We start from the raw sequence: 72,089 nt of genomic DNA, 5'->3' as shown, positions 1-72,089 counted from the left end.
ACTACTGGAAGAAAAGGTGTTTACCCGATGCAAATACACAGTGATTGAAAACAAAGAAATAATGATCTGTTATTACAGATCAAGTCCAACAAGAAGAAGATATCTAAAATGAATGCACCAGTTCTGCAAAGAACAACATCCAGAATCAGAAATAACAGAACAGAGACTAGCAGATCAACGCCGATTTATAATAAAAATAAAGTATTCACAGAAACAGAATTGGACGAACTGCAAAGGTTTAGCCAAGGCAAAGAAATTAAAGCCTTGCCAGAAGTAATTCAGAATGTAGAGGCAAGCCAGGGGGAGTTGGCAGTGAAGGAATCCAGCAGAGATATAGAACTGTTCTCATTTGGAAACCAGGCACCTCTTCCTCAGGAAGAACAAAGCCCTCCAACTGAAGATGCACTGAAATTAGTATATCAGGAAGGCTTACTGACTACTGGAGAGACCAAACTGACCTACAAGAAAGAACAAATGAAGAACAGAATAGAGGCATGGGAAGACAAAGCACTACATGCCCAGCACATTAAAAAAATAGCTGGGAAAGCAGATAATAACAAGACCTGGCAATGACTAAGAGCAGGAAAAATTGAAGAAAGAGACTGAGGGACTAATTCTGGCTGCACAAGACCAAGCCTTAAGGACAAATGCATACAAAGTCAAAATTGAGAAGACAGAAACAGACAGTAAGTGCCGCCTATGGAAAGAAGCTGAAGAAACAGTGGACCACCTGGTAAGGTGCTGCAAGAAGATCGCACAGACTGACTACAAGCAGCAGCATGACAAAGTAGCAACAATGGTGTATTGGAAGATCTGCAAGAAATATCATTTGCCTGTAAGCAAGAACTGGTGGGATCATAAAATAGAGAAAGTCATAGAAAATGATAAAGTTAAACTGCTCTGGGACTTCAGAATTCAAACAGACAAGCACCTGCAACATAACACCCTGGACTTAACAATTGTCGATAAGAAAGACAAAAAAGTCTGGATAGTTGATGTGGCAGTGCCTGGAGACAGCAGAATAGATGAGAAAGAACTGGAGAAGATAACAAAATACAAAGACCTACAAATAGAAATAGAAAGACTGTGGCAAAGGCAAGCAAGGGTAGTACCAATAGTAATAGGTGCCTTGGGTGCAATCCCAAAACAACTGGAGCACCAGTTGAACACCATTGGCATTGACAAATTCACCATTAGTCAATTGCAAAAGGCAGCCTTACTAGGAACTGCTTCCATCCTGTGACAATTTCTGTAATACCATCAAATATCCACATCTGCATATCTCAGGTCCTTGGTAAAGACTCAATAGGTAGACAAAAATGCCAAATCCAGTCTGGCTGATTGTGCGATTTATTTATTTATTTATTTATTTATTTATTTATTTATTTATTTATTTATTTATTTATTTATTTATGGGACTTATATACCGCCCTATCTCCCGAAGGACTCAGGGCGGCTCACAACAATAAAACAGCTATAAAAAACAGTAATACAAATATTAAAAAAGAATTAAATTACAAAGCCCCATAATTAATTACTAAAACCAATAAAATTAAAACAATATTAAAAAACCCCATCCTCAGTCCAGGTCAGCCAGTTGGAAAAGATACATCTTTAGGTCGCGACGAACGGACCGGAGATCTGGGGCCATCCAAAGTTCTCGGGGGAGCTGATTCCAAAGGGCAGGCACCCCAACAGAGAAGGCCCTCCCCCTGGGGGTCACCAGCCGACACTGTCTAGCCAACGGCACCCTGAGGAGACCCTCTCTGTGTGAACGCACAGGGCGGAGGGAAGTCATTCCTGGCAGCAGACGGTCCTGTAAGTATCCCGGACCTAAGCCATGTAGGGCTTTATAGGTAAGAACCAGCACCTTGAACCTCACCCGGAGGACAACTGGCAACCAATGCAGCTCACACAGGAGGGGTGTAATATGGGAGTATCGGGATGCTCCCATCACAACCTGCGCGGCCGCATTCTGCACCAGCTGAAGCCTCCTGGTGGTCTTCAAGGGCAGCCCCATGTAGAGAGCGTTACAGTAATCTATACGGGAGGTAATGAGTGCATGAGTGACTGGACGTAAGGCATCTCAGTCCAGATAGGGGCGCAACTGGCACACCAGGTGAACCTAGGCAAATGCCCCCCTGGCCACAGCTCCTATATGATGATCTAAGTTGAGTCGTGCATCCAGGAGGATGCCTAAGTTGCGCGCCCTATCAACGGGAGGTAACACCTCTCCTCCCATAACCAAAGATGGTAAATCTTGGACAACACGAGATGCCGACACGTAGAGCCACTCGGTGTTGGCCGGGTTGAGCTGAAGCCTGTTCTTCCCCATCCAGATTCGTACTGCTTCCAGGCAACAGGACATCACGTCGAGGGCATCACTGGGTTGGTTCGGAGTGGAGATGAAAATCTGGGTATCATCAGCATATTGATGATACCTCACTCCGAAACCATGTATGATCTCACCCAGTGGCTTCATATAGATGTTGAACAGGAGGGGAGAGAGGACCGACCCCTGAGGCACCCCACAATCAAGGGGCTTTGGGGTTGACCTCTGTCCTTCTGCCAACACCGTCTGCGAATGGCCCGAGAGGTAGGAGGAGAACCACCGTAAAACAGTGCCTCCCACTCCCAACCCACGAAGATGTCGCAGCAAGATACCATGGTCGATGGTATCAAAAGCCGCTGAGAGGTCCAATAGGACCAGGACAGAGGAATAACCTCTATCCCGAGCCCGCCAGAGATCATCCACCAGTGCGACCAATGCTGTCTCCGTGCTGTACCCGGGCCTGAAACCCGATTGGTACGGATCCAGATACTCAGTTTCCTCCAGGACCAATGGGAGCTGCCGTGCCACCACGCTCTCAACAACCTTCGCAAGAAAGCGAAGGTTGGAGACATGACGAAAATTATTCAAAATAGCTGGGTCCAAAGCAGGTTTATTGAGGAGGGTCCTCACCACCGCCTCTTTCAAGGTGGCAGGGAAACACCCCTCACTCAAAGAGGAGTTGATCACTGCCTGGAGCCAGCCTCGTGTAACCTCCCGAGCCGCATAAACCAGCCAGGAGGGACACGGGTCCAATAAACATTATTATTATTATTATTATTATTATTATTATTATTATTATTATTATTATTATTATTATTATTATTAATAATAATAATAATAATAATAATAATAATAATAATAATAATAATAATAATAATAATAATAATAATAATAATAATAATAATAATAATGGGTTAGGACGCTGAGCTTGTCGATCAGAAGGTCGGCAGTTTGGCGGGTCGAATCCCGAGTGCCGCGTAACAGAGTGAGCGCCTGTTACTCGTCCCAGCTTCTGCCCACCTAGCAGTTCGAAAGCACATAAAAATGCAAGTAGAAAAATGGGGACCACTACGGTGGGAAGGTAACAGCGTTCCGTGCGCCTTTGGCTTGTCCTCGGACAAGCGTTGGCTCTTCGGCTTTGAAACGGAGATGAGCACCGGCCCCTAGAGTTGGAAACGACTAGCACGCATGTGCGGGGGAACCTTTACCTTTACCTTTATAGTTCAGTTATTCCAAGGATGTGAAACACAGCAAAATGCCATTGCAGTTTGCTCCCCACTAAGAGCATTATTATTATTATTATTATTATTATTATTATTATTATTATTATTATTATTATTATTATTATTATTATTATATTAAATAATAATAATAATAATAATAATAATAATAATAATAATAATAATAATAATAATAATAATAATAATAATAATAATAATAATAATAATAATAAAGTTGGAAGTGACCTTGGAGGTCATCTAGTCCAACCCCCTGCTCAGGCAGGAAACCCTATACCATTTCAGACAAATGGCTGTCCAGTCTCTTCTTAAAGACTTCCAGTGTTGGAGCATTCACAGCTTTTGGAGGCAGGTTGTTCCACTGATTAATTGTTCTAACTGTCAGGAAATTTCTCCTTAGTTCTAGGTTGCTTCTCTCCTTGATTAGTTTCCATCCATTGCTTCTTGTCCTGCCTTCGGGTGCTTTGGAGAATAGCTTGACTTCCTCTTCTTTGTGGCAACCCCTGAGATATTGGAACACTACTATGGTGTCACCCCTCGTCCTTCTCTTCATTAAACTAGACATACCATATTCCAGCAACAGTTCCTTATATGTTTTAGCCTCCAGTCCCCTAATCATCTTTGTTGCTCTTCTCTGCACTCTTTCGAGTCTCAACAACTTTTTTACATTGTGGTGACCAAAGTTGGATGCAGTATTCCAAGCATGGCCTTACCAAGGCATTGTAAAGTGGTATTAATACTTTACATGATCTTGATTCTATCCCTCTGTTAATGCTGCCTAGCACTGTGTTGGCTTTTTTGGCAGCTGTAGGACACTGCTGGCTCATATTAAGTGATTGTCCACTAGGACTCCGAGATCCCTCTCACAGTTACTACTATTGAGCAAGGTACCACCTATACTATACCTGTGCATTTGTTGTTGTTTTTTTGCCTAAATATAGAACCTTACTTTTCTCATCATTAAATTTCGTTTTGTTAGATAGTGCCCAATGTTCAAGTCTGTCCAGATCCTCCTGTATCTTAAGCCTATCTTCTGGGGTGTTGGCTATTCTTGCCAGGTTGGTGTCGTTTGCAAATTTGATGAGTTCCCCATCTATCCCCTCATCCAAATCATTGATGAAGATGTTGAAGAGCACTGGGCCCAGAACAGAGTCCTGGGGCACCCCACTATACACTTCTCTCCATGTAGATGCAGTTCCATTGAGGACCGTCATAGTAAATAAAGTCCAACAAATTTAACAGGGCACCAGGGTAGGAAGACTAATTCTGACTTTCATAGTGGGCTCAGTATCATCTAGCTGACACAGAAATGAGAATGCTAGTGGTGATAATCTTTTTACATCATTGTTCTTTGCACGGAAGTTATTTCTGTTCCAGTGACTTATAGCATCTTCATAGCATCACCCAGCCATGATTGAAGGGTTATAAAACTTGTCTGCATTATTTACACACAATACTAGCTGGATGAATGTAGAAGATTTTACAAATCACAAATCACCAGTGCATAAATGATTTTTCCATTCTGCTATCAGATGCTTAGAACTCAGTTACTAATCTTGATTTATGTCAGCTGATGCATCCTTTTAAAATACTAGAATCATTTTATAGGCACTGAAGCTACTAACAACAATTCAAAATATTAAGAGTCTGAATCCAAAGAAATGGTTTTTGTTTTCTCTGTATCTACTGCCAATCATATTCACTGGGTTATCCTAAGTTATTAATTATTGCTTCACTGTGTTGAATCAGGCTTTAAAATGCCAATAGAAGGATATACATGTAACTTAGGGCTGAACTGTGGAGGCCTTGATGTTCTCTGAACATGGTTGTTTGCTTGCAGATATTTCATTATCCAATTAGATAACACTATCAGCCCTCAAAACCATGATTTTAAAACACATTTTTTAAAAGCCCATTATTTTAAATACGATTTAAAAACACGTATTTTACACTGCAGTGTATGTAAGTCCAAGATCTGATTTCATGAAAGATAATAATATTTTAAATAATTAGCACCATGTTGCTTCCACAGCCTAGTGAAAACTATATATTTTCACTAAATAATAGAGTAAACAAATGCCAGTTTTCATAGAAGAATTTAGGTGGAAAAAAGCGATGATATTGCAATATGATTGGGATGCCTTATATGTGCTATTAATTTTTGTTTTTTGTAAAGATGAAATGTGATCCCTGGTGTAGGATGCAAAGATATGCTTAATGTCACAACTATTTTGACCCCAAATTCAGAGCAGGTAGAAATGGACAAGTGGGTTGCAAAAATAGAACACAAACTTGCTTTGTGAGTCTACCCTTTAATAAACTGCTTTGGAGGCTGGTGTGATAAAGACTGCCTATTTCCCCTTCTTGAAGTTCACCTGCTGAACTCCCCACACAGCAGAACGATGTCTTAAAATTAGAAATAAATAGATCATTGCCAACCCTGCCATGTTTCTTTCTGGCAGTTGAATTACATAGATGAATGACAGGGATTGCTAAACAGTGTCCAGATTTTATTTCATTCACTTTGATATGCATATTATCATAGTGACATTTCTTGCCTTATATCTCCTGTTCTGTAATTGGTCTATCAGAGCAGAACTGAACTACCTGTTCAAATTATTAACGTGTGTCAATCGGACTGGCATATGAAGACGAATCACCAGTTTTGTCTCTTCCATTGATATAAATCCCACACAGAAAAATACATGTAAACACTTATAATTAGCTTCTGTCTCTTTGCAAAAATAATGCACATGTGCGCAGTGAAATCTAACAAATCACTACAAGTCAACCTTTAAAAGTCTTTTTCATAAGGCAAGGCTGACCCCTGGTGCTTGAGACAAGGAACTTCATCCTGGAATGAAAATGCCTTTGCTGTTTGATCTCTACAATCTTTATTTCTTTTTTAACCTAGATTAGCATTCAAATTTCAACATACATTACAGAGCCAAAGGGAAAAAAAAATAATGAAAGCAGACCCACACTCCAAGCAATTTTTTTACATCAATAACATTTTCCTTTTTGCTATTTTCAAAGCTGTTTACTTTTTTGTTTTGTTTTCAAAGACGATTTGCTCTTAATTTACTTAAAAATGACTTTTTTTAAAAAAGAAAACAAACAAAACTTCAATGCAGGGAGGATACACACATATTAGAACTGTAATTTTAATGATCTTGTAAAGTATTGCTGAAGAAACTAATAAAACCAAAAATGCTCAATCAATACAAACATTATAGTTTGTTTTAAAAACAATTTTACATTTAAAGAACAAATGTGGCTTTCTTAATGACCTGTTTCTAATTGGTTGGCCTCTTTAATTTGAGGATAGTTGTTCATACATAGTTCCACTTCAAAAGATGAACAAATCTGAATTATTTCCTCCATTTTGGTGTCCTTTGTATCCTAATAAAGAACCCAGCTCACAGGACTTCCGGGTGGCGCTTCAGCAGTGAGTACGGTCGGATTCGACCGCCGGCCCTTCGATCCCATTGAAGCGGCGGAATAGCCGAGGATCAGCTGTTCCGCCGCTCGAAAACCCTTCTCCTCAGGCAAAGAGGGGAGGGGGAGCTTCCAGGTAGGGGTAGAGCTCCCCTAGAGCCCCAGAACATTTGTTCTGGGGCATGAAGGGTGACAGCCCCCCCGAAGCTTGGAAATGCTCCGAACGAAGGACTCTTCTGCTTTAGCAGAACAAGATGCTGAATCCACTCCTGCTGGATCTGATTGACATCTTGAGTGATGGTAGCAGCAGAGCTGATGCAGGAGCAACATAAATATCAAGTACAAAGCTTTAACTCTGAAACTCAAATTCTCTTCCTGCTCCAACGATCGTTTTGAAAGAAGGGGAAGATGGCGCCTGACTGATTTTTTTTTCTTTTTAACAAAAAGCGAAAGTGTTTTTCTTCAAAGTAAAGTGACTGTTTGAACTGAGTTGGAATATGTAAAATGGACTTTTAAACCTTAAAAGAGCTACTTATAATTTGGAGGTGCTAAAAAGTTATTCTTAAAATTTGGTTATTTCACAGTTTAACTACAAAGTAATAAATGGACAAGAAAGTGAAAGTGTGTATTGAAAGTCATTAGTTGCAAAAATGGCTCCCAAACCACATAGACCCATTTTTAAAAGTGCAGAGGCATTGTTTGTTCAGCAATCTGGAACACAGTCTTTGAAGTTACCTCCCGAAGCTGCTGCATCTGTATTGACTTTAAAAGATTTACAATATGCTCTAAACGATACCTTAAAAATTCAGTCTGAAAAAATATTTGAGAAGGTGGCAGAATTTATTGGAAAGGACAGCAAGAAAATAAGGGAGGATACTTTGATGGCACTTCAAGTGTTTTCAGGCTGTATTGAGAATCTGGATGAATGTGTGGAAGAAATGAAACAAAATAATCTGATGCTGGAGGCTAAAATGGGTGAAGTGGAGAATAAAATGGAAAAACGTGAAGATGAAATGATGATGATGCAATATAGAGATATGGAATTCGCCCTGAAGATCAGAGGTTTGAAAGAAAATCCGCAGGAGAGTCTGGAAGAGATGTTGGTGGATGCCCTGGCACCTATTTTTGGGTTTCAACTTGAGGATTTTTTTGGGAAGATAGATAAAGTATTTTGTGTTAATTCTTGGATTGCTAAACAAAGGAAACTGCCAAGGGATGTGGTTGTGTATTTTACAAAGAGAAAGATTAGAAATGAGATCATTCAAATCTCTTATAATAAAAGACTTAAAGTGGCTAATCAGGAGGTTTTGATTCTGAAAGAGATTCCTCCAAGAATTTTGAGAAAAAGGAAAGATTTTTTTCTTTTTGACAGATGAATTAAAGAAACAACAGCTTCGGTTTAGGTGGGAGATACCAGTGGGGATTGTAGTGAATTACTCTGGAGAAAGATATTGTCTTAATACAGTAGGGAAGGCACACGATTTTTATTCTAATGTATTGAAAGCAGGCTTACCATCATCCTCAGAAGAAAAAAAAAGGAAAGGAAGGAGAGCGACAATTACAAGAAATAGCTTCGGAAGCTGTGCAATCCTCGGCTTTATTTAAAGATCTTAAGATTCAAAGAACGACACGGGCTGTATTAGGATTTAAGGAATAATAATAATAATAACAGTAGAGATTAATGGAGGACTTTGATAGAAATAAGATTTAGAAATGGAACTTGTTAAAGATTGTAGGATATTCAAGATCTAATAATGGTGGATATTTGGGGATGGTATTTACAGTAGATCTTAAAAATTAGTATGTATGTATTTAAATTGTTAGTAAATGTTGAAGATGTGGTTGTGATGATGCAATGTATTATTATGTGTGGTTGAATTGTAAAAGATTACAATTTTAAAAGTTAAAGTAATTTAGTGGAATATGTAAGATCTTTAAGAAAAAGATATTTATAACTAATAACTATAGTAGAATTTTTGGTACTGTTATATTGGAAGAAGGCTGATTTGTTTATTATAGAAGAATGGATTTTGAAAGTTTTGAATTAGATAGAAATGGTAGAATTTGGAATATGTGAAGAATATTTGTAATGGAGATATATTATGATGTTTAAGGAGAGTTAAAGCGCGACTGGATTTAAAGTGTAATTATAGTTAGTTAGTATATTTTAGATTAAGATTGTGAAAATAATACCCTGTATTTTGGGAAGTCGGGGGGGGGGCTGGGGGAGATAGGGGTATTGGGTGGGTTAGAGTATGGGTTAGGGGTAGGGGGGATGGGGTTTATGTTCAAAAATGTACTTTAAAACTTTTTAATTAAAAAAAAGAACCCAGCTCACAGCTCATATTACTATTTAATTCTTTAGTTACTATAACAAAGGAAACAGTAAACAAAACTTCAGTTAGGTTATTATACTATTAGAAACAATATGTTAGTATTACTATTAGAATAGTAATAATACAGGTAGTCTTGACTTACAAACATTTGTTTACTGACTGTTCAAAGTTACAACGGTACTGAAAAAAAGACTTATGACAGTTTTCACATTTATGGCTGTTGTAGCATCCCCATGGTCATGTGATCAAAATTTGGATGCTTGGCAACTGGCATGTATTTATGACAGTTGCAGTGTCCCAGGGTCGTGTGATCACAGTTTGTGCTCTTCTGACAAGCAAAGTCAATGGGGAAGCCAAATTCACTTAACAATTATCACTGACAACTGCAGTGATTCACTTAACTGTGGCAAGAAAGGTTGCAAAAGGGGGAAAAAGGCACTTAACAGCTGTCTTGCTAAGCAACAGAAATTTTTAGGCTCAATTGTGGTTGTAAGTCGAGGACTACCTGTAATATTATTAAAAATATATTATTAGAAATACGGTAGTTTAATACTATGATACTTTGGGACAAGAAAGAAATTGCTAAAGCTTGATATGCCCAGCACATTAAACTAGTACAATACACTTAGAGCAATCATATCATTTGAAACTGAACCTTGGATTCAATTCTGATTAAAGTCAATGTTTTAGAAAGTGTATATACCTGAGTTTTAACTCCTGTCATACTCAGGTTAGAGAACTTATCTGAAGGTAGTCATTCTTTCCACCTTTAAATCAAAATCAAGAAAACCTTTAAATTTAAGAGGGATTATTTAGGTCACCAAGTCCAATTTGATTTATTTGTATCCCACCTTTATTATTTTTACAAATGACTCAAGGTGGCGAACATATCCAAATACCATGTTTCCCCGAAAAATAAGACCCACCTGGAAAATAAGCCCTAGCCTGATTTTTTGGGGGTGGGCCTAATATAAGCCCTATCCCAAAAATAAGCCTGTGCAGGATGGGTGTGACCAGCACAAGAGGCAGCAAGCGTGTGGGTGCTGTGGGTGTCTGGCAGCAGCCTGCCGGCCCTTTAGTGCAGCACAGGTAGGTCCAAGTGCAGAGGCAGAGGCGGGTGGGAGGCAGGTGATCTGGATGTGCTGCATAGCTGTTTGGCTCATGGGAGGCTCGCGGGAGGCTTGCATGGTGGCACCGGCAGAGACAGAGGGGGGGAGGCAGGTGATCCCGACATGCTGTGTGGCAGCCTGCCCTGGTGCAGCCACAGGCAAGCCAAGAGATGGTAGGATGGAGTGGGTGGCACATCAGGATTGCCTGCCTCCCCCCTGTGCCTCTCCCTTCACTGCTGCTGGTTCTGTCATGTGATCCTCCTGCGAGCCAGGTGGCTGTGCAACACATCCGGATCACCTGCCTCTCCCCTCCGTGCCTCCGCCTCTGCCTGGCTCAGCCACGCACTTTTCGCTCAGAGGGAGGACTGGAAGATTCATCTGCTTGCAAATGGGGCACTTTGAAATAGAGCGATTCACTTCATTTCAAAGCACCCCATTTGCAAGCAGACAAACTGTCATGCCTCCATCAGAGCCTGAATCTGCGGAGGAGAATGAGGTGGAATGGGACCCTATGGAGGTCGAGGGAGGGGTGTCTGTAGATTCAAAGGAATGTGGGGAAGAGCAGGCTGAGGCAGTCCAGGGCCCTTCAGGATTGGGACAGGATGAACAGGAGAGACAGAGTTTAGGCGATGAGCAAGGGCCACCCCCACATGATCCTAGAGCATGGAGAGTGGAGAGGAGGGAACAACGCAGGCAGGCTCAACTACTCGGGAGGAGAGCTTCCCACCCCTCTCCAGAAGGCACATCTGGAGACTGAGATTTAAGGAGATGCTATGGGGAGAGGTATTTGTCGGGAACAAATGCTGATTCCTTGCAGTTTTGTGTGTTATTGCTGATCTCTTGTTCTGTGATTCTGCTTTGAAACCTTGAAACTTTGACCATTGGACTGACTGACAACGTTGCTTGGATGTTCAAAGACCTCGGACTGTATTTTGGCTTCTCTTCTGAAACTGCTCAGGCAAGCTTGTATTCACACAGACTAGTTAGGTTTATGATGTATGTGTCATTCCTTGTTATCTCTGTGGGCCTTGAGTAAATTCCTCTCCTAATCAGACTGTATGTGAAATTACTTGCAGCCAGAGGTGGCTGAAGGTGTGTGTGTTGTTTGGAGGCTTGCCAGAAATGTGGGAGCATTTGGGGAAAATTTGGAGCAATTAAAGGGTGGTTTGAATTCCCAGCTGACTGCATTGCCTCTGAGCTGTGCCCTGGGACATGACACAAACCTTCCAGTCTCCGTCATTTCTCCATCTGGGCAAAAAGTGTTTGGACACCTATGGGGCTCTTGGCAATGGAGCAATTTTCTCTGTTCCCAAGTGCTCCTTAGGTGCCCAATTACTTTTAGCCCAGAGGAAGTCTGGAAGCTTTGTCTGCTTGCAAATGGGGTGCTTTGAGCGATTCGCTCCGTTTCAAAGCACCCCATTTGCAAGCAGAGAAAGCTTTCAGTCTCCATCATTTCTCTGTCTGGGTGAAAAATGCATCTGGACTGGGAAGCCCTGTAAGCTGTTGCAGGTGCGGGCAAGCAGATGGTGGGAGGGAGCAGGCGGGCAGCCACAAAATAAGACATTCCCCTAAAATAAAACCTAGTGGGTCTTTTGGTCAAAAAAATATAGGACCAGGTCTTATTATTGGGGAAACACGGTACACCTTCTTCCTATTTTCCCCACAACCCTGTGAAATGGTTCGAGTTGAGAGAGAACAATTGGCTTTGGCTGACTGAAATGAAAGTCACCCAGCTGGCTTTCTTGGGTAAAGTGAGACTTGAACTCAGAGTCTTATTAAGAAAAGCACCACCAGTCACAACTATATAGCTTTTTACTCAGAAAAGGTGGCACATTATTAGTAAAAGAAACTAATAACTGTCTTTGTGATCTGACTCATAACCAGAAGAGTGGAGTCATAATAAACCTTCCAGTGTTCTGAATAACTGGTTCCCATATTGAACAGCTATTGTTCTTAGGACTTTTCCCTTAAAATTCAGCTAGAATTTGCATTCCTGTTACCTAAATCAACTATACTCATCTAACTGATTAATCAAGAAAAATAACAGAAGTTGACTTTCTTCCTACGAAATACTCTTTTAGGATCTTCACACTTTTCCAGGATAAATGTCTCCCATCACTTCAATCTCTTTGTTGGACGTATTTCCTAGTCCTCTGGTTATCTTTACTGATCCTTCTCTTAACCTCAGCCTCTTGTCTCAATCTTCCTTAAAGTGCACTGCCCAGAATGGCAAACAATTCCCAAGGTAGCCTGATCAGTGCAAGAAAAAAACACGGAAGTATTAATTCTTGTTTAGAAAATCTAATTCTATTTAGGCAACCTAAAATTTTTGTGCATGTGTGTGTATGTATACTTGGAAGCTACTTCATACTGTCAAGTAATGTTTAATTTGTACTGTTACTCTTTTTCATAAATACTATTACCATATATCTCTACATCCCTCATGTGCATTTGTTTCCCAAATAAATCACTCTGCATGATCTTTGCATTGTTAATTTCATTCTGTTCATTTTCAGAACATTTCCCTAACATATCAACATTGTTTTTTCTTTAAATTATTTCTGTCTTTGATGTATTAGTTATGCCTCTTCAGATTTTATGTCATCTCCATCTCCGCTTTTCATCCAAATTGCTAATAAAATCCATGTTTCTTGAAAGACATGCAATTTACTTTTGAAAAATAACTTTTTTTTTGCATCTTGTTTCCAGCCTTACAAAAGGACAGATTCCTATTGAATGTTTATTTTATTTGTATATCATATTTATAAGCCCACTCACAAAATATGACTCTGGACAGAGTATATTCAAAATATAAAAAGGCTTTTTTAAAAGAAAAAACGATACCAAAATTAAAATTACTATTAAAAGGCTAGGAGAGTGTGTCAGATAACACGAACAATGGAATCACCTCATCTTACTTAATCTTGCTTGCAAAATGTCAACTCCTTCAGTCAAATGAATAAACCCAGCCAAACTGTGTGAAACTTTAATAATCTGCTTGATGTAGTAAAGCTGCTGGTCCAAAAACAGGGAGGCTATGAGTTCTAGTCCCTGCCTTAAGCATGAAAACCTCACTGGATGATATTGGAGTAGCCACTCTCTCTCAGCCTAACTCCCCTCAAAATAGGAGGAAGTATTAGGAATGTTTACCATCTTGAGTTATTTAGAAAAGCATAACAATAAAGGAGGAATTAAAAGAATTGTTGTTGCCTAGATATCCACAAAGATATACATGTAAACAGTCTCTTTCATACTGCAATAAATGATGAGGACTGTTCCTGACTCATCTTTACAAGATAACGACATTCATTCAGTTCAAGTATTTTAAAGGAGCTAGTTTGATCAGTTAGCATTGGATGAACATGGCATTTCACATCAGCCTATAATAGTTGTAATTGCCTGTTGACTCCACCATAATGATCAAGTCTTTTGACATCTCACTTATTCTTGCTTGCAGCATGTGACCTCCTTCAGTCAGTCTAATGAATAATAGGCTACCATTTGGGGTTTTAGCAAGTTCAGCACCATCCATCTTCATTTTTCTTCATTGACTTCCCACTGTCTTTTTGCAGCTTTGGATATTTATAAGAATTACTGCATTTATCACTTAGGCATCATTATTTTTCTTTGTTCACACATCTTCTCAAATTATTAATAGAGATGCTTTGACATCATTTATTTTACTCTTATAAATGTTTCCCAACTGCTGTTAAATAGGGATGCATCAGAGAATGGGGAAAAAACCCTTCATGTGAGAGTGGAGGAAGACAAAAAACAAAATAGGATCAGAACTTTAAAATTCAGCTTCCTAAGACACCATTTTTGCTACTTAAAGAGAAACTTTTAACAGATCATAGTTTAAAAGATATCAGTGAAACATATATAAAAAGCAGCATGGAAGAAAGAAAGGTAGTTATGATAATTGGACAAAGCTTTGCCACTTCTTTCATGATTATGTCAGAAAATTATAAGGCTTAATTTTCAATAATGTGTTTAAATTGCATAAAAAATAACCTTATGCAATCTAGAGATGTTTTGTTAGGTGTATATTTATACACATAGGTTTACTGTATGTACATTTTGGTATCTGTCTTTGTAAAACAAACACTGACACATCAAAATAGGGCAGTTAGCCTTCTATGCCCACTAACTATATTTCTGGGTTATGAAAATAGGGGATTTTTCCAGACTTTGCTCCCTCCCTCCCCACTTCCTACTCACATATAGATGGGCTATGCAAGGATTGTCACTCAGATTACTGAGATCATGCTATAATTGGAACAAAGAACAATTCCATTTTGTCTACTTATAGGACAACTGAGATATTCAGCAGTTCAACTGTCAAGGATCAGTTTATTCCAAAGAAAAAGCAGGTTCACCAGATTTTTCTACACACACTTGAGTAACTGTTTCCAGGTTCATTTTCACAGAATATTTTTGACAGCTTCTTCAATTAAGGACTCTTTTGTCCTTTAAACAAATAACTTTAGGATTTTAGTCAACAACCAAAAAGCATTCAGCTACTTTCACTTCAGTAATTTAGGCCAGAGGTCCCCAATATTTTGGGCACCAGGGACCAGTTCCATGGAGAGATGTTTTTTCCGCAGACCAGAGGGGGCGTGGTTTTGTGTGTTGCCTGCCTTTCATGGATGGGGCTTTGCTTGTTTGTGCGGACCAGTTGCTGGCATGCTGTGGACCAGTACCAGTCCACAGACTGGGGGTTGGGGACCCCTGATTTAGGCCACTCTTAGGGAAATTCTTCCCTAGAAAACCAGTCACATTCTTAGCATCCTAAATTCCAGTTTCTAAACATATATACATATACACATAAACATACACATACATACATACATATATCCCTAATAACTATGAAAATATGAATCCCAGGCATATCTGTACAGTAGTATAAAATCCTCAAACTCCGGGATGAATACAAAACAGCTGTTTATTGTTAAAAAAAATAAAAACAATATAAAAACAACTATTTACAACCTAAAATAACCTTAGCTTTCACTGGTCCACTGCCAGCATCATCAGAGTGAGTGTTTGGGATGGGGAGTTCGTTTATAAACACTGTTGACTCAGTGCTCTATCCACTGATCGTGTAACGGGGCTGCCCGTCCTAACCGTAATTGCTTTAGTTGTCCCGCATCTCCTTGTGCGTATTCCAGTCTTGCTACTTTCTTTCCTCCTATTGCTCCTTCCTTTGCCCTTCCTATTCCTGTCAATTCTGCCTTTCCTTGCTGTACCCCCTCTCCTGGCATATCTATCTTCTCCACCTGTCTTTCTTGCGTCCGGCCATATGATGTTATTTGCTGATCCATCTTCCAAACGTCCCCCTCCCGCAGTCACTATGGGCTGTGTATCTTGATCTGACATTGTGTGTGCCCTTCCATTGCCACCCCCCCTTCCCCCCTGGTGTATCCACTTGTTGTTTCTGCCTTCTGCTGTTCATTCCCGTCAATCCCATCTTCTCTGGTCATTCCTTGCGCATAAGTGTGCGCACACATTGCGGTGCTCTTCCCCCCTGCCTTGTCTGTGCCCGGTCGATCAGAGTGGCTACTGGATCATTCCCAGTCCTGCTCTGCCGTCCGTTGTTCTCTGCGCGCAGGCATGTGCATGCGTTATGGCATTTTTCCCCCGTCTTGTCCGTGCCAGATCGGCTGGAGTGTTTGCAGGATCATTCTTAGCCTTGCCTCGTCCGCACTCAGCAAGCTGTTCATCCTGCTTCTTCTCCCTGCGAATCGCGCCATCCTCCTCCGCTTGTCGTTCTTCCCCCAAGGATACCTGCATTGCTCTGCCCCTACCAATCCATCAGATCCCCTCCGGCCATCGGGTTGGGCATACCCGTGTGTCTGTTTAGCCTCCCTTTTGTTCCTCCCTTTCCTCTCCCCTTCTGATCGACTCCGCTCCCTCTAATTGATCTCCATCCATATGTGCACCCATTGGATGTGGTCCGCTCTCTCCTCGACCCCTCCACATCCAGCTGTTGGGAGTTGTCAGACTCACTTCTTACCTGTTCCCACCAGTCTCCTTTACCCACATGGGTCATGTAGTTGTTATCTTCCTTGGCTCCTCTCCTTCTGAACATGATCAGCGTTTTGGATTGCTCTTCATGCGCTTTCTATGCTTAATATGCTGGTGGTAGCTCCATATGCCGGTTGATCAAGTATGTGTCTGACAGCCAGGCTTCCCTAAGCAGCCGGCCTCCTTTGGAGGCATCCTGAGCAATAGCTTCTGCCCCCATGAAGTCAAACGAGTGGCCATTGCTGGCCATGTGTGTCCATATTTGTGAGTACTGTTCCTGCCTTTTGACGGCCAACTTATGCTCATGGATTCTGGTTTTAATCCGTTTGGCCGTGTCCCCCGTACAATTGCACCAGCAGTCCTTACATTGTACTGTATAGACCACCAATGATTTCTCTTCCTCTGGTAATGGCTCCCTGGGGCGCATCATCCTGGTCCAGTGTTAGGTTAGATCGATGGGCCACACTGACACTATATGGTGCCAGTATGTGTGCCGTTGCTTCCGATACCCCATTGATATAGCGTATCATTTTCCAGGTTGTTGCCTCCAAATTGTTCTGCACTCTGCGGGGCCCTTGGTGTCTGCTGAATCGCCAGATGAAGTTGGTTGGGTAGCCATTCTGCCTGCATATGCAGTGCAGGTGGGCGCGTTCTGTTTGCTTGGCTTTCCTTGTATTGCAGCATGCATGAGAACAACTTGCCGAACGCAGATGGCGAAGCAGGACTGGGAATGATCCAGCAGCCACTCTGATTGACCGGGCATGGACAAGGCAGGGGGGAAGGGCACCGCAAGAAGATATGCCAGGAGAGGGGGCACAGCAAGGAAAGGCAGGATTGACAGGAGTAGGAAGGGCAAAGAAAGGAGCAATAGGAGGAAAGAAAGTAGCAATACTGGAATACACTGTCTGTATGTGTGTATATATGTATATGTATGTGTATGTGTGTGTGTGTGTATTCTTTAAAAGGAAACTTATTGCTGTTTAATGAAAATTTAAACAATTTTTTATACAGCAGGATTGCTCATAAGAGTTTTGATATACTGTATGTAGTGAATTGAAACCAAAACTACAACTGGACAATCATAAAAGTTAATGAACCTTCATATTTCTTACACTGCTAATATCAATGTCCTTCCCTATCTAATATAAACAGGGATTTAAATAGGTGCCTCGGAGGCTGCTAGCACATCTGAGGCTTACTGTTTGATGATGTTTCTATAAATATATTTCCAGGGAGTATTAAAGATAATTCATATTCAATACTCAATCTCTCTACACTTTCAAAGCATCCATTATGAATTGATTGATCTGAAGTGTTGACCACTTGTTTAATTCAAGTAATCTGCTGAAACAATTTTCCCACTACATTCAAATGTGGCTTATTCAACAGCATCACTTTTTTCATTTTATTCTGTAGGAAAACTATATTTACTAACCTATGAACAACCAAATGTCCATAGCAGCTTCCAACCTGGAAATGAACATCTCTGTGTAATATACCTAGAACCTACATCGTGCTAAGGCTTCAGGACTATTACATACACTACATGCTCTCCAAGTGGTCTAAAGAAGGGGATACAAATCTCATTCTCCCCTCCAAAAATGTTAAAACAAAAGTCATCATATAGTTGAAAAACTGGTAGGTTGAAGCATCATTATCATAAGTAACTTCAGTTTCACCAAGGATATTTGAGGGGCTTTGGCCACCATAATTTTTTTCCTCATTATCAGTTTAAAGTAGGAATTAACATTTAAATATCTTAAAATATATATTAATCTCAATGTAGTCTTCATTTTGACATTAACTTTGCCCCAAGACTTAATGGGACTTTTAACTATCAAATTATATTTACTGAAATTACATTCATACATATATTGAATTTAGCACATTGTGATATAATTAAAAATGATATAAACCCAAATATTTCATGCAGCCTATACAAATGGTAAATCCTAATCTCTTACAGTAATTCATAGAGAAGCTGCCAAAGGCAGCAAATTAGCCTTGTTCCAGTTAACAGTATAACCAGAGTATTAACCATATTGCTATAGGACTTCAATAAGGTTTTGGTAATGACACTGCATAATTACCAAGGATATCATCAGCATGTAAGAACAATTTATATTCATTGTCAAATACCCTCCGTTTCTTGAAAATAGCTATCCAGAGAAGCCAATAGTTCAGGAAACAAATTGAAAATTCATAAACAAAGAGCACCCTTACAGATGCTACAAGGTAATTTAGTCTGAAACAATTCCATTCTTAATAATCCTTAGCCTTTGGGTAGATACCCAACTGTAATCCAATGAATAAATGATGAAAAACTTTAGCCTTTAATTTGATTTGTACCATATCAAAGGCCTTCCTTTGATAGGAAAGGAAGAAAAATAGAACAGTTAATTCTATCAGCTACAGTATGTATAATATTAATCACCATTGCACGTTGTCAGTTGCCTATTTTTTTTTATAAATCCAGATTGATGTGGCCGAATTATACATATTACTTTATGTAGTCTCCTGGATAGGGAGACTATTTTAGCATTCACATCAAGCAAAGGTATTAAACTAGTTTGTATATCTTGTGAGACTGTAAAATGATAAACAGAAAATAAAATGATTAAATGATTACAGATCTCTAACTATGTACATGCCAGTAAGTCTGTATTTATTTGGAAGTCCATCTGATTCAAGGACTTTCCCTAGCTTCACAGATTGCTGAAATTCTGTGATTTCTTGTAATGTCAACAGCTGTATTTATTTTATCATCCCAAGAAATCTCTTCAGTACTTCACAGGAAATTGATAACTTCTTGTGCAGTTACCAGAATCCTAGTAGATATAAATATTATTATAACTATCATAACATAGATTGTTTTGGTAAATAACTGTCCATCATCAATCAGCCTGAACTGCAGGGATAAAACTTTCTCAGTTCTGTTGTTTCAAGTGAAAAGCCAGTAACTTTCTAGCTTTCTCTTATGATTTTGTCAATGAATTTCAAAGAATATTCAAATTGTTCTGAGTGCATTAGCTACAGCATCTGCTTTGTTACACTATGTGCCTATTGAGTTCTTGTAAATGAATGAAACTTTTATTTTTTTAAAAAAGTCCTTCTTAATATATTCTATAAAAAGAGAACTCTTAGAAGAACAAGTTCAAATATCATGTAGAATTGGTTGAGTTATAATAGTTAAATTTCATACTTAAAAAGTCCCTGGAGCTTGGTTTGAGATTGCAATGGACTCACTGAAGAGTCTATAACTAGATAAAGTAGAAGAATATTGTTTTTTTTTTAAAAAAAAAATCTAATTTGAAACAATTTTGAAATACATGTAAAAAAGTTTATTCTCTACATTCTGCATTTTAAAACACCCCCAAATATCTTAGATTAAATTCTAATATATATGCTTGTAATTCCTTCCAAGTTTAAGAAAGTTAAGGTGTTTTTTTTTAAAAAGTTCTAATTTCCATAAGAGATTTTTCAATAAATATAACATTTTTATGTTAGTGATGGAGGCCCTATGACTCAAGAGTTTAAGCCTAGCTTGTCAGCTGGAAAGCTGACAGCCTAGGTTTGAGATCCAAGTGCCATGCAAGGAGCGAGCTCCTGTTCTTGCCCCAGCTCCTACCCAACTAGCAGTTTGAAAGCATGAAAATGTGAAGAGATAAATACTGTAGGTACCACTTTGGTGGAAAGTTAAGTGTTCCATGTTTTATTCTGCACTGTGATGTCTGTTTTATTCTGCACTGATCACATGACTGTGGAAGCATCTTCGGAAAAACATTGGCTCCCTTGGCTAAGTAATGGATATGAGCACTGTCCCCCAGAGTCAGACACGACTAGGTAGGGGAAACCTTTACCATTTACCTATTATGTTACTCTATCAGCATATTTTGAAGGAAAAGTCATCGGAATAAGCACAGATTTTTTTTTCTTGGATGCATTACCTTGGGAGATCAGGGAGTAGCAGGAAAAAGGTGCTGTTTCAATGTATGTTATTTTCTGTTTTAGCAGAAACCTTGTAAATAATACTCCCATTAGTAAGGTAAAAATACTACATTTGCACTTTAAAAAATAAACTTAAAGTGGACATTGATTCCAAATTCTATTAATAAAGTGCTTGCATTCTTGTACTTCAGGTTTTGCCTTTTATTTTATAATGTAGTACCTAATGATGTCACACTGTCTGAAAATAGCTATTCTACAACAGCTCTCTCTACCCAAACAAGTAAAATTCTGTAATTATTTGGAATGTAATAAATCAATATTTCTTTGAATGGTTTTCAGGATTTTACCACCTCCAAATATTATTAAGTAAAGTGCAGGAAAATGTATTTTTATGACATATAACATCTGTTAATATACCTCAGTGTGCATTTACAACTGCATTTTTGAGAAAGAGTTGTCAACTGTTTAATACAATGCTGGAGTTTCAAGATGCAGTACAATGTAGAAACATGTAAAGTATAAGTACACATTCATTCCAAACAAAAATATATTTTATTAGAATTTTTTTAATCAGATCTAAAGCAGTTTTTTTTTAAATTTGAAATTGCATTGGAAACATTAAACTCCTGCATTACAATGTTTATTTATAGTAATCAAGAAAATAAATGCCAAGAGAGATCCTATCCAACAATTTTAAACACAAAAATTGCATGTGAGGAAACATTCTCATTCCATATTACTGAGGACTGCAATAATTGTAGATCACTAGATCTTTATGATAAGCCAGTGACAAACATAAAACATATATTAACAGCTTCAAACAGGTTTATTTTTTTATCAATACTTCTTACAATTTCACTAGTGCAAGACAATATTTTTACCTGATTGAACTTGAAACACAGAATGCTGAATACAAAACTATTCTTTCTCCCCTTTTTAAAAAAGTGCGTCATATACCATACTTACACTAAAATATCTACAAGCTAGTGGAACACTGTCTGTCTCCATCTCTTGTCAGTGAGGAAAGGCCAAAGTGATTCCTTGATCCCAGTTTGAAACGGAGTATGGTGACCAATGCCCAACATCAGAAGGCGGGAACAGTCAAGCTGAGCATTCTTAGGACGAGGAGCACCCAGCACTGGGCTATCTATAATCTTTAATTTAAAAGATCAATGTACTTATTGTTCAGCATAAAAAATATATATCAAAATGCAGTTGTTTCTAAGGTTCCTCTCTCTCCCATCCCCAAACCACTTTCTTCTCTCATATTGCAATATTGTAATAATCATCAGCTAGGAATCCTGAAATCTGCAAAAAGTGCAAAACACAATCACCAATTATCTGACAAAGCACTTCTATCCAAGTCTTAGTCAAAGACTAAGTCAAAGATGCATGTGACATTAAAGTCATTTGTGTCTCCTGAGACGAACCTTCTAAAGGTAACCTTTGACTGTAAATTGAGCAAGAGTTACAGCTTGTCCTTGACTTACAACCATTCATTTAGGGACCATTCAAAGTTATAACAGCACTGCAAAAAGTGACTTATGACTGTTTTTCACATTTAGGACACTTGCAGCATCCTCGTGGTTACGTGATCAAAATTTGGACACATTGCAACTGGTATATATTTATGACAATTGCAGTGTCCCAGTGATCCCCTTTTGCAACCTTCCAACAAGCAAAGTCAGTGGGGAAGCCAGATTCACATAACAAAAGTGTTTCTAACTTAACAACTGCAGTGATTCACTTAAAAACTGTGACAAGGTCATAAAATGGGGCAAAACTCACGTAACAACTGTCTTGTTAGGCACAGAAATTTTGGGCTCAATTGTGGTTGTAAGTTGAGTTCTACCTCTACCTTACATTTCCCCTTTACTAAGAAACTAGAGGCATACAGAAAAGAAACAGAGGAATTCATTTCTAGATTTGATAAATTTGATATACTTTAAAATATTTCTTTTCTAATTTTCCAGGCTCTCGGGTGCCTAGAATTCCTTGCACTTGCCTTCATATAAACATTTATTAGATGAGTATTTACATAAAAGGCAACATAAAAGGACAATTCAGATAGTCACTGGGCTATGAGAAACTATAATCAGAAAGCAATTTTTCGTCCCTTCCACATGGCGTCTTAATTGCAGCTGAAATTTCTTAGCTACATTGTTATATGGTTATCATTTACAATTGCAGAGACAAAAATAAGCATTGCTTCCCAAAGAGCCAAAGGAAGATCAAATAATTGGATTATCAATTTCAAAATTTTATTAGATAAAGATCAATTGTTCCTCAAGGATAACATTTCATAGAACTATATAAAACAAATGTCAAATATTGACCAACTACAAGCTAGCTCATTCCAATTAATTACTTACTGGTCTTAAGTGGCTACTAGGAAGACTGAAAGCATCAGCCATAGCACGTGCCATTTCATACTTCGTCATCTGCTCATTACCAGACCAGTGGAATATTCCCTTAATGGATGGATCCTTGGAAAATGAACAAACATACAATTTGAATTCATTTTGATTTTTCTAATATCAGAAGCAATATTTAATTCAACGCACTTTTTTTTTTGCATTATTAGAACACTTTTTCTGCTACATAATGTAAAACTTACTATACATGTATTCAACAGCTACATGTTACTTTGTACATAATAGTGTTACTAGGGAAAAACCCTCAATGTATTGGTCTTCTCTAAAAGAATAGTTGTGGCTGTTTTACAACAGTTTTTGTTGTTATTGTGGCAAATAAACTCTAGCAATCCAAGATGCATTAATATGTTGCAATTTAAAAAAAAATCTCAGTGAGCTCTCTGAATATTAAAAGCATTAGATAATTCTAACTAAGTCTAAACTTTTAAGTGTTAAATGAATACAGCTCTTGAATACCCTGCATTTAGACTGGCAGCAGGAAGCTTCATAAATATAATGAACATCAGAAAGATAAGTGTACCGTTAATCACAGCTATTTCTTTTTAAAAATGTTTCAAAACTGGTAAATAAATACCGAATGTATAGACATACAGTACATGGGAAGGAGGAGTTGACAAATGCAACTTTTTGATGGAGATCCCTTTTGTTTAAAATTTTGAATCATGTGGCTGTTTTTTTCAGGTAAGTATAAAAAATCTCTATAGTTATTTCATATCTTCCAACACCACTATTCTTCCACCATAGAATTCCTATTTAACTATTATCTCAATCTTAAGACTACCGTATCATATTGTATTGAACATTTTAATCACGTTCTTGTAAGTATCCTACATGTTTTAATCAGAACCTAATTACATCGTTCATATTGCACTGTAATCAGATACATATTATTGGTTTTAGGAAGTCTGCATGTATTTTTGAAACCTCAAATACATAAAAAAATTATTTGTAGACATTGAACATGTGAAGCAGTGCTTCAAACCTTGATATAATACATAAAAGAAAGTTCTTACCAACATTCGCCTCTCAGCTAGCTGTTGGCAAACAATGGCTACATCCTTGGCGTATGTTGGAAACCTTTGCTGCCAGTGGTCCATATTGGCTGATTTGTTATTGAATTGCACCTTATCAAACATAATAGTCACAGCACTCTCCTCCAGCTTTTCAACTTCTCCATATAAAATAGGAATTCTAAGGATAGCAGCACCTAAGACAAAAGAAAGAAAAGCCATCAATGTTGCACAAATCAAAATATATAACCATGCAATTGCCCAAAATGCTGTAAACTACACATCAACAGAAAAAATATGGAAAAGGGACAGATTTAACTGGGACAAGCCAAATTATTTTACATATGGTATGTGAAAACTGCTTTAAAACTGTCAAAATTAACTCCGGATAGCTTTGTTTCCCATGATAACTTTGACAATAAAGTTATAAACCGTAGTGCAATATTCTTAAGGTAATAATACCTGGGAAACTACCAACATGAGTCTGCAAATTGAACAGGCTCTGCCTGCCACTCATGAAAATGGAGCACGTGCGCATGCACTCACCCGCTGCTCGAACAAGTGACATTTCTAAATTCTGTTTTCACTTGTCATTATGGAGTGCTGAGTGTAGACTAATGAAAAAATCATGAATGTCAAAAACTGTAGAATCAGGCTGCAGCATAACAAAATTGACAAAAGTGAAGGGGGTCTGAATACTTTCCGAATGTACTGTAAGTAAGACCATTCAACTCAGCATTATTTACCATGAAAGTCAATCACTGAAAAGGAAGCAAAACGGTATTTTAAAAGGAAGCAAACCGGTATTTTAAAATTGTGTGAGATCTTTTTATGGCCAATGGTTTAACTATTTACTGCAGCTTGATTTACAAAATAGCTCGAATTTATATTCTGAAGGGGTGAAATATTTTCATAAAGCCTTGAGGAATATGGGTGCTTTCTAAATTTGATAAATAAAATGATAGATAATTCATAACCCATCATTCTGTTATAACCCATAACCCTGTTATGTAATCATCCTTCCATTCAAACAATGAAAAAAAGAGGTTAGCTATTGCTTACAGATAGATTAAAAACTAAACCATTTTAATTTTTCTTATCTATGACAGATCAACAATCTAACGTTACTTACATTATGCTACCAAAAGTACCAATACAGAGACAGAAATAAATATGATTCTGTGTCCCTGTTGTACTGTTTATTAAAGAAGAAAACTGAGAAATGTTAAGACTTGCAAGTGCTTGATAGAAACAGTAGACTGCAGTCTTTGGAGAGGAAATGTTTGTCAAAAAAAAGTGGAAATGATTCTAATTGTGTTATTCTGCTCATGTTGCTATGTAGAATTCAATGCTGGATAAGTCAAGAGAAACATAAGTTTGTTTCTGTTGATAGTGAAACTGAAATACTTAAATATGCGTAATCAAACAGGAGGAGAAATAACTGCTGAACAGCAACATATACAATTAAAATATGTCAACAAAATAAGGCCTGGATATTTTAGCAGCTTGAGTTCTTCTGCAGTTGCTTGCAGGCGCATGCCTTGTGGTGCATCGTGTCACTGTTGCCAATCGTGGCAGGAAGCCGCATGGTTCATCATGCCGCTCGTACCGGTGCCGCCGCTCGGGCAGGACACGGTGTGCTTGTTGTGCTGCTTGCATCGGTACCGCTGCTCACTGCAGGACACCACACATCTTGTTGTGTTGGTGCTGCCGCTTGCGGCACGCCGCATGGAGCAGCAGCAAAAGCATGATGCACCCTGCAGCCTCCTGCTGCGCACCGACGCAAGTGGTGTGAAGATATGAAATAAATATAGAGATATGAGATTCTTTCTATATGTGTGCTAGCACTTAAACTAATCAACTCATATTGATTTGGTCCTGTTCTGTTCTGACTCCATCAAATATGTGAACACAAACTTGGGGGGAAAACGTAGTAGTTAAAGATATAAAAGTGATGCTGAATATTCCAAAAATATGGAATTTCACACTTTATGCAGAATTAATCTTGTTAAAGACAACATTCTTTCTATGTGTCAACTAGTTCGATTGGCTCTTGAATCATTTTTCAAATAAATAAAATAAATAAAATAAATATGGTCTAAGCAGGGCTTTTCAACCAGTGGTACAGGTACCACCTGTGGTACACTGGCACCTGGCAGGTGAAACGCGACCATCCTAGAAAAGTGTTGCGGGGGAGGGGAATGAGCTGAACTGGTGGCAGCACCGCACAAGCCTGAGCGAGAGATGGGTGGAACTGCAGAGCTGCCAGGGCTCAGCAGAAGCACTAGAATCAGTGCCGCTGATCGACACTTCTTCGGGGCTGTCAGGGCTCAGCGGAAGCGCCAGGATCAGCGCCATGCTCCAGCTGGAGCTCGGCGCTGATCCTGGCAAGTCTCCTGAGCCCAGAAGAAGCACCGTTCAGCTGGAATGTTGCAGCATCTCCAGGGTCTTGTGATTCATATTTATGACTGTCACAATGTCCCAGGGTCATGTGAAGTGACCAAAACCTGCTGCAACCACCCAGCAGATAGGGGGAATAAAAACCAAATACCCCCCCACCCCCTCAACAGAAATGCTCACAACAATGAAAACCTCGGACAGGAGGAAGAGCGCCACCGGGCAGGCAGGCAGGTTTTTTGCTCGGCTGTGGCTTGGGGCGCACTTTTTTCATTTCACTGTAACTTCGAACAGTCACTAAGTGAACTGTTGTAAGTCTAGGACTACCTGTACTTCATCACTTTTTTCTTTTTTGGGGGGAGGTGTCATCCAAGTTTTTGACACCTTGCTAGGCGACTGGTGGTACTCGGATGTTGCCATATCCTAAAAGTGGTACAATGGGTGAAAAGGTTGAAAAGCCCTAGTCTAAGGCCTGTATTAATATTATTTGGATTTTCCCTTCCTTTCCTCTTAGCTTATTTTAACCACAATAATACATATCTTTTTATTGTAATGTTGCCATTTATTGTTGTTTTTATTGTATCTCGTTACTATAAAACAATAAAAGGGAGAAGGGGAAATATGTGCCCAAATATAAACTTACCTTCATTGTTTTTTAAAACTGCTCTTTCACCTTCTAGTTTGGTTCTGCCATAGAGATTTAGAGGATTTGGTACATCGTTCTCCTTGTAGGGAGGGTTTGTGCCATCAAATACATAGTCTGTACTAATGTAGATCAGAAATGCTTCCACTTGAGCTAAATTTGAAGGATAATTTATCATAGTTAAATGTGTAACAAAGGGACTATTCTATCTGGCCTTCAGTTCTTCAGTAAATTATACTACTAAGAAACTTGCTGAATCATACCAAAGACCTTCTATTTAAAATAGCAATCAGTAGATCCCACATTCCTCTTTTACCAAACCATGTTAATGAAACATTAACTGACAGAAATTCTTCAACACTGGTCAAACTACCTACACTTAGAATATAGAAGATAATAATTTCACCTTATTTTTTAAAAAATCAATAAGTTTTTACCTGCTTCTTTTGCTAGGATTCCTGAAGCAGTCACATTGAGCTGACTAGCAGCATCTGGTTGACTGTCTACAATATCTGGCCTTCTCTCAGCTGCACAATGTATTACCACATGAGGCTGGAAACAATACACACATATGAGTAAATTCATTCAAAAAGGACCACTGAAGTTTCATTTAAATACCCTTTATCTACCTAAAACTTCATGTTATATTGCTGAGATCCACCAGAATGTATACAAAATTTATCCATCCAAAATTCCTTTGCTGTTTAGCAGTTTCCTTATTTCTTTGTTCCAATCCAAGAATTTCAAAACATACATGAAGTAAAAAATTCTAGAAGTACGACCTTACTTTTAATAAATTCACTTCAATTCACTACTTTTGTTGATTTTTTTAAATGTATGATCATTTTACCAGTTTTCTTCTAGCATTTGTTTTAAAAAATAAAGTCCCAGTTGATTAAAAATAAAATATTCTTGCTACATAATGAATAGGATATGCTAGCATTTAGGAAAACCAGTTAAAATTGTTGAGCAGTTCTGAACAATATGGGAAACATTTCCTTTCCTTTAAAAATCCTCACCTGAAAATCTTGGATTACACTGTGAATAGCAGCAGAATCTAAAAGATTAACTTGTTCAAACAAAGGTCGAGCTCTACTGTAGCCACAGCCAAGAGTGTGCCAATGATTTGCTTTAAATTCTTTATAAACAGCTCTGCCAAGGAGTCCAGTGGCGCCAGTAATTAGGACACGTCTATTTGGGATATCAACATCTTCCTAAAAAAACAAAATACAACTATAGTCATATAAACTTATCAATGTTTTTTTCCAAAACTGTTGCATGCTCCTGCACATCTCTTTCCCTTATTTTTTACAAATTCAATTGAACTTAAGCCACAAAATAGCAGCTTCAATAATAACAGATTTGATGAGTCTTAACAGAACAGGATCAAATTAATGAGTCAGATTAGTTTAAGTGCTAACACACATATAGAAAGAAAACATACTATGTTGTAATCATCAAAAGATGACTGTAACTTAAAACTATTCACTGAATATCACTGAAATTGATATCTACAAAATGGTTTATTGAAAAAATGTATTTTTTTGTTTTTATTTTACTTTATAAACTGTCAAGACAAAATTTCTTAAAAAAACAAAAACAATACAAAATTGCTTTTCTTCACCTATCAACCAGTAGTTTTTCTATCAAGATTGTGTAATGACACAAAGGAGAAACACAGTGTTACCAAAAGTCCTGCTGAAGTTTTACCTTATAATTATTCCAGAGTTGTTTCCATTCCAGACGAATCAATGACTTTTAGTAGGATTCTGGAATTATAACTGACATAATATAATTCCAATTGCTTATAATGAATAGTTATTGGAATTACACAACATTGATACTTGAGAGGTTTTTCTCTACTCTTTTTTTCCCTTTTATGACTTGCCTTTTTTAGATTTCTAGGTCTGACAGCAAGTTCTGTCTTGCCTTTGTTTATCTGTACATTTGTCTGACATAACTTAGGAACAAGGCAATAAATGCTCTGAAAATGTAGCTGATCAACAAAAGATTATTGGAATTTCATATTCCTATCAAGCACTTAAACCAGTTTAAACAAAACATAAGGTCTGTCCTTGAAGTAGAAAAGGCCCAAATACTTGACAAATAATAAAATCAGCATTATTTTTTTTGGGGGGTGGTGGTGACCATAAGAACTAGGAATGATTACTTCAGGCTATGCAAACAGTATGGAATTCTTACTGAAACAGTTAGGAGGAGGAAGCGAGATGCAAATAAATTATCCCAACTTAGTCAACAGAAAGAGCCTCCAAGTCTGTGCAGAGTCCCATTATAGAAAAACCTTAGGAATCCCATTAGAAGCACATTAATGCTGAAAAGCTGTTTACTAGGCCCACGATAATGGCACTGTGAATATTTAAATTTTATGCAATATTAAGATCACAGTTTAACTGCTCGCCTCCGGACAGGCTCTTTTTCATTCAACAACAAGCAGCTTTAAACCCATCACGTGTATGGCTTATTTTAACAACTCTCCTCCCACACAGTACTCAGGGGAAAAAGGAAAGTCCCTCTATAGCTCACTCCCCACCCCCCACGAGTGTTGATCATTGTTCGCCCAACCTGGCACTCTGCAGCTGGGTTGAATCCCGAGCCCTAAACCCTCCACGGTTAACTAATGCTGGCTGGGGATTATGGGCGTTCTGGTCCAACACGTTCAGAGACCAAACAGTAAAGGGGATGGGGAGGAAACTGTCACATAAGCACAGGAGGAAACCCTCTTTGAGCGCAGAGATCGGCGAGCCAACTCATGATTTGCAGCCCGAGGACCCCTTTAAGGCGTCTTCCACCCCACAGGCAAGAAAGAGCAAGGATTGCCGTCGCCAAAGCTGAGCCGAGGAGCCGGAAGGGTGAGGCGGCGTAGAGGAGGCGCGGCCAGTTTGTTTACCACGGAAAAGCGGAGAGGACGGGGGGGGGGGGAAGGGGGTGGCTTGCGAATCCTTCCTCACCTCCTCGAGCCAACAGCTCCCCGGCTCAAAATGGATGCGGAGCCCTTTCTCCCACCCGACCATCCCTCCTGCCTTGGTCCGTAGGCGCCGCCGCCGCCTGCGTTCAGCTGGACTATGGAGGCGGCCGTCGCACCGAAAGTCCCACCCCTTTCCTCCAGCCGCACTGCTGATTGGTTCCTTTCCATCACGGGAGGCGGGGATCAGAGGGAGCGCCTCACTGCGGACGTGCGAGCGGCGTGCGCTATGGCGGGGAGGAGGAGCAAGGCAGCTCAGTCCAACTGTTCCAGCTTGCGAAAGGCTTTCCTGGCTTCTTTGGGAGCTGGTTAACTTTGTGAACTGGACTCCCCGCAGTATATATGCTTTAGAGCAGCGTTTCCCAACCTTAGGAACTTGAAGATGCGTGGACTTCAACTCCCAGAATTCCCCAGCCAGCATAGCTGGCTGGGGAATTCTGGGAGTTGAAGTCCACGCATCTTCAAGTTCCTAAGGTTGGGAAACGCTGCTTTAGAGACCCACCCTCGAGAAAGCAGCCGGGGACCGCCCTTTGTAGATTTTCCTATCGCGGAAATATTTAGTGCCGCAGGGCAAAAAAATACGTGAAAACACCCTGACTCCGCCTCCCCGTGAATTGGAATTTCTTCTTGTTCTTTGCCTCAAAACGCTTCTTAAGTCAGGCTAACACAACTCTACTGGTTTAGTAGGCAAGACAGAATTTAAGTTGCTTTATTCTTTCAAGCCAGAAATCTTGGCAAATAAGATAACGTGTGGTAGGCATGTAGTGAAAACCATGGAAAATAGGCGTAAAAATAACATGCACAAACTTGCCGCTCAGTTCAAAGTAGATTTGCTTTAGTACGCAGGTAAAAAGGAACCTGGTGAGCTCTTTTACATCCAGTTGAAAGTGAAACTGATAATTTCCTAAGGTGTTAAGTTTTACTTAATTGAAACTGTTAAAGTTAACAGAGAGAGAGGGGGGGAAGGGGAAAGAAATCCAAACAAATTCAAACTTCAACATGTAGAAAACATTTATCATCACATCCAGTCCTGGACAGATTCTTACCACAAAGGCTTACAGAGCTTCTTGTTGATCCTTATGGGGATAGAATGATAAGTTCCACCTTGAAGTTAGTAATAAATTTTATTTTTTAGCATCATCAGCATTGAAAGAATTTCCCCAGGATAGTCAGATTGAGGATGGGGAAAAATTGGCTTAGTTTTGCTGATGGAAGCTGTTTAATTAGCAGAAGTAACCAAAAAGCAAGGTCTCTTCTGCCATCAATTATTAGTAAGAATTTTGTGTTTGTTCTTTCCATAGAATTAGACATAGATAAGAAATAGGAAACTAAAGGACATAACAGTTACATATCCTAAGATTAAAATACAATTCAGGAAAGCAGCTAGTAATTGTGAGTCTTACAAATTCCTTTTAATAAAAAGATAAGCCAACAATAAAATCAATAAGTACAAGCTAATACAAATAATCTTTAAAGTCAGAATCATACATGATGTATTTCAATTCAGAAGCAAAAAAAAAACCCAATTAACATAGTAATTAAAAAAATGAGTTACATAGTGTTTGAAGACTAAGTACTTCCACAACTATGAGCTATTTATGATCATTGAAGCAACAGTTTCAATTTCTAAAAAATACAAAAGTCAGAGTTTAACTATGTAACATACTCTGTGTATGCATATAAAGAAGTTTCGCTTAGGTCTTGTGTACTGATTCTGCTATAAAAATTACTAGGCTTTAATTTAAATGTTTGATGATTATGCCCTATTGATATTTTTAGAATTGCTGTGGCCATTTGTATTTTAGAAAGTTTAAAAAGTACTAATTATTAAAATATATTTAAAGAACTTTTTATTATAGAAATATAGATTGGAGCACACAAGGCAGTAGACAATACTTTCTTGCAAAGATAAATCTCTCAAGTGTGAACTTGTTCTTCATCAGTGTAGAACAGTTTGATTTTTGTTCCTGTTGCCTGTTAAATAAATAACAGAAGAAGATGATTGAAATTATTTTTAAATTACAGAAGATTTAGTATTCATTGCCTTTCTGATCTGTCCAATAACTGGAATTTGCCACCAATTAGTTAATTAAGCATCAATAAAATAAATGCATTGGTAGTGCTGAAAAGAATACACATATTAAAGCTACTCTGCTGGTTGATGTATACATCGAACTAATTCCCCAGGCCCAAGTTGTTAATATTTATGGAAGATACTTGAAAGTACTCACTTTCTTTAAAAGGTGTTTTGGGAGCAACGTTTTCCTTGCTAGGATGCTGAAAAGCTTTAGAAGGATCAAACCGTTTAATACCCTGAATTTCATTAATTTGATCTTGGAGCTCTCCCCTTGCTTGTTTTTCCTTTGCTACTTGGGAACGTAACTTTAATAACTCCTAAAAGAAAAAAAAAATCCCAATGCAAGATGAATTCCAGATATTACAAACATGACAATTTATGTCCCCCAATCAATCCACCAAAAAGATGAGTGATATTGTTTATGACAGACAAGTCACACTCACAATGTTACGTGCGTCGCGCGATGTATTGGAATTTTTTCCCCATTGCCGGCAATTTTTTTAAAATCCCATTTATATCCCGCCCTTCTCCGAAGACTCAGGGCGGCTTACAATCTAAAGCACAAATCAATGTGCTTAGCAGTAGCCTTTATTCTATGTATATGCCTGCTTATTAGGCTTTTGCCTCCCCCCAAGCGGCATTATTACAAAGTCAGCTTATTGCCCCCAACAATCTGGGTCCTCATTTTACCTACCTTGGAAGGATGGAAGGCTGAGTCAACCTTGACCCTGGTGGGACTCAAACCTGCACTAATTGCAGGCAGCTGGTGTTACTTAAGGAGGCATTAGCCCACTGCTCCACCAAGGCTCTTGGTGTGGGCGCGGTTTTGTCATGATGCATCCAGCCCGTGGGATGGCAGTTTGACACCCCTGGTTTATGAGGTTCAAAACATGACATGTATATTTCATTTGTCCTCTCTCTTGTCACATGTCAAAACTGCCATGCTCTAATCCAGTGGTGGCGAACCTATGGGACACGTGCCAGAGGTGGCACTCAGAGCCCTCTCTGCTGGCATGCGTGCCACTGCTGGCAGTAGCAGGTCCATCAGGTTGCCACCACTGCCTGGACCAGGAGCCCTGCCCAGCACAAAGGAGACGAAGTGGCTGACTAGCAAGCTCAAGTAGAGGTGGTAGAGCAAAGATCACCAACCACTGTTGATTGGCAGTCTGGAAGAAAAGGGAGGGGGAAGCATTTTATGTGTGTGCACGCACAGGGCTGCGAGCATGCGTGTGCTGCAAATGGGGCGGGGCTAGTGCCTGCATTATACTCACTAGCCCTGCCTCATTCTTGCGTGGTGCAGCGCCTTGTAGCACGGTGGCCCATTTTTGCGCCCCTGGTTTTTGCGTGCCAGAGGCGGCACTCAGAAGCGCCTCCCTGCCCCCCCCATCCCCGAGGGCACCATAATACTGATGCGCCCCTGGCACTTTGCAATAAATAAGTGGGTTTGGGGTTGCAGTTTGGGCACTCGGTCCCTAAAAGGTTCCCCATCACTGCTCTAATCCAAACAAATGTTTTGGAGCCAGTTTGTGCAAACTTTGTGATTAGCAAGAAGCCAAGAGTAGGTATTAGTTTAGATTTATAAGAAAGGTTCATATAATAGGAGACAGGAGTGGCTACTGCACTGAGTTGACATCAAAGTGAGAAGCTTTTTTTTTTAAAAAAAGTAGAACTCAGTGGAAAGGACTGAAATGGAAATGTGGAAAAATTTCTAGCAAATAAAACGGAGAAAAAAACAAATGTCTGTTGAAAAGTTTCTTGGTTTTAAGACACAGAAAGTTTGATTAAGTCAAGGACTATCTATAATTCTAAATGGTTGCTTTCCCCAAGAGGACAAAGATATGATCTGGAAAAGCATGCTGAAGACAAGAAGAACACTGTATTTATACTATACTTCCATGTATACATAGGATTAGTATTATTTTATACTGAAATTTTTAGTTCAAAAAACAAAAGGTTTTTCTTTCTTAGCAACTAAATCTAGGGAAGAACAGGAAAAACATTCATAGTGGTATGCGTGCAATTAGCTATGTTTGAAGCTGAGAAAATACGACTGTTTTATTTTCTTGAGTTTGTTTTATCAGCCTAAATTTTGTCTAGTCCTATTATATTGTAGTCTATATAGTAAGAGACAGGGTTCTTAATTATCACTTCCACCCTTCCTAATTCTAATCCAGTTTCAGGAATATATTATGAAGTGGTCAAGTTCCTGATGGATGAATAGCCTATCCCTTGTTTTTTGCCTCTATTCTCCTTCAACTAGTATCACATGCCTAGTGTTCACTATTAATTTGAGGAATATGTGCTTTTTCCTTCCATAAATGTTGCTACTGCTGTTCTTGACCCTCATTTTTCTACTCACTTCTACCAACTGTGGGTCTTATCACCACTAAAGTTCCATGAATGTTGGCATTTACTCCCTGCTAATTGATGGGGATGAAAGAATTAACATATGTTTGATTGTTTCATAGCTGTTTAATATATAGTCATTAAATTACATATTAGCAACCCTGGTAACAGGTTAGAATGCAGTATTGCAGGCTAACTCTGCCCAATCTGGAGTTCAATCCTGATGGGGCTTAAAATTGACTCAGCCTTTCATTCTACTGAAGTCGGTAAAATGAGGACCCGGATTGTTGGGGGCAATGTGTTGACATTGTAAACTATGGAGCAGTATATTAGTCTAAATGCTGTTGTTAAGTGCTATTGCTAAATAAACATTCTTTACTCACAAAGATAGCAATTTAAAAGCATATTTTGAATTTTCCCCCACCCTTAACAGACACATGCAGAGGCACCTTGGTTATTTACATATCCTTTGATATTTCTGTCTCTCCCTATCACAAATAAACATAAATCTGTGTCCTTCATAGAGTAGCACAGACCTGTTTTAGTTGAGTGTTCTCTTCTTTCAGTTTCACTACATGTTTGATCTTCTGCTTCTGATTCTGATGGCCTAGCAACTTAGCATAAGCATCACTAATTTTGTTCAGTTCTTCTTGGGTTGTACCATGTTCATTTAGAAGGGCATTTCTCTCTGCCTCATATGCATCTAACTGTTGCTGAAATGCAAAGCAAGACATATGTTGAATCATAGATGACCAGCAAATCTCAAGGGATGTCCCTGTTTGACTTAACAGAATCCATAAGACTGGGAGGAGGTGATCCCTTTCTCAGTTATGCCACCTCCTTCACTGTTCAGAAGGGTCCCCCCCCATCCCCATATGGTACAATTACCAATGAAATAGGAAGGATTACTTTTCATGCTTGTGATGAAAAATTGTTCTCCCATCAGACTATACTTATGTTTAAATAATAATAATAACTGGAGAAGATACGAACACCTTCAAATAGAAATAGAATGACTGTGGCAAAGAAAGTAAAGGTAGTACCAAAAGTAAATAGGCTCCTTGAATACAATCCCAGAACAATTGGAGCACCACTTGATTATATTTGTTCAAGTAGTGTCATCACAAAATCACCATCAGTCAATTGCAAAAAGGCAGCTTTACATAGAACAGTTTACATCCTGTGATACCTTAACATTATCAACCATCAACATCTGCCTATTCCATGCCTTTGGGAATGATTTGATAGGTGGATAAAAATGCCAAATCCAGACTGAACATCTGATTGACTGTGCAACCATAATAACCAATTCATTGCAAGTGCCATCCATCAATACAGGGCATATGTTATATTAAAAACATGGCAGCATCTTAAGACATAGTTAAAATCCAGGTTGATTTTGGAGTTCCAAAATAGTAAGTTATCAAATACTGACCAAACCCATCAGTGCTTATTAAGGACTAACCTGAAAAGGTTTTACTTTATTATATAGGTCTTCATAGAGCACACGCCAAGTTTTTATATTCTTTTTGTAATCTGCTTCAATTTTTTCCTTAATGGTTTTCCTAGAAATAAAAAATATTGGATATGCAATTAAGTCTTCCAAATATCTCTATTTATCTAGGCAGCCGTTCTCTCTGTGACCATATTCTTTTACAGCACAGCATGCCAATGGATGGGATAAGACAATGTTTTCCCTTTTGGAGGGTTTCTCTCTCTCTCTCTCTCTCTCTCTCTCTCTTTTTGATATCCCCTTTTTTCTCCCCCTTCTCTACAGTAGGATGACAGCAAATGATACCTTTCATTTAATTAATATATTTATATTTCTCTTTATACTGTTTCCCCCAAAATAAGATTTGGTCTTATTTTTATTTCCCCCCCCCTCCAAGAGGCATTAGGTCTTATTTTTTTTGGGTGGTGGTGGTGGGGTTCCACTGTTTCATCTCACTGAGGCAGCACCAATAGCCCTATGCAAAAGGAGCCCGCGTGGCTTCCACTGGCCCACTTCTGTGGCTGCCTGCCACCGCTCAGGCGCATCACTCCCAGCCACCTTTTCGCCGGCAGAGGCCTTCAGAAAAAGACCTCTGCCAGGGAAACGGAGGCCAGGGTGTGAGGCGAGGGAGGTGTCAGGGCTTGGGAGGCCTGCCTGCAGCATTCCTGAGGTAAGCAGGTGTGGGACCTGTGGGGCAACTCCACCCCCCCCCACCCTAGCCTGATTTTTCTCATGCAACCAGACAGTGGGACTGAGTGGGTGGGGCCTTAACTAAGGCTTGTTTTGGGGATAGAACTTATATTAGGCCACACATAAAAATCAAGCTAGGGCTTATTTTCGGGATAGGTCTTATTTTTGGGGGGGAAACACAGTATGTCAGTTTCTCAAACCAGTTTACAATAAAATGTCTGAACAACAGGCTTTGGAAATTCTGCCAATTTCTGCTAAAGTACATAACTCCTTGACCTTGGAAGCATTTGAATGGCAGAACCTTTCCAAAAATGGGACAGTAAGGGATTGTTTTAATGCATGGACTGTGGTAATACTAACTATATTCTACTAAATGTAATTTATATGTAAATTAAATCAAAATTAGTTTTTATCTACTGTGCCATATTTTTGTCTGGGATTTGGGGGAAATAAAATCAATTAAAAGTCATCCAAAGGCTCACTTTACATTTTACTTGAGAAAAAAAATGAGGCATTGCTGTCAAAAAATCCCAGATTGTTCACCACTGCTCTAATGCCTAGTGTTCTGTACCAGCCTGCTACCGGCCCTGCAGAAAAGGCAGGGACAACCCCTTTTACAAGAAGGCAAGAGGCTGGAATTACGCCTGCCAAATTTATTGATACAAAAACAAATAGAACAAGACACGAACCAAGAAACAGGAGCTTTTCAAGCGGTTGCCTTCAGCAAACCAGCCCTCCCACGCATTCCCCTTTATACAGTTCAGGGCGTGGCTTCTCTCTGCCTCCTTCCGAGGAGCCCCATTGCCTTCCTCTGTTTACTCCTGATTGACTGCCTCCTGCATCGGGCGTCCTTGAACAGGGCCCGGTGTGGGTCATCTTCATCCACGCTGTCAGGCTCACACAGCTGGGTCTGCGTCGTGACCAGGTGAGAGGGGCCTGGCTGAGGGCTCTCATCAAGCTGTCCAACCCCCTCAGCAAGCTCTTCAACACCCCCCCTCCTCCTCTGAGTCGTCCGACCCAACTGCCGAACCCACAGGCTGACCCTGAATCACAACACTTAGAATGTGATTTCTTTTTTAATGTGAACATACTTACTTCTTTTTCTCTCAAACACTCAAAAGTATTTTCATCTGAAATTCCCATGCAAGACATCTGGAACTAACCTTTCTGTTTCAAGTTTTTTGTTCAGTTCTTCACTTTGCTGCTCCAGTTTGGCTTGTAGATTAGCAATTTGCATAGTGCTTGATTCCTTGATACTTTCTATTTCTGCATCTTTTTGTGCTATTTTTGTCTGACTGTCAAGAAGCATCCTTAAAATAAAGGGAGGAGAATTAAAATGAGAAATTCTCAGTAATTTTAAGAATGTTTGGAAATAGGCAAAGTTTTAGCCTAAAAGAAGAATGTGCTACATGTGCCATAAATGGGCAAAAGGTAGGTCACTACCTAAATCAGAAAACCATAAAAATAATCACACTGCAATAATAGACAAAATGAATTGTTTAATTCCAAATGTTGTTGTGTCTTTTGATAATGCACTCTGGATGTTGGGTGTAAATACAAGATTTTTTGTTTGTTTTTCTATTAAAGCAAATCCTACAGTCTAAAATCTGCTACTCTTACGCTGATCTAAATGTTTTTGCTATTGAAAGCTTTGTAGATATTAATTCAGCAATATACGATTTACAGATTTACTGCAGAACTAGAAGTGAAAGGAGAGACATACTTTTATAAAATTTCCACTCAACCTGCAAACTTTCTGGTTGAATCAAAAGACAGAAAATCTTCTCCAAGTAGTTTATTCTCTCTTAAACTAATCTAAAATAAACTAGATAGAAAGTGGAACTACTTCCTATAAACTAGCATTTTGATGGAAACTACACAATTCTAAGCAGTCAGAAACCAGAACACAACAGAAGAAAATATTGGGGAAAAAGTCCCAATCATAATCACAGCAGTTTGACAGTAGAATCAGTTAGGAAGAGAGGAATGTGAGCCTCTCTTCACTGAATATATAATGGGGACTGGGCATCCAATTGTCACTGATACTTTAATTTGAATTGCTATATAAAGATGTTGGACCTGATGAGCTAGAACTAGAATTGTCTCTTTCAATTATCTGATTCTATAAATGCCACAAAACACCAAGTACAGTCCTTGCAGTCAAGTCTTCTTGGAAGAATTTCCTAACTGTCCATACCTTGTATAATCTTCTTTTGCCTGGTTTTTAGCATGCTGTTCTTCTTGCATTGCATGAGTCACATTCTGGACTGTCCTATTCATTTCAGTTAATCTCTCCTCTAAAATAGCTTTGTCTTGTTTCAGGCATGTAATCTCTTCAGCCATGCAGACTTTGTAACTAAGAAAGATTTTAAAAGTTTACAATTTATTTTGAGTTGTGCATAGTACTCGTCATCTTTATGCTAAGCTTTTGCCCACCATCCAGATACAAAGCTAATGTATGACAGGTTGTACTAAGAGAAAGAAACAATAAGAGTTTGTTCATTTTTGTTCCTTTTTAAAGTAAAATTTGTTAACTTCAGTGAACCTTTGCTACCTAAAGCAAAGAAACACAGTGCAAGAAGTTGATCCCTGTTTCTATACAGTCACTCTGAAACAGATGACTACTTTCAGACTATGGAAAGACAAGAGTTCCCAATACTAAACAAGTAAGACCTTTCCAATCCTTCTCTATGCCATGGTATTGACATACTTTCCAAATTCAGTGGTGGTCTCTCCAAATTTAAACTGGAGCTGGTGATATTCCTCTTGCAGCTTTTCAATGGTACTCTTGTTTGATGCAGCCAATTCTTCCAACTCTGCACTTTTCCTGCACAAATAATATTCAAGTTAAAATTTTAGCACTCCAAAAGGTACTGAATGAACTGGAAGGTACAAACAGAGCATAGGGGAATCAGGAATTATTAAGTTTAATTTAATTAGCTCTACTTAAATAGATGGGAATGGGAGACCACTGGAAATATCTATTCTGAAAGTCCAAAAATAACTTGAAACATTTGGGCAATATAGGAGGATTAAGGGTAGAAAAGGTAATACAAAATCCTTTGACTCTCATCCTTAATTTTCAATAAAAATCTGTTTTATTTCTTATTCACATATTCATTTTCTTTTCATGTGATATAAAACTGTATACTTTGGTAACAACTTTGAAAATCTCTGGGGAGACATGAAGAATTTACAGAAGCCATGTACAAACCTGGGACCTCAAGCCATGTACTACTGGTCTACATTGCCTGCCATTTACGAGAAGGGCATTATCCATTAGTTCATGGCATACGTCTGCTTCTTCAATGGGAAATTATGTTCCTTCTTAGCACATATACCCCAATTCTCTCCAAAGGGAATTGGAACATTCAGAAGAGATCTGAGAATACACAGACTTCAAGAAAGAAATCCATTCTATAATCCTATTAGCTAATTGACACAGATAATTTCAATAGGAGGCTCTTTTCTACAAACCTTTGCAGTTTTGCTTCCAGCTGTGATAACTCCTCATTTTGGGATGCATTATCCTGTTCCAAACGCTTTAACAGCTTCTCAAGTTTAACTTCTTTAGTGTGTAGTTTATCCAGCTCATCCATGGCTTCTTTCAGTTCTATCTCTAGAATCTCTCTCTCTTTAGCTACCTCCTCTTGGAAATTAAGTAACTTCTGATGCATATCAGCAGAGGTTTCCTGAAGTACCAACAAAAATACAAATGAAGTGTGGCCATTAACAATAATAATGTTTTTTCCCCACCTGAAAATTATATTTAACAGAAAGAATGAAGCAAGAACCTGTAACCTTCACAGGTGACAATTTATTCAGGCTTCCCATTTATTTTTTTACGTTTATATCTATAAAAGCATTTCTCAGCTATCCTATTTCATTTTAATTTTATACAGAAGAAAATAATAAAACTGTACAACATCATGTGAAATGCAAGCAGATGGAGTTTTTCTTCCAAAGTCTCAAGGTCAAGGTATTACTGTGGGGTGCCATCAAAGATTTTCAGTTTTTCTTCTACACAAGATAGGAACCCAGACAGCTTTTTCAGGAATGAACACACTCTATGGATTAATCTGCTTAGGGGAGATGATCCAGCAAATACCTTTATGCCAAGTCATGAAAAGCTGAAAAAATTAAAATCACCACCTTAAATTGAGCTCAGAATCATACTGGTAACCTGTAGCAAAAATTTAACATAAAGGTAACACTGCTAAAGTATTTCCACCTGTTAGTAGTTGGGCTTCTACTTTTTAACCTATTACAACTTCAGAGTCATCTTCAGAAGCAAAGATTATGAATCACCGTTGCAAGGTTTATTACTCCAGAAATACCCACAACTGGTGTACCATCTGTTCAAACATAGTTATGAATTCAGGGAGGACCCCTCCTATTTCCTCCTTTCTCCTTCAAGGAGTAGATGACCTCATCCCATACCAATTTAGGAATTGGGATCAAATGTTAACCTATCACCCACAAGTAATAATTCCATCTTTTAGGAATTTGGGTTTGTTTTGACCTATTTGGCCCTTCATAGCTTCTATGCATTTGACCAGGATATCTATGCCATTCCCAAATGTATACTTGAGTGTCAACAGCATAGCGGTGAATCTACATCCCAAGCCGACTGATAATCTCTCAAAAATCTCATGCAGATATTAAACAGCAGGAATATACACCCAAGCTCCACGTGGTATAGGGGCATCATCCATTCAAGTAGGAGCAGAACCATTGTAAAACAATGCTTTCCACTTCCAAATCCTGCATGGACCAGAAGGATACCATATCTGAATGCCACTGAGAGGGCTAGAAGGACTGGGAAATGTGAACTCCTTCTTACAGATAGAAAACTATAGAGAATAACTGGACAACACAGAGAGGATGCTCAGTACATACTGAATTTCACGCATTTACAAATAAATATAACCTTTAGTTATCTTAATCTTTTTTTACCTTAAAAATCTTCTTTTGCTTTTGATGTTCCTGTTCTTCTATAGAAAGTTTTTCTTTTAAGCATTGTATCTCAGCATTCATAACTTGCTCCTTTTCTTCATATTCATGGAAGCATTTCTCTAAATGAGAACTTTGCTTTTTACATAAGAACTCATATACATATCTATAATTCTATTGCCATTTTCATATATTTTCTAGACTCCTTGATTATTTTTAACATCACAGGACAATATCATAGCTTAGGTTACTCCCTATGAACTGTTTCATATTAACCTATTATTAGAGCCCATTGAATACCATCTGAACTACTTAGAAGCTCTCAAATCTGAATTATTTCTTAGAAATGCAATTGACAAAGCAAAAGTGATTTTCAGAGTGTTTTTAAATATTTTTTCCTAAAACAAATATCCCAGTAAATGTTTGAACATTTTCTATGCAAGCGGCTGGGATCCATCAAAACAGCAACTATTTTTAGAGCACTCTCTCTTTATATTTTTATATCAGGCTATTAAAGGCAAAGACTTCATTTCTTGGAACAACTTCTCAACAGTTGAAGTTCACATATCTTAAAGCTGTCAAGGTTGAGAAACAGTGCCCTAATCTATTATAGAAGGATGCAGGTAGGAAGAAGAAAGTTGGTGTAATGTTAAATGGATACCATAGAAAGAATAAATGGAAAGGCTAATGGGTTACATCTTTAGACTTAGAAAACTGAATGCATAAACATGCATGCATGTGGCTGAACTGATTTCCTTGGGAAATCAATATAGAACCCATTTTGTTGACTACTGATGAGTTATCAACAGAACACGATAAAAGCTCATGTTTCAAATGTCAATATTGTTGAATGGTTAAGTGCCTAACTATGCTGCTTAATATATTCCAAAGCACATGTAGCCAATTTTTCCTTAAATCCCTTTCTAAGGTTCAGGCTAGCATAGAAACCAGTCTATCGCACATGCATTTCGAATGAAACAACACTGAAATCAGTATAACAAAATCTGACATATATTCCTGTTATAATTTATATTAAAGTGTATTAATACATATTATAGTTAAAAAGGGTTTTAAAATGTTATTGCTCTGTTGGGCTGGAGATTAGACATTTAAATCTAGTAAGTCTTTTATCTAATGATAGGAAGTTTTGATTTTCATTTGTCATGATGGGAAGAAAGTATTTCTCAGCCAAGCTTAGAAATAGTTTTCAAAAGTCTAACAAATGGTTTATTTTCTTGCAATAATATGCACACAAACCACATTTTTGGACTTACCTTTTTGCTCCTCAAGTATTTTGCACTTTCCATTCAGTTCTTCAGTTTGTGTGGACAAGATAGTTTCTTTCAGATGAAGAGTACTTTCCAATGTTTCGATGTCCTTGTTTTTGGATTCTATTATTTCCTGTAGTTTGACAATATTGAGCTTGTATTTATCATCAACTTGTTCTGCAACATTACTGTTGGAAAGCAGGAAAAATCACACTAGTTTTGCCATTATGTTTTTCTATAATTTGGTTGGCAAAAGTGTATTTCAGCTCATTTTCTTCTGTATGATATACAAATTAATTGGAGGGGACGGTCTTATATATTATGGTACATTTTCTTTTAAAATAATCTCTTCCAAAAAGTAGTCAAGCAATAGTAGCCATATATAATCACTGAAGAAAACCACAATATTGTACTTCTATATCACCCAGCCTTTTTGCTTCTAGTTGAAGTTTTAGATTATATCTGTTCCTAGCCATTACTTTCACTGACTCTTTAATTGCATTGTACACAGTAAGATGAGTGTTTCTACTCTTCTTTGGTATCAGGCATCACAGAACAATTAATTTCACAAGCACGGAAAATTGTTCAAAAATAAGTTAAAATAGTCAAAATCAGTGATGTCACATCCTATCTGATCTTCATGAGAATTTAGTGCTTTACAGGCTGAAATATTAAAAGACTTAATGTGAAAACTTTCACATATTTTTAATTCCCATAAAGTGATAATCAGTAAAAACATGGTTAAATGAATGGACAGGTTTTCTGTTCTAAATTTCTGCAGAAGTCATTTTGAGGAAAGAAGAATTAAAATAGTCACTTCAATCTGCTGTCCTTGAGGTGTTCAAGATACATGTAGCTTTTATACAAATTATTCCTCTGAAGGGGAAAATGTGAATGCATGCCTATTGTCTTACATGCATATCTAACAATATCGATTTAATCTCTTCCCACCATACAAGTTTAAAATTAAACACTTAAATAGCCAAGGATTTATTGCCAGTCGCCAATATTGATCATATTTGCTACATCTCCCATGGTCCCATATTAGTATGCTAGGATAGCCATTTTGGGAACTGGAGATTCATCCATCACATATAAAACTGTAACTTGAGAAAATCAGTGTTTGTGAGCAATGTGGCTTGGCCAAAATCAGGACTGCATATGCATACTTGACTTACCCAAGTTCTACAATACATTCCAGGAGTTTCTCCAAGTCATATTTCTCTTCTGTTGGACTCTCTGTTTCTGCCCTGAAATAAAGTTTGATCAGAGTATTAAATTTTAGAAAAAGGACCAAATATATCCCAAACCTCAAGCTGGCAAAAAGGACACTTATGTTTAATTAACACCTTGTCAAAACTGAGCCGGTCTCTTCCTTCCCGTTCAGACCCCAAAAGCCCCCAGGAACAGATTCAGTAGCTCAGCAGTTTCTCATGTCCAACTCAGATAAAGATGAAGCTGGGTACCAATAGCATACTGAAGATACCAAACCCAAAATATGTTCTTACCAAGCTATATTTCATTAGAGTTAATAAAAATAGCTGGTACCTGACAATTCATGAGATAACTTACAATTCTTCAGGCTGGGCTAGATTTTCTTCCACAGTTCCTTGGACTACATTTAGTTTACTTTCCATGTCTCCATTTTTAACAGGAACCATCTAAAATTGCATCAAGAAACATTACAGAGTGGCTTATTATGAGAGGGACTATGAAATGTATGAAAAATAAAATAACATTACTAGCAATAGTTCTTCTAACTCGTATTCTCTTGGGAAAAAATGTAGGCCTAACATACTATCTTGTGATATTTGCAAATTTTTTAACTGAGAAAATGTAATCCACATTGGTAATATAACATACCTTTTTTGAGTTCATTTTGCGCCTAAGCTTCATTAATTCTAAATAGAGATTGTGCATTTTCTTCTGGGTTCCATCTTCAAAACACTTAAAAATTACAGAAGGCAGAACAAATCAGTTTTATTATTACATTTGTATTAGGACACTTCAGAAACTACACAAGAAAAGATGACATCTACATATCTGATTCCAATGGGAAAAGATAACCATATGCCAGACTTCAGGTTTGCGCTCATAGTGCATGGCCTCATGAGAGCGGACCTCCACTCCACACGGCTAATTTCACCCTGCCAGGGGGACCCTAGATGTGTCCGAAGTCGCCCCGGAGAGGTGACTGCGAAGGAGGGGCGCCCCATTGATCATGAAGCAATGGCAATTGCTTTGTTTTATCCGGGGAAAGCCCTTCGAGCCCAACAGGAGAAAGGCTAGCCGCATGCCAGTGTCTAGACCAGGGATAGGCAACCTCGGCTCTTTTATGACTCATGGACTTCAACTCCCAGAATTCCTGAGTCAGCGTAGCCTACCCCTGGTCTAGACCAAGCTACTGCAGCCAAAGTCCAAGAGCACTACCAAGAACAGTGAACAGCATGCTTGGAACTGGTTAGAGTATTTGATCTTCTCTCCCTTATTTTACAACCAGTGCCTGGGAAAGATCCCCAAAGCAAGCAATCTCCGAAAGTGAGGGGAGGGGGCTCCATTCCCATTCCCCCCATAGATGGATCGGCGAATTAACCTCGAGGAGGAAAGAACCTTATTGAAATTAAATTCAAAATACTATAATCTGATCAAACTTAGAAACTAAAACAGACTGCTAAGATTATATTCTAAAGGATTTTGATTGAATTACATAAAAAGAAAAATAAGAACTTTTTGTCTGAAAGTGCTGGAAAATAAATATTTGCTGACATCTAGTGGACAATGAGAATATAGCACATTAAAGACGATGCCTAGAAACAAAACAAAACAAAATAATCTGTTCCCATGAACTCTAATGGACACTGGACACTGCTAGGAGAATCACTGTTTGGGAGACAAAAAGCATACATCCTATCTACTATGTATCTTCTACTCCTAACAATAACTATAAAAATGCAAGAACTGGACAAGTTGAAAATATTAATTTGGAAAATGATTTGGCAAAGGAAGATTAGAGACGGACTGAAGAGACTGGATTCGCCCTACCAGGTGGAATATTATATGAATAAACACTTGTTTGAATATGGCTAAATAAACAATAAGGGACACAGTGGCTCAGTGGGTTAGGATGCTGAGCTTGTCAATCAGATGGTCGGCAGTTTGGTGGGTCGAATCCCGAGTGCTGCGTAACAGAGTGAGCGCCTGTTACTCGTCCCAGCTTCTGCCAACCTAGCAGTTCAAAAGCACGTAAAAATGCAAGTAGAAAAAATAGGGATCACTACGGTGGGAAGGTAACAGTGTTCCGTGCGCCTTTGGTGTCTAGTCATGCTGGCCACATAACCACGGAGATGTCCTCGAACTAGCGCTGGCTCTTCGGCTTTGAAACGGAGCACCGGCCCCTAGAGTTGGAAACGACTAGCACGCATGTGCAGGGGAACCTTTACCTTTTAAATAAACAAATAACTTTGGCCATAAAGAAATTTTAGAATAAGCGGGATAAGAGATATAAGAAGATGGTATTTTTTGATAAGATACAAAATGTAAAAATATTAGGATGTTTTAAGTGAAGGAAAAGTTTGAATTTTAAAGAGGAGTTTGAAAAGATTTAGGATTAAGGAATGATTGAAATATTGAAGGGAAATTAGGCTTAATAAGGACTCTGAAAAAAAGGATATATAGTGATTTAACTAATTTTTACAAATAGAAGTGAAATATAAATTGACTAGAAAGATGTTATGGATAGATGTTATGATAGATAAGTAGTATAGTATTTCTATAATATACAAAAGATGAAAATATTGGGATGATATATTTAAATGGAAAATTCGGATATTTAGAGGTTAAATACTGGGAAAAATATGATTGACAAGAATTGTTTGAATATTATGGAGAAATTGAGCTTAAATAAGATTTATAAAAATAAGACACATGGTGGTGAATCAATAAGATGACTCTTATGTACAAGTCTCATTATAAATAAATAAATAGCATAAGCTGGTAAGAAAAAAAATGCTACACATGGACACTATTGTTGGTATAATTATAGAAGAAAATGTTTTTATTTAATCATTTAAATATGGAAAATATCAAATATTAGAAATTATATTTATTTAATTTTATAAAAGGAGAATGCTACTGGGTGAAGAGAAGATCAAAGAAATATATTATAAATTAATATATTAATTATGGAAATGTAAAAATTAATTATTGTTTATTATTAATTGTATATTCTTTTCTAAACAATTTATGAACCAAGACAACATGCTGTACACCAGGCACTAAGGCTGTTATTGTAAAAAAAACAATAAAACTTTTACAAAAAAAAATAATAATCATATGCCTAATTCAGAAATCCGTGTTCAACACTTGCTCCCAAATAGTTTTAAACGTGCTCTTGATTCTCTGCTGCAAATAAGTGAAGTTTAAGAGTTATAATACATAAAATGTACCCTTCATGAAGATGATCCACCACATGTCAATATAGCATACTATAAAAACCTTTTCCTTAAATCCAAGTAGAATCAAAAAGGAAATGTGCATTATAGTATACTATACATTTGCAATTACCTGAATGGAACAATCACTATGCATATATCAGTGCCACTAAATCATGTCCTGAAATCTGCTTTGCAAGCACTTTATTTTTTAAAAAATCTTATTCACAGGGGCACTTGAACCTTTCTTTCTGATTTCTCTTAAGTGTTTTTACTGTATTGCTGGGAGTGGCAGAGACAGCAACTGATTATGTTTTCTGCTCTGAATTTTCTCTGCCACTCTGAAGTCTCCCTGGCTGCCTGCACAGTCTGAAACAAGTTCAATAGGAATTTATTCATGCTCTTGGAGTGATAGAAAACCATGAAAACTCCAGACTGCTGTAGATATTGTGGCATAAAAAAGAAAGAAGGCAATCTTATAAGTTCCTTATCTATCTCAAAACTTATGAAGGATGAGAAAACAGTGACCAACCCAGATTGGGTCCTGCAACTTTATTCTGGGACACGTATATTCGCCTTTATTCGTGAGAGAAAAACAGACTCTGTCCTAATCTTTGAATGAATTGTTCTTTGAAAGAAAATAACAGAATAGTAGAGTTGGAAGGGACCTTTGAGGTCTTCTATTCCAAACCTCTGCTCAAGCAGGAAATCCTATAACATTTCAGACAAATGGCTATCCAATTTCTTCTTAAAAATCTCCAGTGTTGGAATACCCACAACTTCCGGAGGCAACTCATTCCATTGATTAATTGTTCTAACTGTCAAGAACTTTCTTAATTCAAAGTTGGTTCTCTTCTTGATTAGTTTCCATCCATTTCTTCTTGTCCTGCCTTCAGGTGATTTGGAGAATAGATTGACCACCTCTTCCTTATGGCAGCCCCTCAAATACTGGAACACTGCTATCCTGTCACCTTCGTTCATTCCGCCGGGACCTGAAGACCTGGCTCTTTGAGCTTTCCGGCCAGGACTGAGAATTTTAATTTTAATTTTATTTTAATGGGGTTTTAATTGGAGTTTAACAGGGGTTTTATACTTTATTCAAGGACTAAATTTAATTATTTTAATTGTTCTTACCTTTTGTAATTTGTATTGTTATTTTAAATACTTTGTGAACCGCCCTGAGTCCTACGGGAGAAGGGCGGTATATAAGTCCAATAAATATAAACATAAACATAATTCTTTTCATTAAACTAGATATACCCAATTCCTTCAACTGTTCTTCATGGTTCAGAATCCAATCCCCAAATCATCTTTGTTGCTCTTCTCTGCACTATTTCTGGAGTCTCAACATCTTTTTTTATATTGTGGTGACCAAAACGGGATGCAATATTCCAGCTGTAGTTTTATCTTGAAAGCAAAACCTCTTTCATGACACTTAATATGAATTGCTACAAAAATGCATTTTTGTGTATTTTAAGTATACAGGTACTTCTCACTTAATAACCACAATTGGGACTAGCAACTCCATCAGTAAGCAGCACGGTCATTAAGCGAGAGATCATATAATCATAAACAAACTTATGACTTCAGTTTCACTCTGGTTGCTAAGCAAATTTGCCATAGCAATTGCAATATAAGACCACGAATTGTGGTTTTACTGCTGGCTTCTTCATTGACTCTGCTTGTTGGAAATTGGTTGTGAAGCTCACAAATAGTGATCATGTGACTGCAGGACACTGTGACAGTAAGCAAAGTACCTGGAGTTGATTGCATGATCATAAATGCAAGGAACGATTGTTACTTTTGTAAAACCATTGCAACTTTAAACAGTAACTAAACAGTACAGTACAGTTAAGCAAGGATTACCTGTATCAAACATCTATCTTCACAAAATAAAGACCATTACAAATCTATACTACGTTACATTTTAACTTCCAAATATAAATGCAGGAGCCCATCATTATCCTACCCATAAAAGGTGTTCTAATCCCTTTAAAAGAGAGCTATCGATATGCACCTTCATTTTGAGCAAGTCATTGCTTTTTCTCAACTCCAAAAGCTGTTTTTCCAGAGAAGCAACGTTTTAACTTCCAACTATAAATGCAGGAGCCCATCATTATCCTACCCATAAAAGGTGTTCTAATCCCTTTAAAAGAGAGCTATCGATATGCACCTTCGTTTTGAGCAAGTCATTGCTTTTTCTCAACTCCAAAAGCTGTTTTTCCAGAGAAGCAACGTTTGCTAAAATGGTGTTTTTTTCCCTGACTGCAGCAGACAGCTTTGATTCACACTTGGCAAGATCTTCCTCCAGAGCTTGCAATCTTTTATCTTGACGGGCACGTATTCCAATTAGTATCCGAATCTACACAAACAGGATGAAATTAACTGAAACATTTGATAGAAGGCAAGTCCATCCCTTTATATAGTTTGGCAAAATGTACACGAATTTATTCCTAATATAAAACCACTGGACTGAACGTTTCCATTTCTTTTACATGCTCATTGAAAGAAGTAACCAAATATTTATTTCTAATACGAGCTGCCTACCAACAATTTCAAGATAACATAAAAAATTTAAATCACAAAACACAGGTTAAGTAAAACAATCAAGAGAAAGTAGTTCATGGACTCTTACAATTTAAAATGTAAATTAAAACATTTATAACATTATCTACAATTTGGCGGATAGTTTACAAAGATTAATAATCAAATATCTGAAAAAGTGGAATTTTACTGATACCCTGTTTATTTATTAAATTTGTAGGCCATTCAATTCATAACATCTCTGGTCCGCATATAACACTAGTTCCTAAACTGAAGGTAAAGACCTCTAAGGGTAATTTAGAAATATAATGAGGGTAATGGAACAATTTATCATTGTTTGTGAGTTGAGGATCCAGTTTAGAACTGCAGCTAAGTCACTTGTGTAAAACAACAGAGTTGAAAGTCCTTGGTGCTCTCTGAGCTTGTTTGTTTTCTTGTAGACATTTCATTATCTAAGCTAGGCAAGTGTTGGTAAGGAGTGTGGTTTACTGTCAATTTATATAGCCATCAATCAACACATAGCCATTAACATCTATAGCAGGGGTGTCAAACTCAATTTCATTGAGGGCCGCATCAGCATTGCGGTTGCCCTCGGGGCCGGGTGGGTATGGCCAGGGTGGGTGTGGCCTACTGGGTGGGTGTGGCTAGAGTGCGTATGGCTTACTGGGTGGGCATGGCCAGCTCTATATCATTCGCATCGAGGGGGCCTGGGCAGGAGTGGGACAGATCTGAGGATCTCTGGCAGAAGGAGGGTCTCTGGGCCAGGCCCAAGGCAGTGGGGGCCGTTCCCTCACTGTTTCCAGGATGGCTTCGCGGGCCACATGAAACCACTTAGCGGGCCGGATCTGGCCCCCGGGCCTTGTGTTTGACATGTCTGATCTATAGACTATGCAAGAGACAAACCACCAGCCAAAAAGGGAACAAAAAGACCGATGCCCCTCTCCACCAATCAGCACCCAGATAAGCATAGATTAAAGCCATATCAGACCAATAATCAAGTAAACAATACCCCAATCAAGAAACTGCCAAAGAAATCAATAGTAAACAACCCAACCAAAGTATCTCTAAGGCCACCCCACTAACACTGACAGGGGAATTCACTGCTGGCTCAGGAATTCTGGGAGTTGAAGTCCACGAGTCATAAAACAGCCAAGGTTGCCTACCCCTGCACTATAATATAAACTGACAACGAACCACACTCCTTACCAGCACTGATGATGTTACCTAGCTTGGGTAATGAAATGTCTGCAAGAAAACAAGGAAGGTCAGAGAGCACTAAGGACCACTCATGTTAACACTGAGCTACAAATATTCTCCTTTATTGGTACAAAAGAGTTTCTTTTTATGGGAGTAAAACCGGAAAAACAGGCAATTGGGTCAAGAGTTTTAAAAACCCTGGCATACAACATAAAAACAAACAGTTAAGACAAGAAACTATAAGCCCACTTTGCAGTTAGCTTATTAAGATGTATCATCAGCTGTGTTAACTCCACATCAGACTTAAAATAATGTTGAATCATACCTCTTTTTCCAGCTCTTTTTGCTTTTTCAATTCTTTAATAGCAACCAGACTTTTGTCAGGCTTTATTCCTGTGTTTTTTGGCTTTAAAATAAAAACAAACAAACAAACAAAAACTAAAGTTAAAACTCTGCAAGTTTGCTTCATAAAGTTACTGACAGTTAAAAATGAGATTTTGCTTTCACTTTTTATGAAAACAAGATTTAAAAGTATAAATACAGCTTGAATGGTCACACTGCTGAGAAACACACCAACTTCTGGGAAATTGTACCCTAGATGCACAGTTACCCCATCTTTAATGACATTTGGTGAAAATACTTTGAAAAAAATAGTTCAGCAAATTTTAAACTATTCGGTTAAATATGTGAGGTTGGAAACCCCACCCCACCTCCATAAAACAATTGTTATAATTATTACAGTGCCAAATTGTCTCATTTAATGTGACTAACAGTTTGCTTAACATTTAGATATTACATAGGTGATGAATAAAAATTCAACTCCAAGGATGTTGGAAAACAAAACAAGTTTTATTAAAGCTTTCGCAGAAGCGGTGGAACTCTTAGTAATAGCAAATCCCAGAGTCCACCGCTTTTGCAAAAGCTTTAATAAAACTTGTTTTGTTTTCCAACATCCTTAGAGTTGAATTTTTATTCCTCACAATTTGGTGGCCCATATGAGGAATCAGCAACTCTTAGTTCTCGGGTTTCCTTTGAGGAAAAGCCATGCCCCACTGATTTCAGTGACCCAGACCTCTTTGAATTCCTGAGAGCTGAGGTCTGCTCAAACTAACCTGTTGGAACAAAACAACTTCAAAGGAACTGCCAACTGGATTAAGGGAAAAGAGGGGAAGTATGGGAGAGATTAGAATTACTGGCCTCAGTGACTGGGCCACTCTGTGTACAGACCTAGGTAAGTTTTCTGGGGTAAACCAGAGGAAAAACTGCCTAGGCAGTCGGGTGGAGGGCTGGGTAGGACTGTTTGAGTCTGAGATCTGTCAGAAATGTGTGTGAAACGTCCCAAGCATCATAGGGTGGCAAGACGAAGTGAGTGTGGACTTCTAAGTATCTTACTTCCATACCCTCGCTAGAGGATTGGTGGGGAACAGAAGGAAGCGGCTTGGTGAAGTGAATTGTGGTCTCATTAGATTGGTCAAGACAAGAAAACAGGACAGTAAATCAGGATGGGTAATTCTAATAATATCCCGGAAAAGAAATGTGTGAAGAAAATTAGGAAAAATCCCAAACTTAATATAGATAAAGAGAGTCCTTTGGGACTCTTATTAATGGGTTGACGGCATGTTGGGGGTCTCATAGGCAGGGAAAGATCAGTCATGGGCAATAAGGCCCGGAAGGGGATAAGGTGTCCCCTGGAAAGTCCCTTAGGGCAAGGTTGGCAGGATAAACAATATACTCGAAGTAAAAGTATTATGATAAAGTATTGCTGTTTTAAATGCTAGCAGAATGGGATGGACTCATCTGGAAAATACACCTGGGATAAGAGTAAAGGTACCATGATTCAATATTGTTATTTTGAGTGGACAAAAAATCCTATTAAAAGCACTAGTGCATTTTGCTCAAAATATGGAAGTTTTAAAAATTGGCTATGTCAAGCACTAAACATATATGTTAATAAAAGAGGTTTATATGCCTGTTAGATTCCAGGCAGTGAATAGTTCATTTTTGTTAGAGGAGTCTGGAGGTAGTGTATGTGTGTCTGTCTGTGTTGTGTCTAATAACAATAAACAAAAAGGCCTTATTTAAAAACAAACAGACAAACAAAAAGAGATTGGCTTGTGAACAGCTCCCTGAAATTATAATAATAGTGATTGGTTTCCCTGGTGAAAGCATGAAAGGAACTATCTGTATGTGGAATTTCTTATGCAAGCAGTTTGAATGGAAGTAAATGTGTGGGTATGCTGACCCTCTCTCTCTCTCTCTCTCTCTCTCTCTCTCTCTCTCTCTCTCTCTCTCTCTCTCTCTCTCTCTCTCTCTCTCTCTCTCTGTGTGTGTGTGTGTGTGTGTGTGTGTGTGTGTGTGAGAGAGAGAGAGAGAGAGAGAGAGAGATATTCTCCTCCACCCCGGCTGTGAAAAAACAGTAAATTGCAGATTTCATTGTTGTAAAAGTAAATGGAAAAGCAATAGCAAGTGTTTGCATGAGAAGAGTCCCATGGAGGATGTGTGAATTTATGGAAACTGCATGTGAAGGAGAAAACTATTTTTTAGTGGTGAGATTTTTGTGATTTTTTTTTCCTCATGTCTTTTTCTTTTTCCGCTGGCTTTGTTGCTTTAAGAGTGAGAGAGACAGAAAGAAAGGGGGGAGCTGCTCGTTTTAACTTTTTTTCTTCTTCTCTGCTTAGAATTTCGGTTTGAGAAAGGTGGGGTGGATGTGAAATTTAATGCCCACTCTTGCAGTTTCAGCTTGCAATGCTTTTTACTGGAAAGAGGAGAGTAATTGCTGGACAATCTTTTTTGGAAAACTTTTGAGTTTTAGTTAGACCTATATATTCATCAGCCAAAAGAAATGACTTTGAATTGTTTTGCTTAGATTTCTAAATGTTTTAACTTAATGGAAATTTGTTTCCATTTGAATGGAATCGGATTAAATTGGAATTTGACTCACTTTATATTAAAAGCAATACTAGTTTGATATAGAACTATTTCAGTAACTCAGAATATCTCATTAAGCTTGTTTATCTTTTTGTGGAGTTGCTTTTTTGATGTTTTTATGTCTGTGTGCAGGACACATTGATAGAAAATAATATCTAAGCGAATTGAAGGAATTGTAATTCAATCCTTGTTTAAAATAAAAGAGTTGAGAAATTTTTGTAGGATTATAAATAGCTATGCTGTTTTGATTAAAGATTTATATGCAAAACTGTTAGAAAAAGAGCCTAACATTAACAAGCTCAAACAGACTTTGGTGAGCGTTCCTTTGTTGGCTCTTCACTAGGTAATTTGTTTGTAAATATAGGCAAAGGAATGGCTTGGAGGAGGTTTTGACCCAGAAGTGGGGGAAAAGAGGCAGCCAGTGGCATTTTGACATTTGGGGAAGTCTTGGTGGTTAGCATTTCTTATCAAGTGTGGGTAATTTTAAATCAGAAAGCCGAAAGGAGGTAACCACTTGTTCATAGCAAAGTAGTTGGGGAAAAGAAAAGAAAGAGAAAGAGAGACTTAATGAAGGTTCGATAGTAGATGGGGAGGAGAAAATGTGAGTGGAAGCTGGGAGAATTTCCCTCCCTTAGTCAGCACTAACCTGTGGATTTTATGCCTTACAGCAAGTTCTGAGGTTGTTAATAAGGGAGGAGAATATATACACTGACTCCAAGTATGGTTATGGAATCTTGAATACTTTGGAGAAGAGAAATGAAGAGGATTTATTAATAGTAAAGGGAAAGAGTTGGCTCATGTAAAGTTGAAATAAGATGTACTTGTGGAAGAAGAAAAGAAAGAAGTTAGGGCAGAGTGGCAGAAGAGAAGAAATGGATAATAGAAGGAAAAAGAAGGAAAGTTGCTTTTAAGTTGGTTTGCACAGACTTGTGAATTGCATGCATTAAAGTTGTTGGAAGCAGGGAGACTACCATTAACAGGGTCAGCTCAAAGGTGTGAATTGTATGCCTTAACACAATGTTGAAGGAACAGGAATGTACTATTGAAATATGGAAAGAGGGGAAAAAACGGGAAGTATAATAAAGTGGGAGGTGGATGTTGCAAGATGGGAGACGGATGTTGAAAAGAAAGAAAGAAGGAAGAAAAAAAAACAAAGCAATAGCTAAGACACAAAAGCAGCCACTGAAGGGGTGGGTGGGTCGCAAGGGATGATTGATACTTTTCTAAAACAGGATGGTTGTATTTATACTTTAGTTAAACAAATCTGTGATAAATATATGATAAGTAAACAAGTAAATAAAAAGCTCTATAACATCTAGTGGTAAGGCTATTTCCATGCGTTCAAGTTGAATTTAAATTACCTCAAGTGGGGGAAATTCCACAATATGAAACTAATGACATGTTTATAAAGGATTAGATACTGGGGCTGTTTTCCGCTTTGTCTTTTCTCAGGAAACAAGGATTGCTAGCCCAGACACCTCCATTGGAGTTTGCTATCCACAAGTTTCAGCCTGGTGATTGGGTCCTGATAAAAAGCTGGTGTGAAGAAAAACTTACTCCAGCCTGGGATGGTCCCTACCAAGTCCTCCTAACAACTGAAACAGCAGTTTGAAAGAAAGAAAAAGGGTGGAGCCAAAAGAGTGGAAAATAATTCCTGGAGAAGACCTGCTGTGAATAAAAATTACCAAAACTGATGTGATCATTGTGGGATGAAGAAATAAGAGCCTGGGTTTTGTTTATGATTTTTCTCATTGTAGGAATAGCAGCTTTCTAACTTTTTCAATCTGAGTGGTGGCCTATGCTGTACCATCCAAAGGATTCCAGAAGAAGCTGTGGATCTCTGCATTCTACAAATCCTTTCATAATATGTTGGTTCTGTGATTGCAACTGTATCACTGAATGCTGTTGTGATTGTGGACAAGTCTGTCCCTGTGAAGAACCTTGTGACATAGTAATAGTGGAAGATTGGTTATAAATGTGTAAAGGTCTGACACCAAGAGCCTCCTTATCCCAATTACAGGAGAAATTGAAATTGAGACAGTGGAAACACAACCTGACCTAAATTCAGTTATATTGGGAGATAGTGATATTCAAATTCCACTGGAGAATATAGAATGGATAGATTTAAGGTGTATACAGGCTAATCAAACATATATTGGGACAATTAAGGTAAGGGATGAGGTTTTGTACCAACTTACATTTAATACTACCGATATCACATTTCCGATTGATGCTAATGCTGATAAACATATTAGCATGTTGACAAAAAAATAATAATCAAGACCCTTGGGATTTCAAAAATGGAAACGTGCCCAGGATGGAGTAATATATGATGGACGGCAAATAGTTGGTACTCTCCCTGGACCCAGATAAGAAAGAGAAAAATATTTTTTTTAAAAAAGGTTGACAAAGCAAGGGAGAGTGACTAATAAAACCTTACATGGAAGGAAAGAATCAATTGCTATAAAACATCAAGTAGATAAAGAACATTGGGAGGATTTCTGGAGTCCCTTTATTTTTTTTTTAATAATCTATTTCTAGATCTTAGAGATCGGGCTAACACAGGGATTGCATTTTTATTACTAATTATAGTTACAGGAGTAATTTGTTGTTGCTGTTTGCAGTGATTTCAGTGCATTATTTTAGTATGCAAAGAATGTTCTCTTAAGAGGACAGCAGAAAATATTACACATGATGTTAAACAATGTCCAGGTAACCTATGAAGAGGATATGGAAAGGGCAGAAATGATGTATCCATGGGTAGAAAATTCCAAGTAGGATAAATGAAGAAAAAGGGTGGATTGTGAGGCACATAACAAATGTACATGTTGTAATTTTCCATTTCTGTTAAAGGAATAGGCATATAGAAGCACTTGTCTAAGATACATTTAGGAAAGGAGATATAATAAGATGAAGGAATATATATACTGACTTAAAGTATACTTTTAGAATAGTGCACACTATTGTAGAATAACATATAGCTTATGAATTCATTTTATATAAAGTTTATTCTTTATAAAAACTGCTTAGAGTTAGTATTTTAAAGTATAACTAAAAACAAAAGCGCAGCTATGTTTAACAGAAGCATGAACTCTGTTACACACATAGCTTCTAGATGCAAAACAGGCATTCTTATAGAAAAACAAGGGAAGACATAAATCTTTTCTAATTGCAATTATCCAGCTTGGGTAACAGTTCACCTTGTAGATAAGGCTATTACCCCCAAGTTAGCAGGGTATTACAAATCATGTCACAGAAAAGGGAGTGAAGATAAGATAGGAACAAAAGGGCATTGGATCTAATAATTGGAGGGTCTGGTAATTGTAATGGTTGCTAGGCGGTCAGAAAGCATGTGACCGGGTGGGCCTATCAACTTGGCTCATTTTGGAAGGATGTGGTGTGATGTACAGGACAGGGTATAAAAATCTATGCAAAAATTGATTCAAGTGTGGACTCTGGGATTTGCTATTACCAAGAGTTCCACTGCTTTTGCAAAAGCTTTAATAAAACTTGTTTTGTTTGCCAACATCCTTGGAGTTGAATTTTTATTCCTCACACATATTCTACTGTAAATTTAAAAAACTCCTACTTAGGAAAAAAAAAGATTTTTTACTCTCTATAAAATAAGGCTAATGGAACATGAAAGAAGAAGGATATGATACTTACTCTTGAACCGAGAGATGGAAGTTTTCTTGTACTTGCTGGGGAAGTCATAGGTTTCATGTTGCTTGGATTTGGCTGAACTCCTACTTCTTCTATAAAAATATAAAATAAGAGGTTTAATTCTCCATCCTAAAAGAGTGTAATTTTTCCCAAATATATTTCTAAGCTATTAACTCAACACTGGAAAATAGACACACTATGCAGAAACCTTGAAATAGAAAATCATGTACATTATCTATTTGACTTGCAAATGTTAGGTCCAAATCAATGGTGTATGCAGCAAGCATCACTTGGCAATGAGGCCATTTCAAAAAATAGCATCATCATTTGCCCCATTTCCGTGCCCCATGAAAGCTTACATGCCAAATGTAAGCATGTTTTATAGTTTTATGATGAGTTTAATGTGAATCCCAAAGAGAAATGTTAACTTGTTAAATGCATAATTCCAGTAAATACAGTATAGGATTCCTGTATTAAGCTATTTAGAGTCTTCCAGCTAAAGAGACCAACGGGGCTGCTTTGTTTTAATAAAATCATGTTAAATGTGAGTTGGCACAATAAAAATGCTGGAATTAAGCAGGGAAACTCATATACATATTTTTGCAAGATTTAATTTAGTAAACCAAGATCAATTGAATACAGTTACAGTAAAATGAAAATGTAATTTTTTTTGTGTATGCAGGTGATCTTCAACTTACCACAACTGAGCCCAAAATTTCTGTTGATCAGTGAGAGATTTTTTAAGTGAGTTTTGCCCTATTTTATGACCTTTCTTGCCACTGTTGCTAAGTGAATCACTACACTTGTTAAATTAGTAACATGGTTGTTAAGTGAATCTGGCTTCCCCATTGACTTTGCTTATCAGAAGATTGCAAAAGGGGATCACGTGAGCTGGAACTGTCATAAATATGAGTCAGCTGCCAAGGGTCTGAATTGTGATCACATGACCATAACAATGCTGCAACAGTTATAAATGTGAAAAATGGTCATAAGTCACTTTTTTCAGTACCTTTGTAGCTCAAATGGTCACTAAATGAACTGTTGTTGAGGACTACCTTATTTAAAAGTAGCATTATCAAACATAAGCAATTATTTAAATATGTGATTAAAATCCAATTTGTGTAAGATAAATAAAGGTGCTAATGCTATTTAGAATCATTTCAGCAATTTCAAAAAAATAAAATAAATGTTCAGTATGTCATAAGAATTTTTAAATTAGACAATCACTGTACTGCTACATAGTGCATTCTGAATTTTGTTGTTTTCATATTATTTCACTGCCAGGTTGCTAAGTAGCTGTGGATGAACCTGTACCACTCTGTCTCTTGAGATTAAGAAACAACAATCTTGAGTAAGGTTGCCAATCACACTGCATCAAGCCATAGTGCTAATGCTGCTAACATTGGATGTTCCCGCTCCGACAACTGATGAAAATGCAGCCATTTTCTCTTTCTCTTTAATGTGCTTTTCTGGTATTTAGAATTAGGTGCAGTAAAGGGGGTTGGGATGAAAACTCGAGCTTGGCTAGCCATAATAATAACTCTGCTTTGTGGGAACTCAAGGACAAGCTGATAACATTTTGGAGGGCTGAGGAGAAAGCCTGCATTTTAGTCTAATTGGAGAATGTGATTCATGACAACAAATTGGGGGTGGGAATTGCACTTTGTTACTTTGTATCTGGGGGAAGGGAATTTAGTTTTTGGGTTCAACTATGTTTCCCGAATAAAATGTTCTTTAAGGAAGAATTTTGCCTTGAAGTTCTTTTGATGGGTTTCATCTATCGGAACCATGACACTTAGTTTGTCACTCACTGCTTAATTCTTAATTCCTAGAGTTTTATAGGAAATAAATCCTGCTATGTTTGCTGAGAGTTTTTGGAGGAGATAAATCAGGAAAGAGGCCCCAGTGAATAAGGTGTTATTCAACATCCAGGTGCTACACATGATCAAACTGCAATGTAAATTAGAAATAGACCATCTCCAGACACATGCTTAACATTAAAACAAGCAACCATACATATACCGGTAAGTAAAAAGATGATGAAGAAACTTTGCAAAACCACTGCCATTCATAACCCGGTAACTTACCCATCTGCATCTTGAATCGCTGAGACTTTTCAAAAGACACAGGTCCTTTTGATGGGTCTGAAGTTTTGATATCATAAGAGCCTGGTGGTGGGGCACAAGCTAGAGATGTGGGTAGGAGACAGATATTAATCAAAGTCAGAGCCCCAGTTACAATAAGTTTAATTTCTTTTTTTTTAAATAATCCATTAAAATGATTTAATTTAAACCCATGTCTATTTTATGTTTTTTTCCTGTTTTCATGGTTCCATTAAATGTAAAATATTTATGAACTCTTAATGAAATGCCCACATCACAAGGAAAGAAGGTAAATTGTATCTGTTCCAAAAAATATAACTTGATACAATTAACACTTATTTTAAAGAATACATTATCCTTTTGAATGATCTACCATGGACTACTTGGGAAGAATATTGTTTGAATTTTTTGTCACAGGATTCCAAAAGAATTCTCGATTTGAGGGCACCTCTAAAGAAGTTTTTCTCAATCTTAGAAACTTTGAATGGACTTCAACTCCCAACATTACCGTCATAAGTCACTTTTTTCAGTATCGTTGTAACTTTGAATGGGTGTGTGTGTGTGTGTATAATGGCCATTCAAATTATCAGAGAATATATGTACACGCATAAAGGCAGTCCTATTTTAAGTCGAGGACTATATCTATAGAGAGACAGTCCTCAACTTACAGTAGGACTACCTTTGTGTGTGTACATATATTCTCTGATAATTTTTCTGCAAGGTAACTTTCAAAGAGCACTCAATACAAACTGCTGAGCGATCTATTTTTGTGGCAATGGAGTGGAAAAAAGGATGCTCAGTGTTTCCAAGGTCTATTCCAGAGGGGATGCTATGCTTCCAGCTGGAAAAAAAGCACACACTTTGTTTGATGCACATACCCCAGTGTTATTTGCACGCTGACAAGTATTAACAAGCATAACTGTACATTACGTGTGTATTTGTTAGACTCATAGAAAGTCAGTTTGGTCTAGAAACAAGGAGACTGTGAGTTTTACACAATTTAGGCACAAAGCCAGCTGGGTGACCCTGGGCTAGTCATTTCTCTCAGTCCAAGGAAGACAATGGCAAACCACTTCTGACAACCTTGCCAAGAAAATTGCAGGGACTTGTTGAGGCAGATTCCGAGAATTGGACATGATGCAATGGAATAAAAACAAAGAGTTATTCTTAACTCTTAAAAAACTTAATTCTTAAAAAAGAATTATTATTAAGTGTTATCATTTTCCCTGATGGTTGGGATAAAAAGGGGAAATATAAGAACTATGTACACCTTGAAAATTATTATCTTTATACGTATAGTAGCACAAACTGAAATGAGGCTGCTTTTGAAGACTGTATAGAAATTGATTTTGTGAAGTTTACATTATATGTATTATGTTTCAATTTCAGTGATTCATACATTCATACCATCAAGATACAGAAGAATCAAAAAATTCAGTACATGAAGTCTACACCAGTTCTCCAGGAGAAAAGTACTGTATATGCATACCTTTATATCAATGAGACCCGATATCTTTGGTAGCCTCACATTGCAATGGAACATTCAGTTTCTCAGCTACTAAAAGTCTTGGCCCAGCAGATACAAAAGTAGCCAGGGAAATGATTGAAGCCTGGGAAACAGGCCCCTTGTCAATCAACAGGGCTGCTGATTTACCACCAGCTTATCAGGTACTCAGGAGTTGAGGACTTGGCAGCCCAAGGAAACAGCAGCCAATAGCCAGCCAACAACATTCCAATTAATAAAAAGTTACACAACCAGGCACCACATAAATACGATATATAGAATAGCCTACAGCACACATTTCTGGCAGAGAGAAGTTCTCTGAGGGTGGACTCCAGCAAGAGTTTGAAACCTCGGAACACTAAACCTCTGGTCTCGGTGACCAACCCAGATTGGGTCCTATAATTTTCTCCCTCTAGTGTCTAATCCTGGGGGTTCCTTGGTTTGTCAAATAGCTTTGGGAGATGAAACAACTGAAGAGATTATACTGGAAGACCATGAATAAATATGGTCATACCTATGTTTGGGTTTGCACTGTGGTGATAAAAATGGCAACATGCAATTTCTGCTCTTATTGCATTTTCAGACTCTTGATAGTTCAGGGTGATGTGTTTATTATTAGAGAAAAATGCTCAGAACAATATTATATAATTGCTGTAAAATTCTCCACAGATAAAATCAGCCATACTGGTAGTAACATAAATGGGATAACATCTCTCAGTTTGATCTGGGATTCTTTTGATTTCATGACTCCAAGAGAAAGAATAAGATCCTCTGCAACATTTTTATTTATTAAATTTATATACCACCCATTTTACCAGCAGGCTGGGTGGCTGAAAACTGGACTATATGGCTAATTAAGGAATTGATTAATGCCTCAGAAAGGAGAAAATACCACCAACCTTGATTGAGACAGTAATAAGCCATCTCTCAATTTAACATATTGTACACAACTGAGATTTCACAAATTATTGGGAACCCTGACTTCTTCCTTCAGAAGAAAGATAATTTCATTTGAAGATTTATTTTGTTAGCAATCTTGTATTCAGTTAGAATTCAAGGTATTTCCTGAGATTTCAACTACTAAAGGTACATTCCAGACCTCTAGAACGTAATTGCACAACTGCTAAGGATTGCATTGGATTTGTGACATTAAAGCAACAGGAAACTCCCTGTTATCTAGCTCTGACCTTACCTTGGCTTGGAACTAATCAGGGTTATATCTGGTTACAACCTGAGTAGGAAACTTCAAGGAATATCAAAATTGAGAATATTTTTTTAAAAAATCCAGAATGCAATAACAAACCAGTTATAAAGTGTTGCCAATATAACAAATTGAATTCCTCCATGAAATTATCAGGAGTTAAATTCAGCTCCAAAGGGGCTATCTTTACCTTCCTAAATTTCTAACTGGGCCTTTCATTATTGGTTACTATTGAACATGATCAAATCTTTCCATCTGTACATTTCCATATCTTTCCATTTAATTCTATTGCTCAATCAGTTAGTTTACATAAAGACTGGAGAGGTGGGAGGGAACCTAATAAGAACCATTTTTGCATCACTTCCAGAGCTGGATGCACTAAGCCTACTAATGAAATTGCTTTTTCTTTTCTTTTTTTTTTCTTCTGACCCACCAGCAGATGAATGATCTGTTTGATCTCCACCTTTTTTTCATGTTTGCAATAGTTCACTGTGAAAAGGTGATGCTAAATAGAAGTTTTTAGAATTGTTTTAAAAAGTCCATGGTTTATCATGTGATAAGTAGGCACCTCCTTTTTCAATCTTTTCACCTGCTTAGTGCATTAGAATGTAAGCCAAGCAATTCCAAAAAAAATTCCAACAATGCTTTACTACCCTGTTACTTTGCAGCCAATGGTAATGCTGGCTGGCGATAATGGGAATCCACTTCATTAAGGAAAGCTCTGGATTGGAGAAGGCTCTCTTATTAAATGATAAAGGAAGGAAATGGTGATATAATGATACCCCAAATATCTCAGGAACGGAACTTCATACAATTTACGATAATTTTGGAGACAGAAGGTTGCACAGAATTGCAGCAAAGTAACGCGGACGGAGAGGTATAACACGTTCTCGCACACATTTTCCATCCTGCTCGAAAAATATATTTCTAAAGATCTTTTCTTTCAGAAGAGCATCCACAGCCTCTGGAAAAACAAAACAAACCCATTCACTTACTTGGTGCCTCATTGAAACGCTTGATGGGAGCCTTCGGAAACGACATAATCAGCCTGCAACTTCCCACACCCAGAACGAACAGAACAAATTCAAAAACTGAACAGGATCCCGCCCACTTTAAAGCACGCCCGAATCAGCCAATGGGAGAATTCGACCGGCGAATTGGTGAACAAATCAGGGGTCCACGGTGGAGCTTGCGCCGTCGGAGGGCGGATAGATAATTAGGTAATAGATAGATAATTAGGTAATAGATAATAATAAAATTGCGAAGCTAGGAATGGTGCGATATGATTTTAGACTCCCATACTGAGTGCAATGAAATATGAACAGTAATGATTGATAGTTTGAGGTTGTAAAGTAAAATGAATATTTTCATATATAAGACCCTACTTGTTTTTTTCCCCTAAGTATAAACCTACGGCGTGTCCGATTTTCAATAATATATTGTATGTTGTCAAATAAAAATACATTTTATACTGTGCACATAGAATGCAGTTTCCAACAGGTCAACAGGATTGTGGATATATATTCCCGAGCTTGGCATCTTTTTACTTTCAGATCAATCCTGTTTGAATTATCATAAACTGCTGGCCAGTCAATGATTTTGGGAACAAAACATCTCTCGGTCAAAAGTAACGTATGTGATTATAGAACTGAAGCATTGTTTTTAGACTCTTTCTTCACGCAAAATCTTGTTCTGTGTGAGCAGCAAAATTGAATGTGATTTTATTTTAAAGCGACTCGTGTATCTACGCCCGTTCCTGTTTTACTAGCACTGGGCAAACAAATTTACCAAATGTGGCGGATAGCAGTAGGACTTTCTCAGTCTCGGTTCCCCATATTGTCTCTCTGTAGTTCTTGACAGGCTGTCGTATTGCTTGTCTTAAGGCTTTTTCATTGATAAAATGAAAACACATTGAGAGAAAACAACTACCCAAAATGGTAGATTGTGCTGTAATTAGTTGTGAAACGCTATCACTCTACACGTTTTTTCCCCGTACTAGTTCTATGGATGGGCGCTGTCGTAAGATGCTGGCGGAAGCCTGGTAGGCTTGGCCTCGCCCCTCCCCCCCGCGGTCTCTACCGGAATAGTTCCGAAGACGGGCGAGGAGATCGGACGAGCGGCAGCCGCGCAAAGGCGCATGCGTCTTTTTCCAAGCTTGGGCAGCCAAGTGGATGTCTGCGCCTTTCGAAGAGCGGAGCGGGCTGGTGCCCTGCGCCACTCCCTGGGGCTGCTGGTACCAAACCATGGAAGAGGTCTTCGTCGAGGTGAACGTGCCGCAAGGGACCCGTGCGCGGGACGTGGAATGCAGCCTGAAGAGCCGGCACCTGGCTTTGACCGTAGCGGGGAAGGAGGTGCTCAAGGTACCTCTGCAAAACAGGAGAGAGAGAGAGAGAGAGAGAGAGCATTTCCTTCCACGCTGGTTCGGTTTAGTCCTCATGATGTGACATGGGAGAGCGTAGGGCAGACTTATTGCTGCGTGGTCTCGTATTGACTTTTGTTTATTGCTTCTGCTCTACTATACTACACTTTTCTTTTTTTTTTTGGCGGGGAGAGGGTATGTGTCTTCGAGTCAAATCTTGACGCCGGGTGATTAATAATAATAATAATAATAATTTTATTTATATACCGCCCTTCTCCCGAAGGACTCAGGGTGGTGAACAGGGCAGACATATAAAAATACAAAAGTTAAAAAGAATTAAACATATGCCCAAGCTAAAAACAGTAAATACATATATTAAAAATGACAATAAAAACCCAACCCATCCCCCATCAGGCCAAGCCGGCTTGTTCAAATAAATGTGTCTTCAGATCGTGTCGGAAGGAGCGAAGGTCGGGCGCCATCCGGAGCTCAACCGGCAACCGATTCCATAAATCTGGGGCGCCCACAGAGAAGGACCTCCCCCTGGGGGCCACCAAACGACATTCTCTGATCGGTGGCACCCTGAGGAGGCCCTCTCTGTGGGAGCGCACAGGGCGGAGGGAAGTTGATTGCCTGGATAATGTCCTGTAGTTTTGTTGGCACGATTTCGGAAGTGATCTGCCAGCAAATAACTTTTTATCATCATTTTATCATTTCCCCTAGAAATCAGGAGTTTGTGAGTTTAGTTCTGCCTCAAGCATGAAGCCAACTGGGTGACTTTGAACCGGTCACTCTCTCTCTCTGCCCTAAGAAGGAGGCAGTGACAAGCCGCTTCTGAAAGCCACCTTGCCAAGAAAACTGCAGGGTCTATCTCAAGGGAACTTGTGGACTGGACACATTGATTGGTAAAAAAAAATATCTTAAGTACACAGATTATATCTAGAATTCTGGAACAGAGTGGCTAATTGCCCTACTCTCATCTTGAGTACTGCATATAAAAGATTCTCAGTCTCCTACCTATCTCCTATCTTAGGCAGACAATTCAGATTCCTAGTCTACCATTGATGAAAAAAACTCCAACACTAAAGCCAAGAATACAGTTAGAAGAATAAATAAATGTGTTGTATAATCTTTTTAGATGCCAGTTTGTCTCGACAAGCTGATTAAAATGTAACATTTGTGCTACAGGTAGTCCTTGGTTTATGACCACAATTGGGACTGGAATCTCAGCCATTGAATAAATCAGTTGTTAAGAGGTCATGTGACTGCTTTGCCCGGTGACCACAGTCCCAGCACTTTTGGTTGCATTGTTTAAGTGAGCTTGTAGGATGTTAAGCAGAGATAGTCTGAGGTAGGGAAAAGGCCTGCTTTGGGGTTGGGGGAGGCTTTGCACAGGCCACATGTGAGTCTTCCTTTGCTTATGAGATGAAAATTCTCCCTCCTGAAATTCAAAAAGGATTCTTATTGCCTATGTAAAGGGACACTTATGCGCAGCCTGCACTGAACTTCTTAGGACCTAGGGCTTCCCCCAACCATCTTGTGCTCCCTACCTTACCACATTGCTTCTCAACCGAGGAGCTGAAACTCTTGCCTGCTGAAATCCAAGCAGGCACAATGTTGGAATTCTTTGGAAGGAAGTCCTTCAGCCAGCCCAGAAACAAGAGAGAGTCCTCTGGCAGGTGGCAGCAGGTTGTAACCTTCCCTGCTGGCTTCCCCAATAATTTTCAGGGAAAACCAGTGAAGAAGATTGCAAATGGTGATCCCATGATCATGGGGTACTTGAAAACTGGTTGTAAGTGTGAACACATTTCCAAGCACCCAGATTACAGTCATGTGACTGGAGGGAGTGTGTGTGCTGATTCATTCCCTATCTTTGGAATTATGGCTTTAGAATTAAAAACCTGTCTATAACCTTAGGTTAGCAGTTGGCTACTTAATCATTTCTTTCTGCTTTCCAAAGGGGGTGCAATTTGGAATTAAAACTTCCCCCATTTTTAGCAGGATAGTGCAAGAAAAGCAAATGGTGTTAATTAAGCTTGGAATTTTGATATAGTAGAATCTTGAAGGCCTCAATTAAAATAGCCAAATCTATAAAAACATGTGACCTCCTCTTATGCAATAATTGAGCAAGCTGACCTTTTTGATGTGCTACTAAATCTAATAGTTAAGTTTACAAAATTAACTGCAAAATTATAGTATTTCTGCAATCAATTTGTGACATTCAAATATTATAAATCTATAATATTTGCTTTTGAAATACAGGTTCTATATTTTTAATTTTTCCCCCCAGGGTAATCTATTTGACTCTACAATAGCTGATGAAGCAACCTGGACACTAGGTAAGATCTGTGCTTCAGAGAACTTTACATAACAATTTAGTTTAATTGTGGACTTTCTTTGTATCAGCTTGGATTTTTAATTTAAAAAAACACATGGAAAATGATATTTTGTAAGGACATGGGAGATGTAATTTTGGCTAACATTTTCCCTTTTAGCAAAATCACAAATCTTGTCTCACTTATTTTGGCCATGTCATGAGAGGGAATTCACTAGAGAAAGCCATTGGAAGAGTTAACGATAAAAGCAAAGCAAGCCGCCAAAGAACATGGTGATTAAACATCATCAAAGCTGACAGCAACCAGAACATGGAAAAACTTAAAGAAGTAGTGCAAGATCAAAAGATGTGGAGAGATCCGGCCCATAGAATCATCAAGAGTTAGACATGAGACTGAATGGACAATATTATCACCATCATTTTCCTTTTCTCAAGACTTTTTAAAATAAAAAGAAAGCAGTTGTACTGGGTTAATCTCAGTTGGAATATCATTAGACCCTATCCCTTCACTCTGGAAAACTAATGAGGATGGTCTACATAATTTGTGTTGCACTTTCTTACGGTTCAAAATATGAGTATTTATTATGATTATATGCCATCAAATTAGTGCTGAATCTTAGGGATCACGTAGATAGATTTTCTCCAGGATAATTTGTCCTCAATTTCATTTTCTAACAGCCTACTCTTTGTTCTGTAATTGAGTCCATCCACCTAATCATCCTCTTCTTTCAAATAATTGTTCCACTGAATAAATCCAGTGTTGTTGTTGTTGTTTTTTTCATTTGAAAAGAGGATCAGAAATTGATACGAATCACCTTGACAAAAACCAACCGTGATGCTGGAAACTGTTGGAGTTCCCTGCTTGAGAATGAGTATGCTGCTGATCCATGGGTTCAAGACCAAATGCAAAGGAAGCTTACATTAGAAAGATTCCAGAGAGAGGCAAGTCAATAGACATTACCCATATTGTAAAACAATGGTGGCCCAGTAATTAAAATGCACTATTGCAAACTACCCACAACTAGGAGTTCGATCCTGACTGGTTCAAGCTGATTCAGCCTTCCATTCTTCTGAGGAGAATGGAGGACCCAAGATTGTTGTGGGCAATATGATGCTCATAAACCCCTTAGAGAGTGCTGTAAAGCACTATGGAACAGTATATAAGTTTAAGTGCTATTGCTAAGTGCTACTTTCGTTTAAAACACTGTTTCATAGACAAGGCTTTATAAACAAATCAAAAATTAATTTGAATATATCATATTTATAGACCACCTATATCAGGAAATAATTACCATATACATCATATACTATTATCAGAAGTCCTATATTAATTTACTAGGATCGAGACTCATGGAATGTACTTTAAATACATTCTGAAATTTAATTTGGATTTCAAATGTGTTACTAATGTTGCTAGAGCACAGCTGGTTGTTTTTACATTAAGCTTTATTTAAAAGAAAAACAAGGGGACAATGGAAGAAATACAAATGGCATTTGGATAGGTGTAGGTTATAGACGCGGTGGCTCAGTGGGTTAGGAGCTGAGCTTGTTGATCAGAAGGTTGGCAGTTTGGCGGGTCGAATCCCGAATGCTGCGTAGCAGAGTGAGCGCCTGTTACTTGTCCCAGCTTCTGCCAACCTAGCAGTTCAAAAGCACGTAAAAATGCAAGTAGAAAAATAGGGACCACTACGGTGGGAAGGTAACAGCGTTCTGTGCGCCTTTGGCATCTAGTCATGCCGGCCACATGACCACAGAGATTATTATTATTTATTGCATTTATATACCGCCCTTTCCCTGAGGACTCAGGGCGGTTTACAGGGAGTTAAAAATCAACCATACAAAAGTTAAAAAACCAATTTAAAAAAGATTAAACCAACCCTGTACAATTAAAAACCCCAATTAAAATAAATTTCTCCTCAGCCTGGGCCCGAGAGCTCAAAGAGCCAGGTCTTCAGGCCCCGGCGGAATGATCGGAGGTCGGGGGCAGTCCTCAGCTCCACTGGCAGCTGGTTCCAGAGGGCAGGCGCCCCCACTGAGAAGGCCCTATCCCTGGGTGTCACCCGCCGGCAATCTCTTACCGGTGGGACCCTGAGCAGACCCTCCCTGTGGGAGCGCACTGGGCGAAGGGCATTTGATGCCGGCAGCAGGTGTTCCCTCAGCGCTGGCTCTTCGGCTTTGAAACGGAGATGAGCACCGACCCCTAGAGTCGGAAAACGACTAGCACACATGTGCGGAGGAACCTTTACCTTTACCTTAGGTTATAAATATTATGAAAAATATATATATATATACAGGCAATCTAAAGTTATTTGTCTTTTTCAGGTGCTAATACAGTAAATGGAAAATGTTAAGAAGAGTATATAACAGAATTCTGTGTAGTCTTAGTTTGAAATATATCCCAGTAGGCATGTTCAGCAAGAGTATAAATAGAATGCTATGCCTTCTCTTGCAGAACCCTGGATTTGACTTCAGTGGAGCAGAAATTTCTGGAAATTATACCAAAGGAGGGCCAGACTTTTCTAGTCTTGAAAGATAGTGTGTCCTTTCAGCTATATTTCCCCCAGGTTTCTACAAAATACAAAACATTAAGCTTTGGAATAGTTTACTGGTTTTCTTCTGGACAGCTTTAAACCATAAAACAATGACTGTCACCAGAATTGCATTAACAGTAATTAAAAAATGAACATTTCATGCATGTTCAGATCAATATTATTTGTATGATGACACTTTTGTGCAAGGTTAACAGCATACAGGTTCAGTTGCTACACTTCAAATTGTTTATTGATATGCTAGTATTTTTTTTTGAAAGTCTGTGATCTGACTTATTCTTTGGCAAAGCAGATGAGTAAAAAACATTACTCCCTAAATGCTCTGGCTTTCTCCACTGTCAAATCACTAAAATAAACTTTGAAATATATTTTCAAATACATTGTTGTGTGGTATAAGAACACATTTTGAAGGCAGGGTGTGCCGTCCTGAAAATTTGTATTAAGCCAATTCCAACACTGTATTTTACTTAGAAGAGTCATTAAAACTACTGTTAAAATCTGGTATAATTAACATCTTCCACAATTTTGTATCAAATTGTACTATCAGTCAAACCATAACATGCAATACGATATCCTTGGTTAAAGCCATTTAGTGTTCATAAATTTATCCCTGACTCTCTTTATAACAGGATCTCCAGTGTGTACCTTCTCTTAATGAAATTCAGACAACCATTTTAGCCACTTTAAAGAGCTATTTCATGCCAAGGGAGATTTTTTATTTGTTTTGACTATGGGCACCTTTGTGTTAACATATCATACTGGCTGGAACACTTGATAGAATAATTAAAGCATGTGTAACTTTTTCATGAAACATAGTTCTGCTTTCACTGGTACTTACGTTTTTCTGCAGCCCAAGGTATGATTTATAGACAAGCATGTAACGCTCTTATTATAAAGATCTGGATTGTATCCAGTGATGCTATTTGGACTATTCAAATAGATCATTTTTGCATCCCAAATTGGCTCTAACATGTTAGGGTATGTGTTAAGATATATATGGACAAAACAATGAGCTGAATTCTCATTGAGTGATTGGAAATCTACTTGGACAACATAGCATATATCTTTTGTTTATATATGTAAGAAGAAAGGACATACATCATATGTAATTAAAAATTCTAATTGTTGTGCCACGCTTTGCTTTATCCTTGTATACCGTATTTTTCCATGTATAAGAAACACCCTTGTATAAGACGCCCTGGCATGCAAGTTCCAAGCTTACAGCAAACAAAGCGCTGGGAGTAACCACCTCCCAGTACTCTAGACGCCTCCCTGCCGCCCCCCACCCACCTAACCAGCACGATAAGCATGCATAGTCAGTTCACAGCAGCAGCCTTCTGACCCTGGTAAACAAACTGGCATGAGCACCGGCATGACAGCAAGGCAAGGGAAGCGAAGGCAGGTTTTAAACTCAGCACCGATCAGCTGTTTGGTGGAGCGCCGAACAGCTGAGCTGGCAAATCCGGACGTTCGGCCGGCCACTATTATCGAGCAGGACGGCCTCGCAGCTGTGTTCCACAGGGTCCCTGGTCAGCATACAGGTACAAGGGAGGGAAAAAGCTGTTGCTGCCATCCATGCTGCTGGTCCCATCAGTTGCCTCTGGATGCCGTCCTCCGACGAATTTGCCCCCTCCCGATAGTGGCAAGCCCACAGGGCCTTGACATCTGCACCAGGCGGCATGGCAGCGGCATGTAAAGAACCCACACAGGCATGCCCTGGGCTGCAGAGGTTACCATTATTTTTTCGTGTGACGCACCTGATTTTTGAACAGGGTGTTTGCAGGAAAACATAGTGCCTTATACACGGAAAAATACAGTATATTTACTCCTCCAATTAACAGAATGAGTGTTAATTGTAGTCTGATTCATTCCCTAACCACATGTACTCTTTTTGTATCTTTATGCTTAGACATGTTTAGTTATCTATAGTTAAGTGAAGTAGTAATTTTCATGTTTAAAAAAGATTTAAACTACCTCAGTTTGTTCTATGGTATGCTTTAATTGTACAGCGCCAGGGCTTGCTAAGTGTTTTGTCTGCCAAGAATTCAAAGCTACTATTTCAGCTATTAAGATGCTACAAGCAGAACTCGTATTGTTTATATAAAGTGAGGAAATGGGATCAATAAAATTGATTTTGTATGCCTAAAGCAGACTTGAAATACAAAGCATGAGGAAAGGAAAAATACATACATTAAGCCCAAGTAACATTCTCAGAAATAATTATCAATAGTACTTATCTGACAATGTTGGAAACAATTTCAACAAGGCAATGATCTTCATGTGCTCACAGGAAACGAAAGTATGAAGATGCTGGAATGATCTTTTCAATCCCTAGATGAGTGTTATTGAAAACATGCGACAAGTGTGCCTTCAAATTTACAGACAAAGTGGTATTCACGGAAATGTACTATTTGAATGCGAGAGCTTAAATTGTTGAACGTAGTTGTACGTGATTTTATCATTCTCTACAAGTAGGGTTCCAAATTGGTGCTCTTAACTAAATGCATTAAATCTAGACTAGTAACATCTGGGGACTTCCAGATATATTTTATTAT

At 38.3% G+C, this 72,089-nt stretch overlaps 3 protein-coding genes across 3 annotated transcripts; 1 reads left to right on the top strand and 2 right to left on the bottom strand.

The window, feature by feature from the left end:
• Window positions 1-20,961: 20,961 nt before the first annotated feature.
• MAT2B (methionine adenosyltransferase 2 non-catalytic beta subunit) lies at window positions 20,962-30,008 on the bottom strand. Its single transcript, XM_081321154.1, has 7 exons — window positions 29,883-30,008; window positions 27,933-28,127; window positions 27,351-27,465; window positions 26,914-27,066; window positions 23,877-24,070; window positions 22,801-22,914; window positions 20,962-21,582 (listed from the first exon to the last, which is right to left on the bottom strand). The coding sequence occupies exons 1-7, from the start codon at window positions 29,943-29,945 to the stop codon at window positions 21,412-21,414; spliced, it is 1,005 nt and encodes a 334-aa protein (XP_081177280.1). The 5' UTR covers window positions 29,946-30,008; the 3' UTR covers window positions 20,962-21,411.
• A 1,284-nt stretch (window positions 30,009-31,292) lies between these two features.
• HMMR (hyaluronan mediated motility receptor) lies at window positions 31,293-63,332 on the bottom strand (the record flags this gene model as incomplete). Its single annotated transcript, XM_081317072.1, has 17 exons — window positions 31,293-31,870; window positions 32,128-32,290; window positions 34,856-35,032; window positions 35,785-35,884; window positions 37,665-37,811; window positions 38,699-38,857; window positions 39,212-39,328; window positions 39,979-40,193; window positions 41,458-41,576; window positions 42,729-42,910; window positions 43,901-43,972; window positions 44,295-44,383; window positions 49,326-49,514; window positions 51,219-51,299; window positions 57,488-57,576; window positions 59,572-59,670; window positions 63,287-63,332. 17 exons carry the CDS (start codon window positions 63,330-63,332, stop codon window positions 31,836-31,838), a joined length of 2,079 nt encoding a protein of 692 aa, XP_081173198.1. The 3' UTR covers window positions 31,293-31,835.
• Window positions 63,333-64,413: 1,081 nt separating this feature from the next.
• On the top strand, window positions 64,414-71,508 carry NUDCD2 (NudC domain containing 2). Its single transcript, XM_081320702.1, has 4 exons — window positions 64,414-64,651; window positions 66,941-66,989; window positions 67,776-67,927; window positions 69,438-71,508. The coding sequence occupies exons 1-4, from the start codon at window positions 64,463-64,465 to the stop codon at window positions 69,519-69,521; spliced, it is 474 nt and encodes a 157-aa protein (XP_081176828.1). The 5' UTR covers window positions 64,414-64,462; the 3' UTR covers window positions 69,522-71,508.
• Window positions 71,509-72,089: the final 581 nt, after the last annotated feature.

Source organism: Vipera berus, assembly GCF_964194415.1.
Source record: "Vipera berus genome assembly, chromosome: 2".
NCBI classification, from domain to species: Eukaryota; Metazoa; Chordata; class Lepidosauria; order Squamata; family Viperidae; genus Vipera; species Vipera berus.
The sequence above is the reverse complement of the archived record's forward strand: the minus strand, read 5'-3'. Positions and strand labels throughout refer to the sequence as shown.

What these genes read in the sequence shown, in the direction of transcription:
- MAT2B (XM_081321154.1), bottom strand. Translation starts at nt 29,945, where the DNA reads ATGGTCGGGTGGGAGAAAGGGCTCCGCATCCATTTTGAGCCGGGGAGC. An exon ending in GGAGCTGTTGGCTCGAGGAG is followed by an intron (nt 28,128 to 29,882) that starts GTGAGGAAGGAT and finishes TTGTTTTTTTAG; the next exon opens with GAAGATGTTGATATCCCAAA. An exon ending in CTAGTAGCCACTTAAGACCA is followed by an intron (nt 21,583 to 22,800) that starts GTAAGTAATTAA and finishes TTTAAATTAAAG; the next exon opens with ATTATAGATAGCCCAGTGCT.
- NUDCD2 (XM_081320702.1), top strand. Translation starts at nt 64,463, where the DNA reads ATGTCTGCGCCTTTCGAAGAGCGGAGCGGGCTGGTGCCCTGCGCCACT. An exon ending in CGGGGAAGGAGGTGCTCAAG is followed by an intron (nt 64,652 to 66,940) that starts GTACCTCTGCAA and finishes TTTTCCCCCCAG; the next exon opens with GGTAATCTATTTGACTCTAC. An exon ending in TGAAGCAACCTGGACACTAG is followed by an intron (nt 66,990 to 67,775) that starts GTAAGATCTGTG and finishes TCATTTGAAAAG; the next exon opens with AGGATCAGAAATTGATACGA.